At 32.6% G+C, this 60,948-nt stretch overlaps 3 protein-coding genes across 3 annotated transcripts; 1 reads left to right on the forward strand and 2 right to left on the reverse strand.

Annotated features, from left to right (window-relative positions):
* Positions 1-20,243: 20,243 nt before the first annotated feature.
* On the reverse strand, positions 20,244-23,470 carry LOC139512255 (V-type proton ATPase subunit G 1-like). Its single transcript, XM_071299753.1, has 3 exons — positions 23,320-23,470; positions 22,280-22,380; positions 20,244-21,288 (listed from the first exon to the last, which is right to left on the reverse strand). Exons 1-3 carry the CDS (start codon positions 23,399-23,401, stop codon positions 21,121-21,123), a joined length of 351 nt encoding a protein of 116 aa, XP_071155854.1. The 5' UTR covers positions 23,402-23,470; the 3' UTR covers positions 20,244-21,120.
* Positions 23,471-31,083: 7,613 nt separating this feature from the next.
* LOC139512260 (uncharacterized) lies at positions 31,084-34,840 on the reverse strand. Its single transcript, XM_071299757.1, has 2 exons — positions 34,611-34,840; positions 31,084-31,546 (listed from the first exon to the last, which is right to left on the reverse strand). Exons 1-2 carry the CDS (start codon positions 34,734-34,736, stop codon positions 31,292-31,294), a joined length of 381 nt encoding a protein of 126 aa, XP_071155858.1. The 5' UTR covers positions 34,737-34,840; the 3' UTR covers positions 31,084-31,291.
* A 3,828-nt stretch (positions 34,841-38,668) lies between these two features.
* LOC139512262 (RNA-binding protein RO60-like) lies at positions 38,669-60,134 on the forward strand. The gene is made up of 8 exons (XM_071299760.1): positions 38,669-38,795; positions 46,618-47,137; positions 49,635-49,846; positions 51,497-51,648; positions 52,266-52,407; positions 53,431-53,709; positions 54,222-54,394; positions 55,238-60,134. Exons 2-8 carry the CDS (start codon positions 46,618-46,620, stop codon positions 55,368-55,370), a joined length of 1,611 nt encoding a protein of 536 aa, XP_071155861.1. The 5' UTR covers positions 38,669-38,795; the 3' UTR covers positions 55,371-60,134.
* Positions 60,135-60,948: the final 814 nt, after the last annotated feature.

Consider the following 60,948-nt stretch of genomic DNA (forward strand, 5'->3'; position numbering starts at 1 on the left):
CAACTGCTTTAACAAATGAATTGTGTGTTCCCTTTGCAAAAACAATGTTTTAAATGTAGATAATGATTATGTTTCCCTTTTCTAGTGTCTCAACTATGTTCTGTATAATACCAATACATTGGTACTCACCTGTGATGTAAATAATGTTTTTCATTTCTTTGTTTCCCCATATTTTCCCATGTTTTAAGAACTGCTTCAACAAATGAATTTAGTGTTTCTTTTGCCACATCAACGTTTGACATGTAAATAATGATTATGTTTTTTCTATCCTAGTGTCTCAACTATGATCTGTACGAAACCAATACATTGGTACTCACCTTTGATGTATATAATGTTTTTCATTTCTCTTTTTTCCATATTTTACCATGTTTTAACAACTGCTTTAACAAGTGTATTTAGTGTTCCCTTTGCCAAATCAATGTTTTAAATGTAGATAATGAGTATGTGTCCCTATTCTAGTGTCTCAACTATGCTCTATACAAAACCAATACATTGGTACTCACCTTTGATGTAAATAATGTTTTTCATTTTTTATCCCATGTTTCACCATGTTTTAACAACTCCTTTAACAAATTAATTTACTGTTCAATTTGCCAAATCAATGTTTTAAATTTAGATAATGATTATGTTTCCCTATTTTAGTTTCTCACTATGCTTTGTACGAAACCAATATATTCGTACTCGCCTTTGGTGTAAATAATGTTTTCATTTCTTTTTTTTTCCATATTTTACCATGTTTTAACAACTGCTATAACAAATGAATTTTGTGTTCCCTTTGCAAAAACAATGTTTTAAATGTAGATAATGATTATGTTTCCCTATTCTAGGGTCTCAACTATGTTCTGTATAATACCAATACATTGGTACTCACCTGTGATGTAAATAATGTTTTTCATTTCTTTTTCCCCCCATATTTTACCGTGTTTTAAGAACTGCTTTAACAAATGAATTTAGTGTTTCTTTTGCCACATCAACGTTTGACATGTAAATAATGATTATTTTTTTTTCTATCCTAGTGTCTCAACTATGATCTGTACGAAACCAATACATTGGTACTCACCTTTGATGTAAATAATGTTTTCATTTCTCTTTTTTCCATATTTTACCATGTTTTAACAACTGCTTTAACAAATGAATTTAGTGTTTCCTTTGCCAAATCAATGTTTTGAATGTAGATAATGAGTATGTGTCCCTATTCTAGTGTCTCAACTATGCTCTATACAAAACCAATTCATTGGTACTCACCTTTGATGTAAATAATGTTTTTCATTTTTTATCCCATATTTCACCATGTTTAAACAACTGCTTTAACAAATTAATTTACTGTTCAATTTGCCAAATCAATGTTTTAAATGCAGATAATGATTATGTTTCCCTATTTTAGTTTTTCAACTATGCTTTGTACGAAACCAATATATTCGTACTCGCCTTTGATGTACATGATGTTTTTCATTTCTTTTTTCGCATATTTTCCCATGTGTTAACGACTGCTCTAACAAGGGAAAATATTGTTCCTTTTACAAAATCAAAATTTGAAATGTAAATGATAATTTAGTTTTTTCTATGCTAGTGTTTTAACCATGTTCTGTACAAAACTAATACATTTGCACTCACCTTTGATGTAAATAATCTTTTTCATCTCTTTTGTCCATATTTACCTTGTTTAAGGATGTTCGCTACTCTGTTAAAAAATAACAAATTTTTAAAAGATTGTTATGAATTGATATTATCAAAGTAAAGAAACTAAAAAAGTAGAAAAAAATGGAGGGTCTGTGTGCTCGTTTCTGAGATATAAGCCATTGAAAATTTGGCGGGAAATAATTCTCTCTAGATTTTTCTTACATTTAACATTGGCAACTATTTGTTTAAAAAACAATGAAAAAATAACAAGAATTTTATAAAATTTTGAAATATGGCTTTTTAACCTATATGTAATAAAATTATGAAAAGAAAAGTAGGGGTTTGTGGGCAAATTTTTTTAATTACAATACATGGATAAAACCAGAGGATTCCGAAAATCTGGCAAAAAATCAAAAAAAGAGAGGAGCAAACATCCTTAAGGCTGTTAAAACAGGCGAAGGCAGTGTTTTATTTACCTAATCAATGTCATAAATGTAAATAATGATTATGTTTCCTTTCCTAATGTTTTACTCATGTTTTGTACAAAACCGATATATTTGTACCCACCTTTGATGTAAATAATGTTTTTCATTTTTCTACATATTTTGCAATGTTTTAACAACTCATTTGCCGAATGAATTTAGTTTTCCCTTTACCAAATCAACGTTTGAAATGTAAATAATGATGTCGTTTCCTTTTCCTAGTGCCTTTGTCATTTTTTGTACAAAACCGATATATAAGTACTCACCTTTGATGTAAATAACCTTTCTCATTTCTTCTGTCTATATATTTTAGTATGTTTTAAGTGAAAATAGTGTTTTTTGTACCCAATCAACGTTTGAAATGTAAATAATGCAAGAATATAAGATGAAACCTTCTACAACTTATTGGATATGTAACATCGCATGTCCAAAAGTTGCACGTGTCTTTTGGATTTAGAAATGTTACCCTTTATCATGGAAATAGCAAAAATTTCAAAATATTCAAAATGCTCCAAAATTGATGAAACTTTGCCAGAATGTTAATAGATGCGCTCTTTGACTTAGTAATTTTAAAAATGACTGCCGCTCACCTGGCAATAGGGAAAGGGTGCCATCCGCTATTGCTTGCAATGGCAAATCTAGTTATTATTATTATTATTATTATTCTTCCACCTAGTTTTGTCCGGCAGTTTTCTCAGAGCCAAAGGAACCAATCTGAATGATGGTGCACTATGACAAGGAACCCTGACTTTCCAGTTGCAGTGCAACTTTGGAACTAAAAAATGGCTGCCATCACCATGGAAACCGAAAAATAATGGAAAATTCCAGTTTTTGGTTTTGATGAATTATTTGGAAATGCTTTAACTTAGAATCATTATATTTTGATACAATGTAGGTGCCGGGCATATACTGGTTTTGGATGATTTTGGCAATCATTGGAACTGCTATGTTGCCATGGATACTACACCAAAAATTTCAAAAATATGGAAATGCTCCAAATTTTATAAAACTTCACAGTAATGATGAGCAACATTGGTAGATGTGGAATTTGGTGTTGCAATTTCGAAAATGTCTGCCGTTACCATGGAAACAATGCAAAACAGGTCAAGATGGTCTAAAAACCTTCAAGTGGCATTTACTTTCTTAAAATGGTAGGTCAAATTGATTGAAACTTTGATGGTATGGTCCCTCCCATGTACCAATGTGGTATATGCCATTCAATTTTGGGAATGGTCTCTGTTGCCACAGGAACCATCCCAAATGTCAAAAATTTCAAAAATTTCAAAATGCTCCAAAATTGATGAAACTTAATAGGATTGTACACTGACAAGTCTGAATGAGACTTTTGAAGTTGGAATTTCCAAAATGGCCACCGTTGCCATGGAAACTGCAGAAATGTCAAATATTTTCAAAATGCTCCAAACTTTATGAAACTTAATATTATTGTTAACTTGCATGTACAGATGAGACTTTTGACTTTGGAATTTTCAAAATGGCTGCCGTTGCCATGGAAACAGCAAAAATGTGAAATTTTCTAAAATGCTGTCAATGTACTGAAAATTTACAGAATGATGTACTGCAATGCATATATGTGCATTCACTGTTAAACAATTTTGAAAAGGCTGCCGCTTAGTGGCCATTGGGGGAAGGGTGACATCCGCTATTGCTTGCAATGGCAATTCTAGTTATTATTATTTTTCTTCCACCTAATTTTGTCCGGCCGCTTTCTCAGAGCCAAAGGAACCAATCTGAATGATGGTGCACTATAACAAGGAACCCTGACTTTCCTGTTGCTTTTCAATATTGGCATTAAAAAAATGGCTGCCATCACCATGGAAACTGAAAAATGGTGAAAAAATTTAATTTTGGAGTTAGGTGAATTGTTTGAGAATGCTTAACCTTAAAATCTTTAGATTTTATTACAATGTAGGTGCCCACTATATACTGCTTTGGGATGATTTTGGCAATCATTGGAACTGCTATGTTGCCATGGATACTACACCAAAAATTTCAAAAAAATGAAAATGCTCCAAATTTTTTGAAATTCTAGCATAACGATGAGCAACTTTGGTAGATGTGGAATTTGGCGTTGGAATTTCCAAAATGTCTGCCGTTTCCATGGAAACAATGCAAAAAGGTCAAAATGCTCCAAAAACTTCAGGGTTTGGTGAATAACTTTGGTATGCTTCAACTTAAAATCATCAAATTTTTATACAATATAGTTGTCCACTATATACAGGTTTTGAATGATTATGACAATCATTGGAACTACTCTGTTACCATGGATACAAGATCAAATATTTCAAAAATTTCAAAATGCTCCAAAATTGATGAAACTTAATATTATTGTTGACTGCCAAGTCTAGATGAGACTTTTGACTTTGGAATTTCCAAAATGGCCACCGTTGCCATGGAAACTGCAAAAAACGCAAAAATTTTCAAAATGCTTTGAACTTAATAAAACTTGATATTATTGTTAACTGACAAGTAATGATGAGGCTTTTGACTTGAAATTTTCAAAATGGCTGCCGTTGCCATGGAAACGGCAGAAAAGTGAAATTTTTAAAAGGCTGTGAGTGTACTGAAAATTTACAGAAAGATGTATTGCCATGCATATATGTGCATTCACTGTTAAACGATTCTGAAATGGCTGCAACTTAGTGGCAATGGGGGGAAGGGTGACATCCGCTATTGCTTGCAATGGCAATTCTAGTTATGGCACCCTCAACGGAGTTGGGGTGTCGTATTGTTATTCTACGTTTCTTTTTTTTCTTATTATGGCACCCTCAACGGAGTTGGGGTGACATATTGTTATTCTACGTTTCTTTTTTTTCTTATTATGGCACCCTCAACGGAGTTGGGGTGACGTATTGTTATTGTACGTTTCTTTTTTTTTTTATTATGGCACCCTCAACGGAGTTGGGGTGACATATTGTTATTCTACGTTTCTTTTTTTTCTTATTTTTCTTCCACACATTTTGTCCGCGCGAGTTCTTGGAATCCAATGGACCAATGTTGATGGAACTCTACTATAATGAGGACCCCCATGTGAAGTTGTGCACCTTGCTATGGAATGGTAAAAAATGGCCGCCGTTTCCATGGAAACAGCACAAATGCCAAAAAAATCAAAGTGTTCCAAACTGGAAGAAACTCCACAGGAATGTTAACTGGCATGTGCTGATTTCCAGTTTGACTTTGGAATTTTCAATATGGCTGCCGTTACCATGGAAACAGCTAAAATATCAAAAATTTTAACTCTTTCGTTATAAGATCCAACTGGATGAAACTTTATGAAAATGTTCTCCAGTATGCCAAGATGTCAAGACAATATTTGGATAGTTCAAAATGGCCGCCGTTGTCATGGAAACTGGAGCCAAGTTTTGCATTGACCCTATGGAAAAATGCATAAAATCAGCATTTTATCAGAGAGTAGTGCACCAAAGTAAATGAAACTGTATTGATATATAACATGACATGTGGCAATGAGATGTCTGCTTTTAGAATTTTGGAATTATCTACTGTAACCATGGTTGCAGCACAAATGTTCAAAATTTCCAAAAAAAATTAAGTGCTGCAAACTGGATGAAACTTTACAGGAATAGTGACTGACATGTGCGGAGTTGCATTTTGAAGATGGAATTTCCAAAATGGCCGCCGTAACCATGGAAACAGCAAAATTGTCAAAAATTTCAAAATGCTCCAAACTTAATGAAATTTTGCAAAAATGATAACTTGCAGGTGTAGATGCACTCTTCGACTTTGGAATTTCCAAAATGGCTGCCGCTCACCTGGCAATGGGGGGACGAGGGTGCCATCCGTTATTGCTAGCAATTACAAATCTAGTTTTTATTATTTTTCTTCCACCTAATTTTGTCCAGGAGATTTCTGGAAATCCAATGGACCAAAGTTAATGGAACTCTATTATATAAAGGACCCTTAGGTGAAGAGTTGCAGGCACCATGGAATGGTTCAAGATGGCTGTCGTTACCATGGAAACGAAACAAATGTGAAAAAATCCTGTTTTTTGTTTTGGTGAACTGCTTTGATATGCTTAAACTCAGAAACATTATATTTTGATACAATGTAGGTGCCGGCCATATACAGATGTTGGATGATTTTGGCACTCATTGGAACTACTATGTTGCCATGGAAACTACACCAAAAATTTCAAAAATATCAAAATGCTCAAAACTTCAGGAAACTTCACAGTAACGATGAGCAATATTGGAAGATGTGGAATTTGGCGTTGGAATTTCCAAAATATCAGTTGTTACCATGGAAACATGCAAAAAGGTCAAAACTTTGATTTTTCACAGAACATTCCAGAACATCAATGTTAAATTTATTCTAGAGACATTAAATGGTATATGATTATGGAGGGCAAAAATTGCAGCGGTGGTTTGACTTTGGAAAATTCAAAATGGCCGCCGTAACCATGGGAACAGCAAAATTATGAAAAACTTCAAAATGCTTTAAAGTTAATGAAACTTATAACAAATGTTGCCTAGCTTATGTAGACCTAACTTTTGAGTTTCAAATTTTCAAAATGGCCGCCGTTGCCATGGAAACAGCAAACATTTTCCAAATGGCTGCCGCTGGCCTGGCAATAGGGAAAGGGTGCCATCCGCTATTGCTTGCAATGGCAAATCTAGTTATTATTATTATTTTTTTTCTTGCAACAAATTTTGTCCAGGTGATTTCGGGAAATCCAATGGACCAATGTTGATGGAACTCTACTATAGTAAGGACCCCCAGGTGCACAGTTGCAGGAAGCATGGAATGGTTCAAGATGGCTACCGTTTCCATGGAAACAGAACAAATGTGAAAAAAATCCAGTTTTTTGTTTTGGTGAACTGTTTGGATATGCTTTATCTCAGAATCATTATATTTTAATACAATGTAGGTGCCCACTATATACAGGTGTTGGATGATTTTGGTGATCATTGGAACTACTATGTTGCCATGGAAACTACACCAAAAATTTCAAAATTCTCAAAATGCTCCAAACTTCAGGAAACTTCACAGTAACGATGAGCAACATTGGAAGATGTGGAATTTGGCGTTGGAATTTCCAAAATATCTGTTGTTACCTTGGAAACAATGCTAAAAGGTCAAAACTTTGAATTTTCAAAGAACATTCCAGAACATCAATGTTAAACTTATTCTAGAGACATTAAATGGTATATGATTATGGAGGGAACAAATTGCAGCTGGGGTTTGACTTTGGCATTTTCAAAATGGCCGCCGTTACCATGGAAACAGCAAAATTATCCAAAATTTCAAAATGCTTCAAACTTAATGAAACTTTGCAAAAATGTCACTAGACATCTGTAGATGCACTATTTGACTTTGGAATTTTCAAAATAGCTGCCGCTCACCTGGCAATAGGGGAAGGGTGCCATCCGTTATTGCTAGCAATTACAAATCTAGTTATGGCACCCTCAACGGAGTTGGGGTGACGTATTGTTATTCTACGTTTCTTTTTTTTCTTATTATTATTTTTCTTGCAACAAATTTTGTCCAGGTGATTTCTCGAAATCCAATGGACCAATGTTGATGGAACTCTTCTATAGTAAGGACCCCCATGTGCAGAGTTGCAGTAAGGATGGAATGGTTCAAGATGGCTACCGTTTCCATGGAAACAGAACAAATGTGAAAAAATCCTGTTTTTTGTTTTGGTGAACTGTTTTGATATGCTTTAACTCAGAAACATATTTTAATACAATGTAGGTGCCCACTATATACAGGTGTTGGATGATTTTGACACTCATTGGAACTACTATGTTGCCATGGAAACTATACCAAAAATTTCAAAAATATCAAAATGCTCCAAACTTAATGAAACTTCACAGTAACGATGAGCAACATTGGAAGATGTGGAATTTGGCGTTGGAATTTTCAAAATATCTGTTGTTACCTTGGAAACAATGCAAAAAGGTCAAAACTTTGAATTTTCACAGAACATTCCAGAACGTCAATGTTAAATTTATTCTAGAGACATTAAATGGTATATGATTATGGAGGGAAAAAATTGCAGCGGGGGTTTGACTTTGGAATATTAAAAATGGCCGCCGTTACCATGGAAACAGCAAAAATATGAAAAACTTCAAAATGCTTTAAATTTAATGAAACTTATAACAAATGTTGCCTAGCTTATGAAGACTTGACTTTTGAGTTTGGAATTTTCAAAATGGCCGCCGTTACCATGGAAACAGCAAAAATATCCAAAATTTCAAAATGCTTCAAACTTAATGAAACTTTGCAAAAATGTTACTAGACATCTGTAGATGCACTATTTGACTTTGGAATTTTCAAACTGGCTGCGGCTCACCTGGCAATGGGGGAAGGGTGCCATCCGTTATTGCTAGCAATTACAAATCTAGTTATTATTATTATGGCACCCTCAACGGAGTTGGGGTGACATATTGTTATTGTACGTTTCTTTTTTTTCTTATTTTTATTCTTCCACACATTTTGTCCACGCTATTTCTCGGAATTGGTCTGACCAATGTTGATGGAGCTATACCATAATATGAACCGCCATGTGAAGTTGTGCAAGAGACATTGGAATGGTAAAAAATGGCCGCCGTTACCATGGAAACTACAAAAATGTAAAAAAAAATCACAATTCTAAATCTTTCGTTATAAGAGCCAACCTAATGAAACTGTATGTAAATGTTGGCAGTGGTGCCCTGAGGTACCAACAGTACTTAGCTTCTGCAAAATCTCTACCATTGCCATGGAAACTGGAGAAAAGTTTAACATTGAACCTATGGGAAAAAACATCAAACCAGTCTTTTCTTAAGGAATATAAGATCAAATTCAAAGAAACTTTATGAATATATAACATGGCATAAGTCGATGTTGAAACTGTAGTTGGAATTTTCGAAATGGACACCGTTACCATGGAAACTGCAAAAATGTAAAAAAATCTCAAAATGCGCCAAACGTAATGAAACTCATTATAAATGATCAATGTCAAGTGAAGATAACACATTGGACTTCGGAATTTCCAAAATGGCCGCCGTTGCCATGGGAACTACAAAAATTTCAAAAATTTCAAAATGCTCCAAAATTAAGGAAACTTTACAACAATGTTAACAGACATCTATAGATGCGGTCTTCGACTTTGAAATTTTCAAAATGGCTGCCGCTCACCTGGCAATAGGGGAAGGGTGCCATCCGCTATTGCTTGCAATGGCAAATCTAGTTTTTATTATTTTTCTTCCACACATTTTGTCCAGGTGATTTCTCGAAATCTAATGGACCAATGTTGATGGAACTCTACTATAGTGAGGACACCCATGTTGGGTTGTGCATGAAGCATGGAATGGTTCAAGATGGCTGCCGTTACCATGGAATCGAAACAAATGTGAAAAAATCCAGTTTTTTGTTTTGGTGAACTATTTGGATACTATTTAACTCAGAATCATTATATTTTAATACAATGTAGGTGCCCACTATATACAGGTGTTGGATGATTTTGGCACTCATTGGAACTACTATGTTGCCATGGAAACTACTCCAAAAAATTCAAAAATCTCAAAATGTTCCAAACTTAATGAAACTTCATAGTAACGATGAGCAACATTGGAAGATGTAGAATTTGGCGTTGGAATTTCCAAAATCGCTGTTGTTACCATGGAAACAATGCAAAAAGGTCAAAACTTTGAATTTTCACAGAACATTCTAGAACATCAATGTTTAATTTATTCTAGAGACATTAAATGGTATATGATTATGGAGGGAAAAAATTGCAGCGGGGGTTTGACTTTGGAATATTCAAAATGGCCGCCGTTACCATGGAAACAGCAAAAATACGAAAACTTCAAAATGCTTCAAATTTAAGGAAACTTATAACAAGTGTTGCTCAGCTAATGTAGACTTGACTTTTGAGTTTGGAATTTCCAAAATGGCCGCCGTTACCATGGCTACCGCTCACCTGGCAATAGGGGAAGGGTGCCATCCGCTATTGCTTGCAATCGCAAATCTAGTTATGGCACCCTCAACGGAGTTGGGGTGACGTATTGTTATTCTACGTTTCTTTTTTTTCTTATTTTTATTATTCTTCCACACATTTTGTCCATCGTGTTTCTAAGAATTGAGTGATCCAATAATGTTGGAACTATAACATAATGAGGACCCCCATGTGAAGTTGTGCATCTGACTCTGGAATTTTTTTAAATGGCCGCCGTTTCCATGGAAACTGCAAAAAAGTGAAAAAATTTCAAAATTCTTAATCTTTCATTACAAGACCTAGCTGGATGAAACTTTACGGAAATGTTCCTTGGTATGCCTAGCTGTCAAGACAATATTTAGAAATTACAAAATGGCCGCCATTGTCATGGAAACAGGGCAAATGTTTAACATTGAGCCTATGGACAAATACATAAAAGCTGCATTTTCTTTAAGAATAATGCATAGAGATCAATGAAACTGTATTGATATATAACATGACATATGGCAATGAGATGCCTGCTTTTAGAATTTTGGAATTATCTACTGTAACCATGGAAACAGTAGAAATATAAAAAATTTCAAAAAATTCAAAATGCTGCAAACTAGATGAAACTTTACAGAAATGATAACTGGCATGGGCAGAATTGCATTTTGGAGTTAGAAATTTTAAAAATGGCCGCCGTAACCATTGAAATGACTAAAATGTCAAAAATTTCAAAATGCTCCAAACTTAATAAAACTTTACAAAAATCATAATTTCCATGTGTAGATACGCTCTTTGACTTTGGAAATTTCAAAATGGCTGCCTTTTTCCTGGCAATGGGGGGACGAGGGTGCCATCCGTTATTGCTAGCAATTACAAATCTAGTTATTATTATTTTTCTTCCACCTAATTTTGTCCGGCAGTTTTCTCAGAGCCAAAGGAACCAATCTGAATGATGGTGCACTATAACAAGGAACCCTGACTTTCCAGTTGCAGAGCAACTTTGGAACTAAAAAATGGCTGCCATCACCATGGAAACGGGAAAATGGTGAAAAAAAATTATTTTAGAGTTCGGCCAATTATTTGAGAATGGTTATGCTTAATATCTTTAGATTTTGATACAATGTAGGTGCCCACTATACACTGGTTTTGGGATGATTTTGGCAATCATTGGAACTGCTATGTTGCCATGGATACTACACCAAAAATTTCCAAAATATGGAAATGCTCCAAATTTTATAAAACTTCACAGTAACGATGAGCAACATTGGTTTATGTGAAATTTGGCGTTGGAATTTCGAAAATGTCTGCCGTTACCATGGAAACAATGCAAAACAGGTCAAAATGCTCCAAAAACTTCAGGGTTTGGTGAATAATTTTGGTATGCCTTAATTATGAATCATCTAATTTTCATACAATATAGTTTTCAACTATATGCAGGTTTTGAATGATTTTGACAATCATTGGAACTACAATGTTACCATGGATACAGCAGCAAAAATTTCAAAAAATTCAAAATGCTTTAAACTTAATGAAACTTCACAATAATGTTGACTGTCATGTGTTGAAGCAGAATTTGAAGTTGGAATTTCCAAAATGGCTGCCGTTGCCATGGAAACATAAAAAATTTCAAAATTTTCAAAATGCTTCAAATGTTCTGAAAATTTGTAGAAAGATGAATTACCATGCCTGTATATGCATTCACTGTTAAAACTTTTTAAAATGGCTGCCGCTTAGTGGCAATGGGGGGAAGGGTGACATCCGCTATTGCTTGCAATGGCAATTCTAGTTATTATTATTCTTCCACCTTTTTTTGTCCGACAGGTTTTTTGGAGTGAAATGGAACCAATCTTAATGATAATTTACTATAAGGAGGAACACAAAATTTCGGGTTGCAGTAGGGTCTAAGACCATAAAAAATGGCTGCCGTTTCCATGGAAACGGAACAATTGTGAAAAATTCCAGTTTTTGGTTTTGTGAATAATTTAGAGATGCTTAAACTCAGAATCATCATATTTTATCACAATGTAGGTGCCAGCCATATATTGGTTTTGGATGATATTGGCAATCATTGGAACCACTATGTTGCCATGGAAACTACCCAAAAAATTTCAAAAATTTCAAAATGCTCCAAATTTTTTGAAACTTCATAGTAACGATGAGCAACTTTGGTACATGCGTAATTTGGTGTTGGAATTTCCAAAATGTCTGCCGTTACCATGGAAACAGTGCATAAGTGTCAAAATGCTCTAAAAACCTCAGGCTTTGGTGAATAATTTTGGTATGCTTGAACTTGAAATCATCAAATTTTTACACAATATAGTTGTCCACTATATACAGCTTTTGAATGATTTTGACAATCATTGGAACTCTTCCGTTACCATGGATACAGGACCAAATATTTCAAAAATTTCAAAATGCTCCTAAATTGATCAAACTTAATATGATTGTTGACTGGCAAGTCTGGATGAGACTTTTGACTTTGGAATTTCCAAAATGGCCACCGTTGCCATGGAAACTGCAAAAAAGTCAAAAATTCTCTAAATGCTTTGAACTTAATGAAACTTGATATTATTGTTAACTGGCAAGTAAAGATGAGACTTTTGACTTTGAAATTTTCAAAATGGCTGCCGTTGCCATGGAAACAGCAGAATTGTGAAATTTTTTAGAATGCTCTCAATGTACTGAAAATTTACAGAAAGATGTATTGCCATGCATATATGTGCATTCACTGTTAAACAATTTTGAAATGGCTGCCGCTTAGTGGCAATTGGGGGAAGGGTGACATCCGCTATTGCTTGCAATGGCAATTCTAGTGTTTCTTTGTTATTATGTCACCCGATCGACAATGTCGGGTGACATATTGCTTTTCCTCTGTTTCTTTTTCTGTATTATTATTATTATTATTATTTTTCTTCCACCTAATTTTGTCCGCCCGCTTTCTCAGAGCTAAAGGAACCAATCTGAGTGATAGTGCACTATAACAAGGAACCCTGAATTTCCTTTAGACTTTTTGACTTTGGAACTAAAAAATGGCTGCCATCACCATGGAAACAGAAAAATGGTGAAAAAATATTATTTTAGAGTTTGGCCAATTATTTGAGAATGGTTATGCTTAAAATCTTTAGATTTTGATACAATGTAGGTGCCCACTATACACTGGTTTTGGGATGATTTTGGCAATCATTGGAAGTGCAATGTTGCCATGGATACTACACCAAAAATTTCCAAAATATGGAAATGCTCCAAATTTAATGAAACTTCACAGTAACGATGAGCAACTTTGGTAGATGTGGAATTTGGCGTTGGAATTTCCAAAATGTCTGCCGTTTCTATGGAAACAATGCAAAAATGGTCAGAATGGTCCAAAAACACCTAAAAGTGGCATTTACTTTCTTAAAAGGGTAGGTCAAATCCATTGAAACTCTGATGGTATGTTCCCTCCCATGTACCAATGTGGTATCTGCCATTAGAAATTTGGAATGGTCTATGTAACCATAGAAACCAGCCAAAATGTCAAAAATTTCAAAAATTTCAAAATGCTCCAAAATTGATGAAACTTACTATATTTGTTGACTGTCAAGTCTACATGAGACTTTTGAACTTGGAATTTCCAAAATGGCCACCGTTGCCATGGAAACTGCGGAAATGTTAAATATTTTCAAAATGCTCCAAACTTAATGAAACTTAATATTATTGTTAACTGGCATGTATAGATGAGACTTTTGACTTTGGAATTTTCAAAATGGCTGCCGTTGCCATGGAAACAGAAGAAATGTGAAACTTTTGACAATGCTCAAAATGTACTGAAAATTTACAGAAAGATAAATTGCAATGCGTTAATCAGCATTTACTGTTAAATTGTATTCAAATGGCTGCCACTTAGTGGCAATGGGGGGAAGGGTGACATCCGCTATTGCTTGCAATGGCAAATCTAGTTATGGCACCCTCAACGGAGTTGGGGTGACGTATTGTTATTCTACGTTTCTTTTTTTTCTTATTATTTTTCTTGCAACAAATTTTGTCCGCGCGAGTTCTTGGAATCCAATCGACCAATGTTGATAGAACTCTACTATAATGAAGACCCCCATGTGAAGTTGTGCACCTTGCTATGGAATGGTAAAAAATGGCCGCCGTTTCCATGGAAACTGCACAATTGTGAAAAAATCTAGATTTTGGTTTTGGTGAATTATTACGTTATGCTTAAACTTAGAATCATTATATTTTAATACAATGTAGGTGCCCACTATATACTGGTTTTGGTATGATTTTGGCAATCATTGGAACTACTATGTTGTCATGGAAACTACACCAAAAATTTCAAAAATATCAAAATGCTCAAAACTGAATGAAACTTCACAGTAACGATGAGCAACATTGGAAGATGTGGAATTTGGCGTTGGAATTTCTAAAATATCTGTTGTTACCATGGAAACAATGCAAAAAGGTCACAAATTTGAATTTTCACAGAACATTCCAGAACATCAATGTTAAATTTATTCTAGAGACATGAAACTTTATGAAAATGTTCTCCAGTATGCCAAGATGTCAAGACAATATATGGATAGTTCAAAATGGCCGCCGTTGTCATGGAAACTGGGGCCAAGTTTTGCATTGACCCTATGGAAAAATGCATAAAATCAGCATTTTCTCAGAGAGTAGTGCACCAAAGTCAATGAAACTGTATTGATATATAACATGACATGTGGCAATGAGATGTACGCTTTTAGAATTTTGGAATTATCTACTGTAACCATGGTTGCAGCACAAATGTTCAAAATTTCCAAAAAAAATAAAGTGCTGCAAACTGGATGAAACTTTACAGGAATAGTGACTGACATGTGGGGAGTTGCATTTTGAAGTTGGAATTTCCAAAATGGCCGCCGTAACCATGGAAACAGCAAAATTGTCCAAAATTTTTAAATGCTCCAAACTTAATGAAATTTTACAAAAATGATGACATGCATTTGTAGATGCACTCTTTGACTTTGGAATTTTAAAAATGGCTTCCGCTCGCCTGGCAATGGGGGGACGAGGGTGCCATCCGTTATTGCTAGCAATTACAAATCTAGTTGTTTTTATTTTTATTATTATTTTTCTTCCACACATTTTTGTCCAGTCTGGAACTCTAATGTGAATGGACCCAACAAGATGGTACTATACCATTATGTTAACCACCAGATGAAGATTTGCTTTTTGGGGTTGGCACTTTCAAGATGGCTGCCGTTACCATGGAAACGGAACAAATGTGAAAAAATCCAGTTTTTTGTTTTGGTGAACTATTTGGATACTATTTAACTCAGAATCATTATATTTTAATACAATGTAGGTGCCCACTATATACAGGTGTTGGATGATTTTTGGCACTCATTGGAACTACTATGTTGCCATGGAAACTACTCCGAAAAATTCAAAAATCTCAAAATGTTCCAAACTTAATGAAACTTCACAGCAACGATGAGCAACATTGGAAGATGTGGAATTTGGCGTTGAAATTTCCAAAATCGCTGTTGTTACCATGGAAACAGTGCAAAAATGTCAAAACTTTGAATTTTCACAGAACATTCTAGAACATCAATGTTTAATTTATTCTAGAGACATTAAATGGTATATGATTGTGGAGGGAAAAAATTGCAGCGGGGGTTTGACTTTGGAATATTCAAAATGGCCGCCGTTACCATGGAAACAGCAAATATACGAAAAACTTCAAAATGCTTCAAATTTATTGAAATTTAAAACAAATGTTGCTCAGCTAATGTAGACTTGATTTTTGAGTTTGGAATTTCAAAATGGCCGCCGTAACCATGGCTACCGCTCACCTGGCAATAGGGGAAGGGTGCCATCCGCTATTGCTTGCAATGGCAAATCTAGTTATCATTGATATTATGTTGATAGTCCTAAACATAAAGCTTTATTACAACTGTCACATAAACTAAACATTTACCAAGAACACTAAACATTGATCAATGAACAATGAAAATAAGGTCAAGGTCAGATGAACCATGCCAGGCAGACATGTACAGCTAACAATTCATCTAATTCCATACAACAAATAAAGTTGACCTATTGCTTATGGTTTAAGAAATAGAGACCAAAACACATAAACTTAACGCTTAGCACTGAACAGTGAAAATGAGGTCAAGGTCAAATAAAAACTGCAACTGACAATATAAATCATAGAATATTTCCATATAACAAATATAGATGATCTATAGCATATAGTATCAGACAGAGACCAAAACTCAAAAAACTTATCTTTGACCACTGAACCATGAAAATGAGGTCAATGTCAGATGACAACTGCCAGCTAGACATGAACACCTTACAATCATTCCATACACCAAAAATAGTAGACCTATCGCATACAGTATAAGAAAAACAGACCAAAACACAAAAACTAAACTATAACTACTGAACCATGAAAATGAGGTCAAGGTCAGATGACACCTGCCAGTTCGACATGTACACCTTACAGTCCTTCCATACACCAAATATACTAGACCGTTTGCTTATAGTATCTGAGATATGGACTTGACCACCAAAACTTAACCTTGTTGTTCACTGATCCATGAAATGAGGTCGAGGTCAAGTGAAAACTGTCTGACGGGAATGGGGACCTTGCAAGGTACGCACATACCAAATATAGTTATCCTATTACTTATAATAAGAGAGAATTTAAAATAACAAAAATCCTAACTTTTATTTCAAGTAGTCACTGAACCATAAAATTGAGGTCAAGGATATTGGACATGTGACTGACGGAAACTTCGTAACATGAGGAATCCATATACAAAGCATCCAGGTCTTCCACCTTCTAAAATATAAAGCTTTTAAGAAGTTAGCTAACACTATCCCTTTGTCGAGCTTTCTGCGACAAAAGTCGCAGGCTCGACAAACTAGAGGCTCTTAAGAGCCTGTGTCGCTAACCTGTTACTGTATTTACTGATGTCGGCCATCTTGGTTGGTAGGTGGGGTCATTAGACACTTTTTCAAAACAGATACACTAGTAATGATTGTAGTTTTAGAAAAGAGATTTTTGTACAAGTTACAATAAAAATGACGAAAAGTTGTTCAATATTGACTATAAAGGACAATAACTCCTTAAGGGGTTCTCTGACAATGTTGGTCATGTTGACTTATTTGTAGATTTTACTTTGCTGAACATTATTGCTGTTTACAGTTTATCTCTATCTATAATAGTATTCAAGATAATAACCGTAAACTGCAAATTTATTAAAATTACCAAATTTAGGGCGGCAAACCAACAGCAGGTTGTAGAATTCATCTGAAAATTTTTGAGGGGATAGATCTTATTCTGATTGCCCTAAATGTCTGAAGTAGTTTTAAAGATATAAAGCAAAAACTGCATTTTACCGCTATGTTCTAATTTTAGCCATGTCGGCCATTTTGTTTGGAAGTTCGGGTCATCGGACACATTTTTTAAACTATATACCACAATTATGATTGTGGCCAAGTTAGTTTAAATTTGGCCCAGTAGTTTCAGAGAAGGAGATTTTTGTACAAGTTACAAAAAATGATAAAAAAGTTGTTAAAATTTACTATAAAGGGCAATAACTCCTTAAGGGGTTGACTGGCACAGCTTTATACGACCGCAGAGGTTGAACCCTGAACGGTTGGGGCAAGTATGGACACAACATTCAAGCTGGATTCAGCTCTAAATTTGGATTGTGATTAAATAGCTGACACAGCATAGGTTTCTGACACAGAATGAATGTGGTCTAATGAACTTAAAATTTTTTTTTTTGCCTTTGAGCAATTCACTATGCTGTTGAATATTAATCCTCTCAAAAAAATGTTTGAAGAAAAATTCTTTTTATTTATGAAATCTGTAATGAGAAAAATATACCCCCCCCCCCTTTTTTTTCACATTCCCCTTTCCCTTTTTCCAAAACTAATCTCAATTTAAATTTATAATGGAGTTTGCAACAATAACTACTCATTTAAATACATCATAAAATATTAAAATGTAAAATAAAGTGCTTGTTATCACTGAATGATAAAGATTGTTTTAATTTATCAGTTGGTAGTAAAAGTTAATATACATTGTATAAAACAATGATTTAAGTTGATTCAACTACTATTCTGGACAAAGAAAGATAACTCCAATTAAAAATTTCTTGCTATTGCACAATATTGTGCAATTAGATATTTCTTGCTATTGCGCAATACTGTGCAATTGAAAATTTCTTGCTATTGCACAATACTTAATATAATAATTTTGGATCCTGATTTGAACCAACTTGAAAACTGGGCCAATAATAAAAAATCTAAGTACATTTTAAGATTCAGCATACCAAAGAACCCCAAGGATTCAATTTTTGTAAACAGTTTAATTTTGGACCCTTTGGACCTTAATGTAGACCAATTTGAAAATGGGACCAAAATTTAAGAATCTACATACACAGTTAGATTTGGCATATCAAAGAACCCCAATTATTCAATTTTTGATGAAATCAAAGTTTAATTTTGGACCTGCTTTGGACCAACTTGAAAACTGGGCCAATAATCAAAAATCTAAGTACATTTTTAGATTCAGCATATCAAAGAACCCCAAGGATTCATTTTTTGTTAAAATCAAACTAAGTTTAATTTTGGACCCTTTAGACCTTAATGTAGACCAATTTGAAAATGGGACCAAAAATTAAGAATCTACATACACAGTTAGATTCGGCATATCAAAGAATCCCAATTATTCAATTTTTGATGAAATCAAACAAAGTTCAATTTTGGACCCTTTGAGCCCCTTATTCCTAAACTGTTAGGACCAAAACTCCCAAAATCAAACCCAACCTTCCTTTTATGGTCATAAACCTTGTGTTTAAATTTCATAGATTTCTATTTACTTATACTAAAGTTATGGTGCGAAAACCAAGAATAAGCTTATTTGGGCCCCCCCCCCCCCCCCAATTCCTAAACTGTTGGGACCTCAACTCCCAAAAGCAATCCCAACCTTCCTTTTGTGGTCATAAATCTGGTGTTTAAATTTCATTGATTTCTACTTACTTATACTAGATCATACTAAAGTTATTGTGGGAAAACCAAGAATAATGCTTATTTGGGCCCCTAATTCCTAAACTGTTGGAACCATAACTCCCAAAATCAATCCAAACCTTCCTTTTGTGGTCATCAACCTTGTGTCAAAATTTCATAGATTTCTATTTACTTAAACTAAAGTTATAGTGCCAAAACCAAGAAAATGCTTATTTGGGCCCTTTTTGGCCCCTTATTCCTAAAACGTTGGGACCAAAACTCCCAAAATCAATCGCAACCTTCCTTTTGTGGTCATAAACCTTGTGTTAAAATTTTATAGATTTCTATTCACTTTTACTAAAGTTAGAGTGCGAAAACTAAAAGTATTTGGACGATGACGACGACGCCGCAGACGACGACGCCGCAGACGACGACGCCGCAGACGACGACGCCAACGTGATACCAATATACGACCAAAAATTTTTCAATTTTTGCGGTCGTATAAAAACATGTTAATTCAAATAACATTACATTGTACATTTGTTGAGGAAGCATTGTTCAGCATCTGTTGGGCTACCGCCCCCACCACCTGACCCCCTGCTTATATATTTTTTTTAGGATTGCCTTTTCTTTTAATTATCCATTTTAAGATGGGGACACCCTGACATAGGATTGTGCGTTTTGCTGTGTTTGTTTAAACCACCTTAGTTAAAGGTATATGGGGAGGGTTGGGAACTTGGGATCTAAAAATATATGTTTAACCCATTGCATTGTTAACACCTGACCAAAGTAAGGAGCCTCTGGCCTTGTATGATTTTTTTAATTGTAGTTCATTTACATGTTTTGGAGTTGAGTATGATGTCTATTTTCTATCTCCTGATGTTTGATTTTCTTGCTGTGTTGAAGACCCATTGGTGGCCTTCGTCTGTTTGTCTTTTTACTCTTTGGTAGGTTTGTCATCTTTTTTGACTCATTCCCCATTTCCATTCTCAATTTAATATTAAATATTCTCCTGACTAAATTTACCTATGATTATAATCAAAGAAAGGTGTTTGGATAATTATAGTCAAGAAACATTAAAACATCTTTAAGCATGTATTCTATATATTTTGACAAAAACTTGAGACTTGAATTCAACCTCAAAATGAAAATGGCATTTTCACCCAAAGCAACGTCCAATTATAATGATGACTAGCATGATATACATATTAGTATTTATATATTTATTAAATACTGTGATCACAGAACTCACTACCATTTATAATGGAAAAAGACAATTTATTTTGGAGTAGAACTAGAGATTTGGTCATTTAAAGACAAATGTAAGAGGGGTTTTGCTGATTTTATGTGCTTTCTATACATATGTTCACCTTTTTTGAAAGAATTCAATCAGTAAAATTTGAGATAATCATGATAATAGAAGAGATAGTTATTTTTTTTCGATTTTCTATCATAGTTCAACAAGCTAAGTATAAATACAAAATTTTAACAAAATCTGTGTCATAGCCCATTTACTGTTCCTCGACCTTAAGACATATTTGTAGACAGGATCTTGAATCTGTCTAAAGACTAGTAAATTGTCCACTGTTGTCATAGAAAAAAATAAAATATCAGTTATTGACAAGTAACACATATTTTTGTATTTAGCATGAAAAACATTTCACTTATCAGTATTTGACAATAAAATTAAAGGTTACATGTATTTCAAAACATTTTATACTTGTGTAAATACAGAATTCTGAATAGGTATAAAATGATATCTTCTATGTTTAACGTAGGAAAAACCTGAATATAAATCTGCATATTATTTATGGTTATCAATTCTCATAGTCTATACATGTAACAAAACAAGAAAATTTAATGATTTATTGAACACGTCATGACTTATGTGACAATAAATTTCTGACTTTAGTTTATAAATATTTGAAAAAAACATGCTACATGTATAACTGAAAAATGGAATGTTTGAACATTTATCTTCATGTCATGATTCTACATGTTTCTTTTTTTTTCAACAATCTAACCATACTACATTTCTCTTGTATACAACATATATATTAATGTATCAATAAATCTTATAATTCATTATTCTATGTAATTTTTGTGTAGTTCTGGTTCAATGTCTATAACAAAGTCAAGTAATTTTTTGATTGCAATGTCTTTATTCTTTCTAACATTTTCTTCCACTTCTTTTAGCTTCCTCTTTGTGTCTACGTCTATCTGTGATTCCATATCACTTCGGGAACCTAAAATCTACAAAAATGAAGAAAGAAAAAAATAGAAATATATTTCAATGTTTTCGTTTTACTTATTTCATATTTGTACATCTTAACACTTCATTTTGTGTTATAGACTAACATCAATTAAAATTGATTTCATAGGAAGGAATAATAATCAGAATATAGAGTGATGAATAATTGGAACTTTTAACATTTTAATATATATCTCAACATACTCATGGTGAAGTCATCCTTACCCTTCAAGAGCACCTGAGATCATCACAACATGTTTTTGATGTGGTTTGAGTTCAGTCTTTAGTTTTCTATGTTTTTTTTTGTGTGCTATTGTTTGTCTTTTTCTATTTATAGCCATAACATTGTCAGTTTATTTTCTACTGATGAGTTTGAATGTCCCTCTGGTATTTTGTGCCTCTTTTTCTTTTTTTTAAGCCATGGCATTGTCAGTTTATTTTCTAATGATGAGTTTAAATATCCCTTTTGTATCTTGTGCCTCTCTTACTCATATTCAAATAGTGCTTGGTGAAAATTGTGCTGTATGTCATTTTGTTTCAATATATGACAACCTGGTTCAACTGACCACAGAGGATACACAAACCTACACTACAGGTTTATCAATTTCAGCGATTTTATGTAGATATAGAAAGATGTGGTATGAGTTCCAATGCTCTCCATCCAAGTAACAATTTATAAAGTAAACCATAATAGGTCCAGGTATGGCCTTCAAAAGGGTGTCTTGGCTCACACCAAACACCAAGCTTTAAAGGCCCCAAAAATTACTAGTGTAAAATCATTCAAATGGGAAAACCAAAGGTCTAAGAGCTATTCCATTTAAAAATGTATCCAAAATTGAGAATGCTAAACTTTATAGAGATTTTGTTCATTTGGATTATTTCAAATGATGACAAAATATTTATAACATCTTAAAACAAGGAATTGTTTGAATCTGGACAAAAGAATTGAATTTGAGTCATATTTTTTTCTTATTAAAATATAAGATGACTTACAGATTTTTCATATTTCTTGTACTGGTCATCCCTCTGTTTTCTGTACCCATCGATCTCTGCCTGGGCCTCTTCTTTAGCTTGCTTCAATCTTTTTGCTTTGCCTAAAATTGAAGGAGAGGTAATTCAAAACATAATCAAAGTACCAGGCATCTGGCTAACATTTTTAGTCAGCTGGTATTACACTGCTAGCTAAAATATTTTACATTATTTTTTATTTAACAATGTGCATCTTCATCAATAGTCAAAATAATTATGTCTTGGAAGGCTTTTCAATTTTTTTTTCTGTGTCGACTACACCTGACTGTAGGATGGTGTCAAAGAAAAAATTTAAGATAATCTCAAAGTAAGGTGTCACAGATTTTTTTTTTAAAATAGCCATGTAGCAAGGCGTCACAAAAAATATTAAATTAAAATGTATAATAGCCTTCCAAGACATCATAATCATTTGGACTTTATTTTGTACGTCATCAATGCAAATAATACAAAGCTAGTAAATGCAATTTGGCGAAAAAAATAACTGTTTTGTCAATGTATTGTAAAGTATACTATAGAATATATTTAAAATAAAAACAGGAATGGTGAATCAAGTGGTCAGTTTGAGGAGAAGTTATTACAATAGAGTTTATATGCTTTACAAGGGATTCTGAGGAGAACCAATTCAGAAAATGGATTCATACACAGAATCCCCAAAATGGACTGGAAACTTGGGTACCCTGGAAACTTACATTATCTAGGCTTGAAACTGAATACATGTATGAAATCATAAAAAAAATGACAGGTTTCCAGGATTTTTTTTAGTTTTATACAATACATTATAGTGATTGTAAACTGACTTCAAACATTTAGATTTCATTCATTGCATTCGAAGTATGCTGTCCATTAAGTTAAACTTTATTCATTGATTTATTTTAATTCTATGTCCGTATATTTTCTCTACACTTTCAGTCATGAATGTCACACACTTCCATCGACAAAATACTGGAATGACACTTTGACAGGTGTTTTTACGGAATCAAACAACAACCCCTGATATATCTTACGTTTTCTGGCTTCAGATACTTTCTCTGCAGCCTTCTTTTCAGCTTGTAGAAGCTGCTGAATTCCTGTCGATTGACTTGCCATCGTCGTCTTAATTAATCTTATGACAGGAAGTAATGGGTAATACAAAATGCTGAATTTTTATCAGGAAAACACAAATCAAAACCAGTTTAGGGAAAACATGTTATCTTTCCGGAGGTTTAATCAAACTATTCGTCTCTTTCAAATCGTAGTTTATAAGATAACACACGTTTGAAAAAAAGGAACCATATCGGTGGATCATACAATTTACTCAGGCAGTCAGGAATATGCCAGTTGTTAACCATGCATTAGTTTGATGTGTTTGAGCTTTTGATTTTGCCATTTGATTAGGGACTTTCCTTTCTGAATTTTCTTCGGAATTCAGTTTTTGTGATTTGACTTTTTGCTATACTGTTCCAAGATTTACTCCGTTAGGATATTTTGTGAAAAACTTTATATTAAATTTCGCAATCGTTTTTTTTTTTATGTCAGTCATAGGAAAAGTACAAATTTTGCAGTTTCAAGCAGTGGCGGATTTGGTACGTATTCCAATACACTATGATATAGTCAAACATGTCACGTTTAGGATATTGGCATCCTCAAGATAGAAAATATTGGCTCCTCATTTCCCTCGCTAAAAGCTGCATAAGGTTGTTCTACTGAGACTAAGAAAGCCTATATATATATATATATATATATATATTTAAAGGGGGGAGCTTAATATTCCATTCAAATCACAAACATGGCATCATTTACCTCAAAGGCTAACAAAACTTGTAGACAGGAGTTGTCAGGTCAGGGCCGTAACTACATTGAGGCAAATGAGGCAAATGCCTCATGTTAGAAATTTCAAAAATAAAAATAAAATGAAACAAAAGATTGTCTCCATATCAAATTGTTTTCACGGATAGTGTCTAGCAAGAAGCAAGTTCTTTTCACTCTCTGGGGTCGCCACTGCATGTTTTTCGTGATCCATATTCTATTTTACTTTTACTTTTAGTTTTCAGAGTTGATGGTCTATTGTTTGTACTTCTGTGTCCCGGTTTTGTCTTTTGTTCATTTATTGTCCTACTTTATGACTATAGTCTGAGTGTTGATTTTCATTTGTAAACGCGAGGCTTTGCAATGATGCATGTCCACCGATGTCGAGACACTGTTCCAGAAAACATTTTAGGAATATACGATGCTACTGGACACAGAAAAAAATTGTCGTTTCTGCATGGAGAATTGAACTTGATATCAAAGATTACAAAACTGTTTTTGGTAGATAAATCTATTTATCATATGTTTAGTAGTAAATACAGTAGTTTTGCTTATGTGATAAATAGCCTGCTGTTTAATCCATATCCCGCAACTTTGATGCGCACCCTTTATCGCATACCCTTTATCACACCCCTACCCTTTATCGCATATCCTTTATCACACCCCTACCCTTTATCGCATATCCTTTATCACACCCCTACTTTTTTTTTTTTTTTTACATAAAGTCAGTTTTGGTTTTGTTTTTTTTTTGCTTTTAGAAAATTTTTCCTCAAAATAGGTAAATTTTTTGAATGACGTCATTGTTTGGTATGTGACGTCACGAACGTCGAGTTTTCATATTGTATGTGACGTCACAATAAAAAACAAAATATTTTTTAAAAAACAACAGCACGCAAATTGTAAGGTAACCTAGGTGCTTCGGATAAGTAATTGAGCAGTTCTGTTTAAGGCCTTTGAAACAAGACAAAAGTAGAACCCAGTGCTATGGATCAGAAAACAGTTCATATAATATAATACTCTTCTGTTGAAATATATTGGGCTGATATTGATGTCTCGGGATGATACGACATATGATACGGATTTTGCCATGTATTATTCTCTATATAGCTGACATGGTTTTAATTAAAGTAAGGTCGCCAATTTCCTGGTATTAAATAATTTGAAAAAAAAAATAATGTATTGCCATAATTATGACCTTTTACATTGAAGGATTAAACTTGCATTAAGTCGTGTTCAGACCCTTTAACAGAACATATAGGAATATGGGGTAAACGTGCACGGGACAGGCTAATCGCATACAAAGCCAATGCATCGAAAAAATACAAATGATCAATGGTCAAAGTTTTTATTCATGTTCTTCATCTTGATAGTAGCTGGAGGGTCTTCAACAACAACAACAAAAGAATAAATCATTAATACCGTAAAACAAGGTAAGATCAGGTCGGATCCCCATTGTTGAATTAATCAGTACTAGTACTTAAAGCATAATACTACACTGTCAATATATTTAAATCTAATTATAGAAAAATCAACAAAGTCTTAGCACAATACAAGATAAGAACAGACAGACAGACGGCAAATTCAGTTTAATAATTACGAGATTTACGATTTTTGCTTTACCTACATATCGGTTTTTTAATGTTGTCCCTATAAAACCTGAAAGTCTTAAATTACAATGAATCTATGTTTTTGCTTTAAGACCAGAATATTGCCGAAAATTAGCTAAAAATCAATTGCGTTTCAATGTAAGAAAGAGTCGGGATATGCGCAGAATGCACGATTTTGCGTTAATTTTCTAAGAGCTTCTGGGGGCCTTGAGCGGCACCCAAACCCCTCGTCAAATTTTTTTCGCCTCGATTACTTCTCGGCGAAAATATAGTTTGCCTCACTATTAAAAGAGGCTAGTTACGGCCCTGCCTGAGGTCATTTAATATGTTCGATTTTTTGTAATTAATATTGATTCACTCATAGGGTCTTTGCGTCAGAAATAATCACACCAATTGTTGGCATAATAAGGGTTAGGTTTTTCTCATATATTTTATGATGATCATGATGATACTTAACAAGGTCCCCTAACGGGAGGGATATGATGAAGACATACCGGTATAATCTTTCAATCAGTTAAATTGAGGTCTGCAGCTGCTAGTATAGTACTTTGTAAATTTATTTAGTAATTTTTCTTAGTTTTTTCTGTTACCTCTTCTAACATCGGACTCGGACTTTGAATATTGTTCTGTGTTAGTATATTCTACATGAGTATTGTTCTGTGTTAGTATATTCTACATGAGTATTGTTCTGTGTTAGTATATTCTACATGAGTATTGTTCTGTGTTAGTATATTCTACATGAGTATTGTTCTGTGTTAGTATATTCTACATGAATATTGTTCTGTGTTAGTATATTCTACATGAGTATTGTTCTGTGTTAGTATATTCTACATGAGTATTGTTCTGTGTTAGTATATTCTACATTGGTTAGAAGTAAATGGGACTCCAAGGGTTGAAATATATATTAAAAAAAATAATGTTTAACCCGGCTCGCCGCATGTTTGCGCCTGTACAAATTCAGGCCTATGGTATTGCTAGTCTTGTAGTTTTTTTTTATATTACTTTTGTTCATCTTTGATCTATATAGCTATATGGTTCGGAATTTAGTGTGATGTCCTATTCTTTTGAACGAGTACACATTTTTGTTAGGTGTCAACTTAAGCCCGCCCCCGATGCGGGATTTTCTCGTTGTGTTGAAACAGCATAGGTGAACATGGGCTGTTTTCTGTTCTATGGGCAGGATGTTGTCTCTTTGACATACTCCCCGTTTCCATTCAACAGTTGAAGTTACATTTTGGGCCCCGATTTGGACCTTGTTGAAAATTTGGCCCAATTAAAATAACAAAAAAATTCTGATGATAGTTTTGATTTGACATCAAAGACCTCCAATAACTTGTTTTTTTCAAAATAAATCAAAGTATAATTTTGGACCTTTTAGAACAATTTTTTGGTATGGAACCTTGTGGTAAAATTTCAGCGATCCATGATTTCTTGGTCTCTTTTGCTCCTAATTATTAAACGGTAATGATCACATTCAATCCCGACCTTACTTATGAAGTATGATTTATTTTGGTACAATTTCTAAGCGATCTTCGACAAAAGTTGTGTACAAGTTATCATTTTGTACAAATTATAATTTGTACAAAAATATTGTACAAATTATAATTTGTATTTTGACTTTGTACAAATTGTAACAAATTGTAATTTGTACAAAAAGTGCTTGTACAAATTACAATTTGTACACAAATGGACAAAAAACCACTTATAACTTGTACAATAATTTATCATATGGATTTTGGTGACAAAAGCATTGATACACATTATTGAATTGCTATTAAATGACCACACAGTACACCTAAGTTACAAAATTCAAAAGTAGTTCTTTATCATTCGTTTGAGCAGGTGATCTAGTGATTTATGGAATCAGGTATTGCAAATCATCTTTTGACTCTCAAATCGATGACGACCTGTTTTACAGGCATTTTAACTGCTTCCTAAGCTCAGGAACCGTTGCTGTGAATAAACATGTGTATTTCACTGCTTCAATTAGACTCCCAGAAAGGAAGCGAGATTAAACACCCCATTTGGTCAGGAATATGTCAGTTGTTTTTCTGCCGGTTTTTTTTATCACTGTTTTTTTTTCAACAAGAATCTTTGTTTTATAAATATCTATGACTGTGCATAAAACTTAACGGAAATCAGTTGAGACAATCTAAACTTTAAAAACAACATAAAACTTATGTAGAATAGACAGACAGACTTTTATTTTATAAGAAAACTAGTTGGTGTAGTATTATAAAATCATCAGACCCAATAGCATTAATATTGAACCATCAATCTTTTCACAAACAAAAGTGAAGCGGAATAAGTCATGTAAATCCAATCTTTTGAAGTACCAATTACAAATATAAATTATCATAAATTATCACTCGTTTAAAGAAAGATTTGATTGTTTTCATGGACTTCTTGAAATAACGAATAAGTGGCAACAAATCTTTTGAGATCCTTTTCATGATCATCAAAATGCTGTACACAATCTTTTCATGATACAAAATATCAAATTTTACAAATATAATCGTTTTTGCAAAGTTTCTGAATAAAAAAAGTTCCTCAAAATAACGATAAGAACTTATCAAGCAGTACTATTTGTTTTAAAAACAAGAGGCTCTCAAGAGCCTGAATCGCTCACCTGAATTTTTTTGGTTTAATCTCTCATCAATGATTATTTGAGCTTTTCAATTTATTTAAATGTTCTTTGAATCGTCCTATTTTCTTCAAAAGCAAAAAAAAATCATTTTCTCCTATGTTCTATTTTAGCCATAGGAGCTATGTTTCTTGACATACAAGGAAATGAAATATAAAATTTATACTAGATACTCTGAAACTCTGAAACTCTGAAACTCATTTAGCCTAAGTTTGGCTGAAATTGATACAGCAGTTTCATAAGAGAAGATTTTTTAAAGTAAGTCAACATGATGAACAAATTGTGAAAAAAGTCTTTAAAGGGCAATAACTCCTAAAGAGGTCAATTGACAATTTTGGTCAAATTGACTTATTTGTAGATCTTACTTTGCTGATCATATTTGCTGTTTACAGTTTATCTTTATCTATAATAATATTCAAGATAATGACCAAAAACTGCAAAATTTCCTTAAAATTACCAATTAAGTGGCAGCAACCCAACAATTGGATGTTTGATTCATCTGAAAATTTCAGGGCTGATAGATATTGACCTAATGAACATTTTTACTCCATGTCAGATTTGCTCTTAATGCTTTCGTTTTTGAGATATAAGCCAAAAACTGCATTTGACCCCTATGTTCTATTTTAAGTAACGGCGGCCATGTTTTTTGACGGATCAAAAATCAAAGCACACACTTTGTGCAGGATAATCTAAGGAACAACCATGCTAAGTTTTAACCAAATCCATTCAGTAGTTTCAGAGTAGAAGATTTTTTAAAGTTAGCAAATATGATGAACAAATTGTGAAAAATTGTCATTAAAGGACAATAACCCCTTAAGGGGTCAATTGACAATTTTGGTCATATTAACTTATTTGTAGATCTTACTTTGCTGATCTTTTTTGCTGTTTACAGTTTATCTTTATCTATAATAATATTCAAGATAATGACCAAAAACTGCAAAATTTCCTTAAAATTACCAATTAAGTGGCAGCAACCCAACAATTGGATGTTTGATTCATCTGAAATTTTCAGGGCTGATAGATATTGATCTAATGAACATTTTTACTCCATGTCAGATTTGCTCTTAATGCTTTCGTTTTTGAGATATAAGCCAAAAACTGCATTTGACCCCTATGTTCTATTTTAAGTAACGGCGGCCATGTTTTTTGACGGATCAAAAATCAAAGCACACACTTTGTGCAGGATAATCTAAGAAACAACCATGCTAAGTTTTAACCAAATCCATTCAGTAGTTTCAGAGGAGAAGATTTTTTAAAGTTAGCAAATATGATGAACAAATTGTGAAAAATTGTCATTAAAGGACAATAACCCCTTAAGGGGTCAATTGACAATTTTGGTCATATTAACTTATTTGTAGATCTTACTTTGCTGATCTTTTTTGCTGTTTACAGTTTATCTTTATCTATAATAATATTCAAGATAATGACCAAAAACTGCAAAATTTCCTTAAAATTACCAATTAAGTGGCAGCAACCCAACAATGGTTTGTTTGATTCATCTGAAAATTTCAGGGCTGATAGATCTTGACCTAATGAACATTTTTACCCCATGTCAGATTTGCTCTAAATGCTTTCGTTTTTGAGATATAAGCCAAAAACTGCATTTGACCCCTATGTTCTATTTTAAGTAACGGCGGCCATGTTTTTTGACGGATCAAAAATCGAAGCGCACATTTTGTGCAGGATATACTAAGGAACAATCATGTTAAGTTTCATTCAAATCCATTCAGTAGTTTCAGAGGAGAAGATGTTTGAAAAATTGTTAACGACGACGACGACGTCGACGACGACGACGGACGCCAAGTGATGAGAAAAGCTCACATGGCCTTTTAGGCCAGGTGAGCTAAAAAGGTATTTTATGAATTAAAAATTTTGAAAAAAAAATCCTATTTGTCACTTTTTTTTTTTCTCTAAAAAAATTCGAAGATCAATCTGCCGTTTGTAGTTGTGTAAAAATAGTGTATTTTGTTAATAAGGTTTAGTGTGTGGTCAGTTAATTACAATTCTATCGTGTGAATCAATGCATTTTTCACCAAAATTCATATTTAAAACTGTTGTACAAGTTATAAGTGAATTTAGGTAAAATTTTGTACAAATTGTAATTTGTACAGGCACGTTTTGTACAAATTATAATTTGTACAAAGTCAAAATACAAATTATAATTTGTACAATATTTTTGTACAAATTATAATTTGTACAAAATGATAACTTGTACACAACATATATATACCAGAAAAATAAATCTTTGAGGTGGTGCAATTTTGCAGAGATCCATACACTTATATATATACTCAAGTTATTGTCTGAAAATAAAAAGTCTTCGTACCTTGATCATTTGATCGTATAAAAATTTAAGGACCTTGCCCACTCTTTTCTGATAGAAATGTACTTCATCGCAATTTTTAGAGATATTTATGTTTGTGTGAAGGGCTGCATGTTTACATTATTTGGAAATTACTAGCTAAATACCATGAAACTTTCCTTTTGTGTGATTGACTCCGACAACAAAGGAGCACACTTAAAAAAAAAAAATTTTTTACTGATAAAAAGCAATTACATTTTGACTGCTATTTTGACGATTTGCTTTTCTTTTTATAGACTTTTTCAATTGACTTGCGTAAGTGAAACTTTTTGGAAAATCCGTGTCTATCAGGAAAGCATTATTCATATATTTTTTCTTCAGTGTGATTTTTATTTCAAATGAATAATACCTGTAAGATATTAAGAATACATTATAATCAGTGAGTATAACATTATGTAGTTTTTGTCATTTTATTATTGATTGTTATGATTGTCTGAATGTTTAACATTCATTTTTCCTTCTCCCACACGATGTCGTTACTTCTTGTCCGAATCCGTCCAAGACTCTTGTGTGAAACTTCAGAATGGCACTCATTTGGCGATTCAGCCATTAAGTTTAAAACATAGTTTAAGATAAGGTCAAAGTATATTCCACTTCCCAGTCCGGTTATATGTTGTAAGACACTTATGAGCCGTCCTTCTGATCTTTGAGTCTGAATCTCTGTTAAATCCATCCAAAGCTTCAGCAACATCGAACTCTAAGTGAGCGGGCGAGCCATCACACAGAGTGTGTAAGACCTGTTGTCTGACGTTTACAGCCTCATCGTCGACCATTTCTAGGACACGTTTCCAGAAGTCGTCATGATCCTTTTTTACTCGACATGGACACATTTCCTGTGATAGAAATGATACATATAATGTTTTACAAAATATACAAGTATCTAGCTCTATAAGATAGTCCGAGTCTTAATAAGTTACGTGAATATCTATATATGTTACAGGAATTTTCTAAATTTAGGCATTTTGTAAAATGACTGAATTTTCAGGCAATTTAGAAAGTGCCTAACCTTGACAGGCATTATACAAAATGACTAAAAACACCTAGTCATTTTGTAAAATGGCTGAAATTTTGAAACAAAATTCCACAAATTGCCTGTTGTGTTTCAGACAATTTGTAGAAGGAGGATATCATTGAGATGTATATGGCAAAAGTTGACAAAAACCCAATATCTTGCAAAGAAAATAACTAATTCATTCTCCAAAAACCAGATCAGAATATGCCTTATGATATGTTCTTTTTAGTGAAACTACGTTAAGTACGTACTCACTCTGTATTTCAAATACCAACATTGAATTTATGATTATTTTCTCAGAATGACAAAAAGACAAATTGTTTTATCAATAGAACAAAATATACAATCACATTTTTAGAAAATCTAGATTCAAAACAGTAAAGTGAAACATATGGAGTAGAGTTTTTTATTGACTGATTGCTGTTTTTTTGCTTTCAGTCGCAAATATGTCATGCATTTTTAAAACGAACATTTGGTTATAATTCGTATGGATCATTTCTACAGTGGATTGACCTGGATAAAGGACAGAAATTTAGACTGCAGTTTGCAATTGAAATGAAGGTATTTTGGACAGGAACAGAAAATCCCCGTGTAGAACAGCCATAGAGTTCTCAAAGGGTTGTCCGATCGTCTGAAAATGTCAGGGCTGATAGATCTTAACCTGATGAAATTTTTAACCCCCATGTCAGATTTGATATTCTAATATGACGTGCTTCTTTCGCTTTGTAAACAACACTGAGTGAAAATTCTCGTTATATCTATACTCAGCGCAGACTCGGAGATATACATAATAATGGATGTTACAATATACCTCCCACGTAAATCCACATGTATTTGAACCTACTTTGCAAACGCTTTGCCAATTTTATTGTATTAGAAATTGTTATAAAACAAAAGACAAAAGAACTTTTATTCTTATTCGGATGCATAATAAAAAGAATTAATATAATGCAACTAGTTTTGTTTATTTCATAAATATAGTAACACAGCTATATTGTGCAATGTCAATTTCATCATGGAACACTTTCTCTACAATCAGGGGTTCATTAAGGGATGAAAATAAGCTTGATATTTATGTTACGATTTTAAAAGCTATTAATATACTAATTTAAGTTGCAGTATAAAAACAATATTTAGTCAATGTCACAAAAATATAATCTTTTTTGTAACCATCGAAGTTCGTATAATATTGTATTTAAATGGAATTCTGAGGTAGGTTTTGTTTTGTTTTCTATTCTATTGCATTTGATTTCAGCGAGTCAACATGGCAGCTCCTTCGTTACGAAATGTCAATTTTGGATTTGACGGTAGCTTACGAGAAAATATGTAAATTAAAAATCGGAAATATTGGGTTTGAGAATTAAACATATTTTTTCCAGCGGTTATTAACGAAATAATCAATGCAAGCTAAATATTTATGAGAATATTTGAGCTTTATCTAACAAGGAGTGAAAAAGAACAGTTTCACACACGGCATACCCACTCTCGCTTCAGTATTTGAATGAACTTATTTGTCCTATTAGAATCGAAATAATTCATGGAAGCCATAGATTTGTTGTAAATTTACACATGGCCTGGGCCGTGATATTCGTTAATTTTATCCCTCGCTAACGCTCAGGATAAAATTCGAATATCACGGCCCAGGCCATGTGTAAATTTCCAACAAATCTATGGCTTCCATGAATTATTTCTTAATTAATGCATTAGATTGAGCCAAACACTGTATTTTACCCCTATGTTCCATTTATAGCCATGTTGGCCATTTTGTGTGGCAATCGGGGATTAATGGGACAGATTTTTAAACAAGATACTCTAATGATGATTACATTATACAGGCAAAAGATCATTCTTGACTGGAGACAGTCTCATACGGAATTCCCCCTAAAAAATATTTTTGAAACATATGCATTAATTGACTAATAATACCCATGTATGTTGTTGATCAAATAGCGGTTTTTGTTCTGCTATTTTGATGTCATTAGAGGTTTAATTCTATATTTTATTTACTCCAAATTGCATGTGTTCTGTTTTAAAGCACACTATTAATTTGAATCATAGATTTGTATAGTCTAACTTTACAAAGCCTTGTCTGAATGTATAAGTTTCTATACATACTATTTTACAAAATATCGCATATCAAATTAAAATTTCAAATAATGATTGAAAATCCAAATATGTTAATCAAAGTTGTCTAAGACTGTGTATGCTTTGCTAATAATTACATTACTTGTATGGTTTATAATAATTTGTTCTTTTGATTGGCATTCCAGATATTATTTCACAATAAAATGTAACTTTCATGACAGCATGTGCTCTTTGAAAACGTTACAAGTAATTTTATATGCATGTTGTAAAAACGTTGCCATTATTGATCGCACATTTTTAGAAGTACTGCATATACTTAATATGCTTCGGCCACGCCACACTTCAAAATATGTTGGTTTACCGAAACCCTTCACACAACAGTAGAAACAGTGGGTAGGTAGGTAGGCATTTCTTTTTTTTCATCAAAAAGAAATTGAAGTGTCAGGATGTGTTTAAGTTTTCATGTCTATCTGATTAAAAAAAAAAAAAAACTTTTCTCACCAGGTCAATACAGATTTTGAGTATAGGCAGCTATTTTCTGGGTAGGAAAGGTTAGGGCAAAAAAACGTAAATTTTTGTTTATGGCCTCAATGCTTTTAAAAAAAAGTAAAATTACACAATCTTATTAAAATATTATAGATCTCTGATTTCTTTATACTGCGCTATACTATACATATGAGTATAACGTAAAATAACGAAATCAGAGATCTATTATATTTTCATTAGAAAAATTACAAAAACTGAGCATTCAATTTTAAATAAATAAAAAAGCTAACCAAGTTGTATATTAATGAACTTACTTTAAGAGCTCTCTGTCTGACCTGAGGATGAGAATGTTTAGTCAGTTCTATAATGGTTTCTATAGTAGTGGTATCCCTACACAGCCTCATTGCTTCGGTTACTGGCAATTTAGATATTTCCGTCATTTTGATTTTTTTCTCTGGGACTCCGCTCTGTTAAAACTGTAAGACGAGTATGTTTATATACTTCCTTTTTGTAATCTATTCTATATTTAGTCGATTAAATCATATGTGAATTTACGTTTAGTTGTGAAATGTGGTGTGTATTGACTTGTGTTGTGAAACTACAATTAGGTAAATTCGTGTAGTAGATGTACGTTATTGATTTTAGTTAAAATAGAATAAGATAATTAAAAGAGCAAAAAATAAACAAAATCGAAACTAAGTTAACCCAGTCTTTAAAAAAAAAATAGTTATAAGTGTAAATTCGTCACCCGCACATTTTCATTTTAAAGCTATTCTGACAAATAAGTTTTTTTTTATTCTTGACCATTGCTACCTTGCACATACGGAAATGGCGCATTGTATTTCACTATTTTTGCCGATAAAAAAATGAAATGTTTGTAATAGCTATTTTGTACATTTATATATTTGTTCTTATTCATTCAAACTATTTAAATTAAATAAATAATGACAATTTCTCTACCAATAGTATGATTTAATTATAATAATGAGATTGGTTGAAACATGCGTAACCCAAATTGGCGCATTTTTTTGTATATTGATTCATTGTTTATCTGACGTCCAGCGACAAATATGTCATTGAATGCTTATTCAAAACTTTCTTAACAGGTTTAATGTTTCTGAAACCCTCTCTCCCCCTTTTATCTATTATTTGAGGCAGTTTGGTGACTAGTTTGAATTTTCTCTATTCAGTGCATGGGACCTGGTGTCTTAGAACGAACGATTATAATAGAAAAAGGATCAATTTATATTGCACATTTTCAAATCAGAAAGAATTGATAGTGTGTTTCTAGGGACATAGGAACATGCAAGGATAAAAAATGCTGGCATGCTTCTTTATCAATTTCGATGGGTACATACAAGGAATAATGAAACATCCTTAAGTTCATCCTTGCATTTTTATGCCCCACCTACCATAGTAGAGGGGCATTATGTTTTCTGGTCTGTGCCTCCGTTCGTCCGTCCGTCCGTTCGCTTCAGGTTAAAGTTTTTGGTCAAGGTAGTTTTTTAAGAAGTTGAAGTCTAATCAACTTGAAACTTAGTACACTTGTTCCCTATGATATGATCTTTCTAATTTTAATTCCAAATTAATGTTTTGACCCCAATTTCACGGTCCACTGAACATAGAAAATGATAGTGCGAGTGGGGCATCCGTGTACTTGGGACACATTCTTGTTCTTTATATATTTGTTTCAATATTTATTTTGTTTGCACAGTTTTTATTAAAAAAAACAAAGACCCATGCGCGAGATCTAGAAGAGAAAACCCATGCACAATCAGTACAATACTGTTGATAAAGTTGCAGTAGGAACTGATTTTTCTCTTTATCTTGTCTAGATTGTGGTGCACATTCGCCTATACATTGTATTTTTATATATGTTGTTGTTTGCAATTTGATGATAGTATCAAGAAAAACGTAAATAGCTGAGTGACAACTATAGAATTACTTTTATTTCCATGATGAACCAAAGTGAACATATACATACATACAACTTTAATATTAAACCAGCATAGATTAATGCTAGTGGTTTTAGTATAATTATTTAACTATGAAAGTTTTCGCTAAAATGGGCTATCGAAAATACAGCTGAACGGATTAATTCTGCGCTAAAATGGGCTCTAATGTCTGCGCTAAAATGTCCCCTATTGGTTTTTCGCTAAAATTATCTGCGCCCATCTGTTTTCTTGTCCATAGTTGAGATTAAATTTCTTTTTGTTTATGAAATTGGAAAATTTGATTAAATTAATTTTATTGTGGTTAATTTTGAATTTGCTTTCAACTGTTGATTCTTTTAACATTTAATACAGGCGATGAAACAAACGACTCAACTAATAAAAATTTTATTCGGAAATTATCAAAAGCGGATAAAAGAATAAGCCCTTGACACCATTTGCGAGTATGATGGTCTTGTGATACAATGATAGTCCGTCGGAAGGAGGCGATAAATGACTGACCCGTGTTAAGAGAGAGCAATATCTCTTGCGCATAAAAGTCACCCTTTTAGATTTCGAAAAGAGCAGGCTAAAGCTACAAGGAAGCACTCGCACCCTCAAAGTGGAAACGGATTAATATAAGTTGTAATAACTTGTTTCCCAATCCAATATAAATAAATATGTTTAAACTGAAAGAAAAAACAGCAGAAAAGACAGTGGTTTAAACTTTTTTTTAAATATCCTGTTTCAATCAAAAGAAAGAGAAAAAATCTTTGCTCCAAGGGATACTAATTTAAATGAATACTAGTATTATTTTTCCGTTTTAATTTAACTGTACTTAAAAAAAATATGTGCCGCTTTTGCATTTCGGTTCTATACGTAGCAAGTCAAGCAAACCGCTCATATAAATTATGCTGTATGATTGAGCTGCACGAAAAAAAAAAGTACGACGTTATTTATACAATCGGCATGAAAAATAACGTCAAAATAACGTTACCAAAACTAACACCAACACCGTACGCGACGCATAATATAAATAGCAATATTGTCAGTATATAACCAGAGACATGTGTATATATATATGTCTCTGGTATAACGTATGTTTTCTTCTTCACAAACTAGTGCCAGAGACCAGAGAAATATAATGCTATGTCTCTGTAATGACTTATAGCCATTTCTTCGTCAAAATTCGCAAAAGACGGTACCAGTTTTGAGGCCCCCATTTCGGAATCTTAGTAATTTACAAAAGAAGGTATTAATTTTAAGGTTATCGACTCCCACTACACGACTAAGGGACGACATCAAAAGATCAATGTAAGATAAAAAACTTAATTCAAATAGTTCGGGGTTGGGGGGTAACCGGTTGAACTGCTGCAAGATTTGGTTATCCGACAATGATTTTTACATATATCCATATGGGTCAATCAATTTTTCCCAAATTAAGTTAATAGGGGGGTAGGGGGTGAGTGAAAAAACTATTTGAATTAAGTTTTTTATCCTTCATTGAACTTTTGATGTCGTCCCTAAGTTGTCAATCTAGATCGACCCTTCACATATAATGATTGCACAAGTATTTCAGTTTAATTTGCACATCGGCTATTGATCACAATTATTTAACTGTTTCAGAAATTTCCCAACGTGAGGCACTCGGTCAGTTCTTGTATATGTCTAGCTGATACCTTAAAAACACGTTATATACGTACTCATAACTATAAAAGTCCCATTATTAGATTTAAAAGTCTTCAGTGCTTGTCCAATCACAAAACTATAGTTTTCTTCATGTGTATTAAAACAACCAATTACTGTCTAACAACAGAGACATATATACAATTCATACCTGCCAACTGTAACTATTTGCGGTGGATTTCCCCCATGGAGGCTCCAAAATGGAAATTTTGAAAGAGCAATTTTGTCCACAATTTTATACAAAACAATAAATTTTATGATAGCTTATTTAGGAGTGTAAAAGTATGAAGAAGCCAAAAAAACAACATTAAAATGTATTTGGAGCCCCCCCCCCCCCCCCCTTGAAGGTTTTGTAGGACTATAAGAGCCATCGTATATACGTAAAACCCCCATTGACATTTTGAAAAGTTGGCAGGTATGTCAATTGTATATATGTCTCTGATATCATTAACCCATATTTGTCAAGTTCTTTTAGCAAATAAGTACTGCAGTATTCTTCTTAATCGTTCTATCAAAATCACGATATTTCTGTTTTATTACATATACAGCTCTCATCTTTACTAAACCTAGTATTTTTCTAACAGAATATACGAATAAAATAATAATGAAAATGATGTGGTGTTTGGTGGTTCAACATGCAAAATGGCATCAAAAAGCCAAATGAAAAATTTCGGAGAAAAGACGTAACTACTACCGTGTTATTCTTGATGATTTATTATCGAGTTATCAACGCAAAATCTTAACTGCAAAATATTATACCCATTTTAACATCTACACATAAATTGATGACGTTTTTAACGTCAATAAAGGGTTTGTCTGGCCTGGCTGAGAGCATCCTCGCATTCTTTGAATAGTTCCTCTATTTAAGCAGCTGGAACCAAGGTAAAAGCTTTCAAACGATTTATTTGATGTAAGCGCGATTAAAAGATTTGATATATTTGTTAAATATGGAAGAATACTCATTGCATGCTGCAAAATTACAATGATGCACTAACTGACAAAGCCAAAGGTGTCTGTGTTCAAGTTTCATTATGTACAAATTAATTATATTATAATGCGTTTAAGCTGCACAGCTGGAGCCTTTATGATGCCTGTGTTAATTAAACAAAATCAATTCTGAGCCAATGCACATATTAATAAACAATAGTCATGATAGTTGGGTCTTTATTAAAACCGTTTGTTCTGGCTGCTATCTCATGTATCTAGTCCAAATAATTATGACGTCCTTGAAGGCTATTTTAATTTTTTGTTTTGACGCCTTCCTGTTGATGTAAGGCGTCAAAGAAAAAAAATTGAATAGCCTTTCAAGATGTCATAATAATTTGGACTAGCTGCTATCGAATGGCTATAATTTGCACTAATTTACCAGTTATAACTTTCAATATTTATTTTTATTCCTATTTGATTTTCAATCTTTCATTATACATGTTATAATCTTCTATCCATGTATAATGGGTTTTTTGGTGCTTTTAAAGAATGCATTACAATAACATCACCTTTGCAGAATCTAACTGTCTAAAGCACTATGCAGGGTTTGAAATTAGTAGGGGTCCACTCGCCAATGGCCCCTAAAATTTGGTGTGGGCTACTTTAATTGCTGCTTTTCTTAATTGGACTAAATACATGTATGTGAGCTACAAAATTTAAGCTGTGGGCTACAATTGCCAAAGTCTTAAGTTCAATCCCTGCTATGTGTAATCTCATTGTTGGTACACCAAAATGACGTCATTGGCTAAAGGAGAGGGTTCACGAAGGTTTACAATTGGCCCTAAATTTTTTTTGTTTTTTTTTAAATTTGGCCAAAAAATTACAAAGTTCACATAGAAATACTTGTCATAACACTATTTAAGACAAAAATATATTTTTCTGGCACATTCGTTTACAATTTATGATCTACAGTGATCTATGACGCCTTAAATAAACATAATTTGTATTTTAAGGTCAATTTTCAAAATTCAAATTCAAATATTTTATTGGACAAAGCACATATGATACAATGCGTATTCCAAGATACAAACACATTAAACATGACAATTTATGCAAATACAACATAAAGAAACATTTCAAGTACTAATTAAAAACCAATTGTTCAGAGAACAATTGAAAGTCTTTCCACACCAAAAAAATTTTGATAAGAAGATAATTTCTTCATACTGATGCGATAAATAATGATTTAATTATATTTTTGAGTGATATAAGGGAGATAATATGCTACTTACGGTCTCATATGATAGCTTCTTTCACACTAATTCCAAAAATATATAGTTTCTATATACTTTTGTATGTAGAAGGGGGGATAATTGGCCACTTCCGGTTTGTTGCAAGTCATGTATAGCCTTCAGTAATCATTGTATGTATCTATATGACAAAATATATGGATTCTGAGTACTTTTAGATGAAAAAATTGCAAAAAAAGCTACTTCCGGTTTTCTCAAGGTCACTTCCGGTAGTCATTTTTCAAGGTCATTTGTCACCTAATCTTTTGTACAAGGTCAAATGCCTTTATAATGAACTTAGTTGAAGTCATAATCAAATAACCTCATATCAAGACATTTGAGGGGCAACAACTCCTATAAGATGCCATTAAATTGTATAAGACTAAATGTAGCATATCTTCATTACAATAAAGCTGACATTTTGCACTTGTTATTTAGTATGTATCTTTCAAAGTGTCGGAGAAAATGCAAAAACAAGCAAAAGTCACAATTAAGAACTTGACCTTGACCTTTGACCTTGACCTCATTTTCTAAGTTAGGACCTAGGGGACTCAAATAAAAACATTCCAGGGTTATACGGTTAACTGTTTATGAGGTAAATGAACATACCGACAAATTTATTTTGTAAAGGTAGATAACTCCTATAAAATTTCATCGAATCGCTTCGATCCAAATAAGCCAAAAATTCCTGAGGGTGTAACGAACAATTTGTAAAAAGAATTTTGTCGCTATCTTTTTTTGTTACGAAGGAGATGCACACAGAGGGTAAACAGTGAAAAGGGAGATAACTCTTACATAGAAAATTGATCGGCTTAGCAGGGTGAAATTTAAAAGCGCATAAACTATACAATACCATATGGGAAATATTTAAGCGACATATTGCGAAACAAACATTTTGCGCAAGAACAAAATTTGGCGGAAGAAAAAAAAAAAAAAATAATAATAATAATAATAAATATAAATCAATTGCTTTAAAAAAGCAATTGTAGGGGGTCTTTCCCCCTTTAAAATTAATTGAATTGGGGGTGGGGGGGGGGTGTTTGTTTGTTTGTTTGTTTGTTTGTTTGTTTCTGTATGGGGTCTATATTATTGTTACCGGAGAAGTTTCATGTTTAGTTTGGAAAGTTTTTCTTTTATTTTAGGTACAGCGCGCGCGCCACATCACGTGACACGGGTTTATAATAACGAAAAGATAGTCTTTTTATTCCTTTTTAGGTGGGGACTTTGAACAGACAACATGTATAGAGACGGAATGCACACAATGTAATTTCTTTTGTCATTGTAGGAAATTGACATTTTGATGACAGTTCACAAACAGTGCATGATTTGGATTTATTTGATCCGGTGTAACTTTAAAACACATTTATTGATTATTTTCTGATAATGTACATTTTTCAGCACCTGTTTGTAACACAGATTAGTATTTCAATCTCGGAGCGGACATTTTATTGTAGGCTTTTACTGAAATTTACGGACCTAGCAAGCAATTTTTACGGCATTGCAATTTTTTTTCTCTAGGAAAAGCTTTGAGAGATATCTGCACCAAATTTTTTTACAAACTTTTAGTACATGTATGCCCTGCTGACTGCAAATTTTGAGGTCGATTGTATTTGTAGTTTCAGAGTACATGTGGATTTTTTTTTCAGAAGTGACGCAAGAACAATATTAAATTTCAATTTTTCATGAAACATGATTGATTGATCATGAAACATGATTGATTGATCATGATCATGATTGATTGATCATGATCATGATTGATTGATCATGATTGATCATGATTGATTGATTTATTGATTAGTTGGTTGGTTGGTAAAACACGTTGGATAGGGCCAATTCAAACAGCGAAAAAGAAACAAAAAAGATCTTGGACCCTATATTAAACACACGAGACGGAAACATGATTGATTGATTGGTTGGTTGGTTGGTTGGTTGGTTGGTTGGTTGGTTGGTTGGTTGGTTAAACACGTTGGATAGGGCCAATTGAAACAGCGAAAAAGAAACAAAGAAGATCTTGGACCCTATATTAAACACACGAGACGAGACGGAAACTTGATTGATTGATCATGATTGATTGATTGATTGATTGATTGATTGGTTGGTTGGTTGGTTGGTTGGTTGGTTGGTTGGTTGGTTGGTTAAACACGTTGAATAGGGCCAATTGAAACAGCGAAAAAGAAACAAAGAAGATCTTGGACCCTATATTAAACACACGAGACGAGACGGAAACATGATTGATTGATCATGATTGATTGATCATGATTGATTGATTGATTGATTGATTGATTGATTGATTGGTTGGTTGGTTGGTTGGTTAAACACGTTGGAAAGGGTCAATTGAAACAGCGAAAAAGAAACAAAGGAGATCTTGAACCCTATATTAAACACATGAGACGGAAACATGATTGATTGATTGATTAATCATGATCATGATTGGTTGATTGATCATGATCATGATTTGTTGATTGATCATTATTGATTGATCATGATTGGTTGGTTGGTTGGTTGGTTGGCAAACACACATAAAAATCTTCAAGTCGTGCCCCAAATCACATATGTACATGACCTTGACCTTTGACCTTGTGACCTTTGTCAAGGTCATTGCTTCACAATGTCATTGCAAAAGACCCTATGGGTCAAGGACCTTTTGTTTAAGTGTTTTGCCTAATAATGGCTTTTTATAAACCATCAATGGGGGTTATGTCCCTTACATAATGGTAAAACCAATACAGTCATAATGTAACAAAGTTGCCCCTTGAAGTACTGAACATTTTTCACTGCTTAAATTTTCTGTATCTATAACCATTCAAGAATTATAGGGAAATCAAAGACATATGAAAATCTAAAATATGACCTTGACCTTTGACCTTGACCTAATTTTCTAAGTTAGGACCCAGGGGACTCAAATAAAAACATTCCAGGGTTATACGGTTAACGGTTTATGAGTTAAAAAAACATACCGACAAATTTATTCCGTAAAGGTACATAACTCCTATAAAATTTCATCGAATCGCTTCGATCCAAATTAGCCAAAAATTCCTGAGGATGTAACGAACAATTTGTAAAAAGAATTTTGTCGCTTTCTTATTTTGTTACGAAGGAGATGCACACACATGACAAACAGTGAATAGGGAGATAACTCTTACAAAGAAAATGGTTCGGCTTAGCAGGGTGAAATTTAAAAGCGCATAACCTATACGATACAATATGAAAAAAATCTAAGCGACATATTGCGAAACAAACATTTATCGCAAGAACAAAATTTGGCGGAAGAAAAAAAAAAAAAAAATAATAATAATAATAATAATAATCAGAACAAATACAATAGGCTTTCCACAGAAAAGTGGAAAGACCTAATAATAATAATAATCAGAACAAATACAATAAGTCTTTTCACAAAAAAGTGAAAAGACTTAATTATATATATAATATCACAGTATTACTCAGTATTATACTTATGGTAGACCAACTGACATTAGATTTTTATTACGAAGTTCAAAAGCTTGACTTAAATAATTACATATTTGTCTGGTGTCAACCAGATTTACTGGGTTAAGTAAATAAATCGTTGATTTAATATCATCATCATTATTAAGGTTATTGAAAATATCAAACTTCTCTCGAAGGTCTTTATATAGAGGACAATATAAAAGAAAATGAACTTCATCTTCCACTTTATCTTTACAAAGTTTGCAGTATCTTTCACTTGCTAAAATTTTTGGTTTGCTATATCTCCCAGTTTCAATTGCAAGTGAAATTGCACTTATTCTAATTTTTGTAAGCAGTGATCTATCATATTTCTTAATATCAAATCTTAAGTAAGCTTTTAAGTCAAAAGATGAGCACATTTTACTATAAAATCTTAGTTTACCTGTGTTATTAGATTTGATATACTAATTTTAGTACCTTCAATTTTTTTCCATAATCTTAACTGTTTTTTGGCATAATTCACCTTGGCCGCCATCCACAATCCAAATTTTTTTTATATTGATGAATTCTACATCAAAATTGGAATCTTTTGGTTACAACACATTTTGGAATCATAAGTGGCGGCCAAGGTGTTTCATAAGCTTTTAGGTCTGAAAATGACACAAAATCATAACATTTTGTGAAAAAGTCCTTATTGGGCTTACTTTGGTGAATATTATGTACTTTTATGAAAAGAACTGATGTATTTAACATTCAGACTTTTGAAATTGACCCACTTACGAACCAAATTGTGACCTTTTTGGTGTTTTATGATAAAGTTGGTATTTCAGGCCATTTTGTGCCATAAGTGAACCTTGTCCTTTGCATTGTTAAGAACGTTTTCAATTAATTACAATGTTTTGGTGAACGCTTAAGAAAATATTACCCAGAATGCATTAGATTCATCATCATTCTGAAACGGTGAATTCCCATTGAAAAAGTATGCTTCTTCTTCTCGTCTCCATATGAGCATCCTTTATAAGGATCACCACCATGAGTTATGGCGTATAAAGGAGGACATTTGGAGCCTGTATTGGTATAGATTAATGTGAGCATTAAGAAAAGAAAAAGAAAAAATAGGGTCACAGAACTTGTTTTCTTGCTACATATTAAAATTTAGTTAAATTCACAACACTTTCTATTATAAAATTACTTTATAAATCTCAGTTATCTCCTCTACTATCAGAGTTATCTCCCCTTATTTGGTAAAGTTGAAAAAAATGAATCAAACTCAAATGTATGGTGTTTTTAAGAAAATACAGCAGTAAATAAATATGATAAAACACATAATTTTCGTTATCTATAATACTAAAATTACGAGGTTCAATTTGTCAGCCGTCATCGGGTAAAAACGACAAATCAAAGAATTCAACTCTATACATGTATATAACTAATATAGGACAATGGTGTAGATTAAAAATTACACCACTCCAGACCCTTTTGTTTTCCACATAATTAATATTGCCAATAATTAACAAGTTCCGGGTCGAATCCGATACCGATACCAATAGTATATTCACCTGTTAGCTATTACCTTATCTGTACGTTCCGCATTTGACAGACGCACCACCAAACGGTGTATTTAGGATTTTTGCTATATACACGGGTCATAATCAAAGGGCTGACACTACTAAATTCAACCATTGTCAAATTGTTCCCTATTGTAGTTTTATTCAGCAATCAGCAAGACTTTCTAAGATAACTAATATAGGACAATGCTGTTGATTAAAAAATACTCCATTCCTGGATAGCCAGGACCTTTTGTTTTCCAAATAATTAATATTACCAATAATTGATAAGTTCCAGGTCGACGGGTTCAAACAGAAAGATTTGAAAGCAGAGAAAACTTTGTATCTTATAATCGACATGACTTTATCAGATGACAATACTAATACTAAAATAAGGCTTAGGCATAGTTATATACTTTAATTCAGTCACGGACCCGCGATATCACCGGTGTGTACTTGTTTACATAAAAAGTCTAGCTTATAATCATGATAAATGAATAAGATACTACTCTCTTTAATACTAATAAAGATCTAGACCAATTGTTATCAGCTACAAATGTACTTCAAAATCCAATTAATTAGATTGATTGTGTTTAGCCCCCTACCATCAAAGTCAAAGGGGACTTTAGGTTTGCACTCTGTCTGTCTGTCTGTCCATTCGTCAGTCGAGCATATCAGTTTTTTACACTTTTTTTCTTCATGCTTGATGATATTGATTTGATATTGGGTGTATTGTATTATCATGACAAGTTACAGATCAGGTTTGAATCTTGTCCCAGTCTGATAATTTGGTACAAAGTTATGGTCTCTAGTCTTGAAAATTCACTCCAATATTCAGTTAGTGAGAAGTCAATTTTTACTGAACTAGTAGTACACATTTTTGTTTAAGTGACCAGCTGAAATTTATTGCTGTGTTTTAAACAGCTTGGTGATCTTGGGCTGTTTTCTGGGGGGGGGGGGGGGGGGGGGGCGGTACACATTTCCCATATCCGTTTTCAAGTATATTACAAACAGTTTCTTACAAATGTATTTATGATCTGCAATCTTTTTCTTGCTAATTGGAAACAAAAAGTAACAGGTAAGCATGGTAAGTGCTACATGTAGATGTAGATATATTAAGTTGGTAGTGGGAAATTATAATTATGGAACTACAAATGAAAATATCCGACATTAAATGAGACAACTTTCTTCCTTATAGTTCAAAATCATTCTATTTGGTGTTGTGTTTCATTTTGAAATAGGAAGATTGCTAATGATTGGAGGTACATGTACATGTTTCAGTCACAGTCATGTAATTAAAGGGTATATGTACTAGTTGTACTGCCAACAGTCACCAGCATTCATTGAAATTTCACTACCAAGTACATGTAAGATGGCTAACAGAATCACCTACATGAAGTCTGACTCTTTACTGTACATTTCTGTTGATACATGGTACATGTACCTATACATTGTATTTGTATCTGCAAATGTTTATATTGGTATTAGTCTGAATCATATAAATGTTTATTTTAGATGGCTGCAGCTGTAGACGACAAAGATCTGAAAAGATGTTGTAGGTTGTTAAATTACTACACAGAAGGCAGTGTGTACAAGGTATTGGGCCGGACTTACAATAAAGAAAACGCTGCATGTCTCGTTCATATGCTGGAAGAAAAACGTGGCAAGGAAATACTAGCAGAAGTAGAAAAATATAATGACAATTGTACTCCTGTACAGAAAGACATGCTTCTTTTCACCGTAGCACTTTGTATGAAGTCTAAGGACAGTGAATTAAAACAGCATGCTAATAAAATATTCTTATTACTTTGTAAAACTGCCAAGGAACTATTCACATTTATACAATTTCACAAGAAATTGTCAGGTGATACAAATTCACGAGGATATGGACGTTCGTTGCGACGTACCCTTAATGAATGGTATAACAGACAAGATCCCATGGACCTTGCTATTTTGGTTATGAAGGAATCAGCATCTGGTGGATGGTCACACGCCAATGTTCTTCGCTTAGCACATATCAAGGGAAAATCAGAAGGTATGATTGTTGTTTGTGTCATGTTGCCAAGCTCACTTTAAATGTCACAGGTTTTTAGTGCATAATTTATTGTTTCATTGGCAATCATACCGATTCTCCTTATTGTTACATTGTATGTCAAGAGCAAATACATGAATGTAGCCAAAAACTATACCTGTCTATGATGTCAGAGTATGAATAAACCACAAAACTGGTCACCAAAAACGTGCAATTAGCAGAAATATAAGAAGGTATGGGTAGTTTGTGTTTCCAGGATACAGCAAATTTCACAGTTCTTTGGTGCAAAGTCCTGATACTATGTAGTTGTCTAATTGGCAATCATTCCATAATCTCATTATTTTTATATCAAGAGCAAATGCACTTATGTAGCCGAAAGAACAGAAAGGAAAGATCATAAATAAATTTAATAATGGGTGTAACCCACCGTGTTGGGTTGCATGGGTTGTGTCTGGATAAATTTGAACTTTTTGAAAAACTAAGGATTTTCTTATCCCAGGCATAGATTACCTTAGCTGTATTTGGCACAACGTTTTGGAATTTTGGATCCTCAATGCTCTTCAACTTTGTACTAGTTTGGGTTTATAAATATTTTTGATTTGAGCGTCACTGATGAGTCTTATGTAGACGAAACGCGCGTCTGGCGTACTAAATTATAATCCTGGTACCTTTGAAAACTATTTACACCACTGGGTCGATGCCACTGCTGGTGGACGTTTCGTCCCCGAGGGTATCACCAGCCCAGTAGTCAACACTTCGGTGTTGACATGAATATCAATAATGTGGTCATTTTTATAAATTTTCCGTATAAAAAACTTTGAACTTTTTGAAAAACTAAGGATTTTCTTATCCCAGGCATAGATTACCTTAGCTGTATTTGGCACAACGTTTTGGAATTTTGGATCCTCAATGCTCTTCAACTTTGTACTAGTTTGGGTTTATAAATATTTTTGATTTGAGCGTCACTGATGAGTCTTATGTAGACGAAACGCGCGTCTGGCGTACTAAATTATAATCCTGGTACCTTTGAAAACTATTTAAGATGAAGCCCAATTTTTCATTACATACAAAATGATGTAAAGAAGGTGAATTATAAATAACCAAAATTCAGTCTTTTGTTTAATCATGGTAACAATTGAAGGTGTCTGTAAATGTTTGTTTTGTCCTACACTCTTCAAATTATATAAGAACTCCATATTGTTTTCATGTACATGTATCATTGTGTTTTAGTTTAATTAATTTCATTATCAAATTGGAGACCCATCAGGTTGTTGATTTAATATGTTAAGGGATTTCTTTGTATCCCTTTTGGTGTCTTTCCTCCCTTTTTTGACATCACACATATTACAATGTAAGTACATTATTTGATTAATCTGTAATGCTGCTTAAATCATCTTTAAAAAAAAAGCATTTATAAATGAAATTCTTTATTTTCCTGTTAAATAAATCATTCGGACTTTCTGTTTATAACGTACATTATTATATATATGCAGTGTAATTCAACAATGTTCAATTTAATCATGCAAATTCCTTTGCTTTATGAAAACAAAAATAAATCGTAAAAAAGCATGTTTTGTTTGAAAATAATGAATTGTAATGAACTGAAAGTTGATAATTAACCAAGTTTCTAAGTGAGGTACATGTAATTTAGGAGGTATTTCTGTAACAGATGTGATCACCATACAACAAACAATTTAACATCCCATTGAAAGCCTCTTGTGTAATCATGGAATTAATAAACTGTACCGAACACATGCATGTGCTTGTCATTTAATTATGAGGCTCCTTAGGGTAATGATAATACTATAAGTACTGTAGTACCTAAGCTAATCATCTAACTTGGTTAATGTTATTGATCAACATTGTATCATGTTAAACAACAAGCATAACAAAACATTATTAAAGAGCATGAGGATAATAGAAATCAGAAATATTTAAATGAGGAGCATAGTGTCGTTTGCCAGAAAACTGAAGAATACATGTTTTTACTTGTACATGTTGTAGGCCTCATCAATGCTAAAATGTTATGAAAGGAAAATGTGATTTTAACCAAAAAAATAGCTACCGTCTTTTTTTTTTTTTTTTATCATTCTGTTATTTATATAAAACATTTGACTGCAAATTTAAAAAGTTGCATTTATACCAATGTCCTGGATTTAATCTGCCTCTAGAATTTTGACCTCATCACATGTTTATTGAATTGGTCTCTTGAAAATATTTTGTTGTGCTAACTGGTATTGTCCCCTAAGAGTTAATTGTAAAAAAAAAATTTGCATGATTTAGGGATTTTAAGCAGAGCCCTGGTCCTTTCCTTTTTTCACAGCAATTGCTCACTCCTCCATTGTCCTCAAACATGTTAAAATGAGATTGTGAATAGTTCATCCCTTGTTTGAGTCAACGATTTTCAGTTTGTTGAAATGAAACTTTTGCTAGAGTTAGATAAAATTACATAACTCTGTTGTATTATTACTATAATTAACAGTGTCTCTTTCTTCTTCAGGAACAGCCATAATTTTGAAATACTTAGTTAAAGGAATGGAAGAGTTAAAGAAATTAGGCGAACAGCCAGAGAATGTTCAGAAAGTTGTAGACTACCTCAAAACCATTCATTCTGTGCGTAACTCGACTGACGAGCACCAAGTGGCCAGACTTATTGAGCAACATCATTTAGGAAAACAACAAGTGCTTCCTGCTCTTCTTAACTCAAAAGAGGTAAAAGTTAAATTTGAGCTCCCAGTTGAATAAGACAATCAAGATAATAAATAAAAGAAATATTTCCAATTTTACTGCACCTGATTGGCATTTCGACAATTGATGTCTCAACATTCCTTCAGGCCAAAATATTTTTAAATCCAAATCCTCAATATATATGTTCCAGACCATATGAGTATTTGGACCGTACGCGTACGGTCCGGACCGTATACGTATACTCGTACGGTCCGACCATACGCGTACGGTCGGACCGTATGAGTATACGCGTACGGTCCAGCTGAGCAGACATGTTTTGCATGGGATCATATGGGTTAAATTTAAACAAACATTTATCAAAATCTTTATTGTTAGTTATACAAATTGTTATTATTACAAATAGATGAATAGAGTGAATAAGCGAACAATTGACATTAAATATTTGTTTAATTGTATATCTGAATCCTATTTTGTTACTCTGGACCAAGGTGACACTTGCTACAAATGCACCACAACACAAGGAACGTCATATTTTCTTTTACATTAATATGATTTGTTCATGCATGTTCCTTCGTCTTTTTTTGTAAAATTTCTAAATATTCTATAACAATTGTCTCCCCACATTATGTTTACTTCCGAGAACTTCAATTTCAATGAGCATAATGGGCTGCATGCAGTTAACGAATTACTGACATGCTAAATGCAGGAGATTAACAGATTAAATAAGTGTGATTATTTTAAATAATTAAAATATTAAGTTTTTATTTCCATAACTATTGAACTTTTTCTATTAATTTGAGACATAAGTTCTGTTGATCTGTTATATACATTTGTATCTAATAAACGTGACCAACTTCTTAATGTTAATCAGACCGTACGCGTACGGTCCGACCGTATGCGTATTTTGAAAAAGTACGCATACTGTCCAGACCGTACGCGTACGGTCCAAATACTCATACGGTCTGGAACATATACATTGAAGAGCTGATCAAATCAAAAAAACATCTCAAGTATTTAAGAATTGAATGCTTCTTTGTAAATTTATTGGGGTGTAAAAGCGTTGACCGAAGTACATTTTTCCGCGCTTCATTCTAAAAATGTACGCACGGTCAACGCTTTTACAACCCTATAAAGTTACAAAAAGAAGCATTCAATACTTATAATTACATTTTTTAGCTATGATTATGAAAACCTGAATTTTATATATTTTATTATTTAATTCACCTGTGCACTTTATCGTTGGAGCATGTGTTATCATGAATGAAAAGTTGTATTGAGCAATGCAACTGCTTACGAAATAACATGTGATGTGCAGTTAGCCAATCAGAATAAAATATTATAATGAAACATACATCTAATGTAATTATAATCAAATGTAGACACAGAATTAGAGCTAAGCATTAGAGTTATATATATTGCTTAGGATTAAGAAAAATGGACAAAACAAAAAAAAATTGAGAATACATGTAATGCATCAATAGGGTCCTAAAATATATAATGATGTAAAGAAAAGATAGTAATCAATCATCAAAAATATGAAGAATATATATATATATAGAATAATGAGCAAAAAATGTAAAGAAAAGAGAGAAAAAAAAGTGTACAGAAATGAAGGACCCCAATCCAGATCCTCATGTATCATTTGTATAGAGTATTTAAAATATTTCATTGCAGATTTGGGGAGCTTTGGTATCTGAGATGTCAGTTGGAGAAGTTTTAGAGAACTTTAACAAACTTGCCAGTGTTGGGTTTCTAGAGATTGCTCATGACGGCAGTAAGAAGATAGTAGAAATGTTACGAAGCGAGGAAATCCTCCAGAAATCCAAGTAAGTTAGAAAATAAGGTTGAAGGATCACTGGATAGAAATGTTACGCAGCGAGGAAGTCTTCTAGGTAAGGAGAACAAAGGGGGAAGGTATTAAGTTTACCCTTCAATGTCTGAATGTATGTCCATACAACCATCAGTCAGTATTATTTCAGTTAACTACAAATATAACTTAAGTTTTCCTCAACCAAATGTTATGAAACTTGCATGCAATGCTTCTTTTCACAAACACAGTTCAATATTGAATTTGGGTGGCATCACTTTCTATATTCTTGAGTTATGTCCCTTTGTATATTGAAAAATTGCAGAATTTGTCGTATATTTACTTATTTATTTATTCCTTTCTTAATGCTTTGCAGAAAAAGATTTATGGAATTACTTTTTTGGTAGATATGAAGGTCTGGATGGGTAGTCCTTTATTTCTTACTTCTTAAATACTATTTTTTTTTAATCTTTATTTATTTTCTCCATTTGTATTCTCCATTCTATATATTTTGGGCCCTTTTAATATTTTGCACTTTTTACTTATTATTCTTTAAAATGTAAACCCCAACTGGAGTCTCAAATATATATACCTATATGAAAATGAGGGATTTTATAGCTAAATGCTTTATTGCAGCATACAACCTATAGATGTGGTAATGGCCTTATCAGCATATGAACATGGTAAAGCAGGGAAAGTGACTTGGATGAGGAACGAGGCAGTCATTGATGCACTCAACTTTGCCCTTGAATCCACAATGAAGGTCAATGAATCCAATGTATGTAGTATTTGAGGAAGCATGTAAAGGGGTGCCCGGTTTGGAGATTTTTGGAGTAAAGATTGCATTCATGCTATCAAAACTCTAATCCGACTTGCTTGAAAGCTTTTTATCACTTTTTTGAGAGAACAAAAACATAGTGTATTGAAGTGAACTTTCATGAATTTTTATCTGTATTCATTTCAAGCCATTTGTTGAGGAAAAAATTATGATATGTTTATAATCATTCTTGTTAAGACGACTATTTTAATTAAGATTACTTCTATTTGTTATAAAAATTTAAAGGTAATTTATTAAGATTTGAGTGATCTCCCTTTGTTTATTATATGAACTTAGGAAGGTTTATCCAATTGAAAATAGGCCTTTCAGTAATAGCCTAGTGCAAAGTTTTCCCTTTCATTAAATGCAACCTTCATCTTTAAATGCTCACAAACTACTGTAGATTTAGAAATTATTGTAATGTTTTTTTATGGTGAAAAATGTGACAGGGTTATAATTAGAGTATAGATAGAAATATAGATGTACATGTACATTTTTATATGTGCATCTGTAGAACTGAGCAGTTAATTACAAGTTTGGGTATGCACCAATGATACAACAACCCATAGACAAAAAAAAGACATCAAGAACTCAACAATGTACTCACGAAATGTAGACTTCTTAAAATTATAAGTTGCTACTTTGAAAAAATTAAAAGGGAAAGTTTTTGCAAATAAAATATGTAATTTTAAAACACCAGTCAAAATTTAAAAGTCGAAATAACACATTTATTTTTTAAAAGTTTAACAGTTTCACAAAACACAACATACATAATAGAAATCTAAAGACTAAACAACACAAACCTTACCACAAAACAGAAGGTGATCTCAGGTGTTCCCAAAGAGTAATTGAGGACCACACAAGATGGTTTCTTTGCTTAAGCACAATATCACAAACTAATCCAGATCTTGCAATTTTAATATCATTATAGTGCTTGAAACTTATTAAAACATTACTATATTAATTATATAAACTGATTTACAGAATACAAAGTCAACAAACAAGCGCTACCTTATTGGAGTCCGTGTTGGATCAAATACCAAAAAATCCACGGTCCGGGGTACACAGTCACTTCCTTCCTTGGTTGCTGCTTCTGCTATTGCCATGATTACTGCTAGGAAAGAAGACAAGGTCCAGCTAGTATATTTCGCAGACAAGGCAACAGAGTTGACCTTGACCTCAGAATCATCCCTAAAAGAAATTAGTGAAGAAATATCAAAACAGATTTTAGTTTCGGCAGCCCTTCCTCCAGTGGGATCTGGTGTAAGTATATTGACACATAATATTCTCCCTAGCAAACACAAATGAAACATTTTCACAGTTTTGGTATTTTGTTTTAATCTACAGGTATCACATTTATATTTAATGAAATGTTCAAAATATATCCACCCCCACCCTTTTTATATAGAAACTTATTTCATGTCAGAGATGCAAGAAACCAAATACTTGAAATTGAAAAGTAAATCGAAGTTCATAATCATATCATGAAATGTTATTGTCCTCAAAATTGAAACTTGGTAATCAGTCCATCCATACATCATTCAAATTTGTTTCTGGTAAATACTGAATACTTATACATGGCATATATCTTATACCTATGAAATATACAATGAGATATTTCCAAGTGAATAACCCAATGAAAATTAACCAACCACAAATTATGTACCAGTTAGGGACAAAAAGGGTGCCAAATATTGATGGCTTTTATTTTTCTAGGAAGCCTGTAATGCAAAAAAGTAAATAATTGTATACTTCATACTTAAATATTTTGACAGGATACTCCAAAGCAACCATGTGACCTAGCTGCACCAATCAGATGGGCAACTGAAAATAGCAAAAAAATTGATGTATTTATCAATATAACAGATTCACTTGATAGAACAGGCGACATAACTCCATCGAAGGCTCTCATGCAATACAGAAAGGAAATGAATATGCCAAAAGCAAAGTAATTGATAATAAAAAAAAAAAAAAATGTATTTGTGAAGTTTTGAGTGACTATATATATATTCTTACCATATAAATATGTATTTCTTTAATTTGACCTGACAATCATCCTTTTCAATTAGCCAGGTTTGAGGAAGTCAAAAATTGGTTTCATATTAAGGTAATGTTAGGATTTAAAAATCAGGAAACATTTTTTGTATTCAACTCCTTCAGATTTCAACACAGATTCCCGAAACTCACAGGAAAATTGCACATAATGATGTGCACCTAATATAAGGGAATTGTTTTAGTATTTTTTTTCACATTTTTTCAGACTTGAGAATTTAGTTGTTTTTCACCAAAGTTTATGATTGGAGGTACAAATATTTTGTTAATAATTCCTATAGTTTTTAACTCAGATCCCTGAAACTTTATAGAAAGATTGAACATATGCTGAAGTTGTGCACCTGCTTACATGGCATTATTGTGATTTCTTTCTCATTATCCTGACTTGGGAACTCTCATTTTTGAGGGGAAAAGAATTGAAAGAGGTTTCAAGTTTCCAACAAAGACCCCCTTAGACTACATAGAGAGATTGTTCACATACACAGTATAAATGTGTTTTACTGTTTACCTGCATTCTTTTCTTTGAACAGTAGAATAGGACTAAAACAGTACTGTATTTAAGATTTTCCAACATCAATTAGGATTTGATATTATTGGTAAATTGACATTTATAAAAGAAAACTCATATATTTTCAACAGTCACATCCCCATAAAACTAAAAATAAACTTTTCAAATGCAATACTTTTATGAAGTCTCATAGCTATGACCATCAACAACAACTTACTTTTATCATTTCAGGTTAGTATCATGTGGACTTTGTAATGCCAACATGAAAACAGCTGACCCTAATGACCCAAGAATGATTGACATAGCTGGATTTGATGCAACTGTCCCTATTATCATTAACAAATTTATATTGGATGAATGTTGACACCGTCCACTGTGTTTGTACAACAAGGTCCAGCAAACTTGCCACATAATTCTAGTCCAAGAAGGATTTGTGGACAACAAATAGCTTTTTTAGCACACTTATAGTGCCTCCTAAGGTTGTCAGTTGCTTGCCTTTTGTTTTTCGTTTCAAGGCAGGAGGAACACATATAATTCCGGCAAAAGTTCTGTGATGAATAATTTAACCCGTCTCTTAGACCAAGTGAACTGTGAACTTCACAAGAAATTTTTAACTTAAGTTGTTATATCATATTTTTCGAACATTTTTTGTTTATTTATGTTTTCAGAGTCCATTTTTTAAGAGGTGAAGTTCCTACGTTTTTGTGGAATTTTTGACTGAGGCAATTCCAAAGCTAATATTTTAATAGACAAATGCAATGAACATATGATTTGTAAATTGGAATTATTTTATGCCTTTTTGATATATGAATATTTTGTTTTTATTTATTTATATATATCATATTTAACAATGTTGTGAGTGCAAAGGTCAATATGTCAGATATTATTGTTTATGTTATTTTTTAATTTTCTTGTGACGGTGTTTTATATGAATTAGATATTTAAGAATGAAGCACTTGTATATATATTTTAAAGAATTGCATGCATATAAAAAAAAAAAATTTAAGTACAAAAAATAACAAAACAAAAAATAACAAACAACTTTGAAAAAAACTTTGTTTACTGAGGTAAATAAACTTATCATAGATACCAGGACTAAATTTTGTATATACATCAGACGCACGTTTTGTCTACAAAAGACTCATCAGTGACACTCGAATCCAAAAAAGTTAAAAAGGACAAATAAAGTACGAAGTTATGACTTACAGCCCTGGTTTTTTTTAAGAGAAAAGACAAAAAAAAAACCCACATTTATATGTATTGTATTTATCTACATACAAACATGTATTTGTCAAGCTTGGTGTTTTCCAGGAAATCCATCAGAACTGCAGAAAACTATATAATACATATAAGCCTTGGGCTGTTTTTTGCTCTTAGGTCGGGTTGTTGTCTCTTTAAACCAATCCCCTTTTCCATGCTCAATTTTAAGATTTCATGTGTATTTTATATGCATTTGATGGAGTGAAATGAAAGTTGTGTTCTGACAGGAAAGCAACCTGAAAAGATAAAAAAATAATAAGACAGCCATTTTTTTGTACAGGAGTGAAAATACAAAAAAAGAAATGTAATAATATTAATATTTGTTATTATATATGATCTGGTGTTTGGTTTGAAATGCTTTTGTTGATGTTGAGGCTTTTAAGCTTGTTGTGGGTTATGGTAATAACCAGAGATATTATTAGGGGTGTAATATCTCTTTAATTCTTAAAAAAAAAAGAAGCAGTTTTACATTCTAAATGGCATAACTTTATACCTCAGAAATTACACAAAATATTTTGGCATTAAGATCAATAGGAAAATTTATACATTACAGATATAAACAATTATTGACACTTTATATGATGGTTCAACTATATATATACATCCTTTCCTGGATCTTCAGATTGAATAGCCCTGAACATAGATTGAAAAAAATGTTATAGGAAGCATAAAAAAGCATAACAAAAGTACCGAACTCCAAGCTTAAAGTAAATGTAAAAAGAGGGAAGTCCCAAAAAATTGAAGCAATCAAACATTAAGGCTCCATATAATAATTAAAGGGTCAGCATGCATTGTTAAAAATTCTATGTTAATTTAAGTGTATATATATTTGTATAGGGCTAAACTAATATTGTCTTTTAAATGTTGGTTAGAAATACTCATGTAAACGAATTATGTAAAATATCTTCCAAATTTATTGTATTGAGAAGGATGTCCATTGTATATCTTGATTTGATTATGCATATTTTTGTTATTGTGTTTGTTAATAAATGAAAGTGTATTACACCATGCATAATTGAAAGTACAAAATGTAGTAAATAGTGAATTCATTACTATAAGTAATTTTATTAGAACCCAGAGAAAAGGAGTCGGTAAGCACCGATTTTGGCCTCAAATTTCAAGTTCATCTTACGAAAGATTTTGACCACTTTTTAAACACTTAAGTGTCTATTTCATTTGAATCAATTAATTTATGTGAAAGATTTTAACTGATTTAGTCATTAAAACAACCCGATTCAAGCTCAACTATGAAAAATCTACCAAATATGCCGAAAAATGTCACTTTTCAGATGATTTTTGTCAAAAATGAAATTGGCCGCATCTTTGTTCATCCTCAACCTTTATATATGTTATGTATTATCATAAAATACAACTTACATTTCAATATTAAGGATGAACACAAATGCGGCCACTTTCGTTTCACACAAAAACTGTCTAAAATTTAACTAAAATGCTAGAATTGTGAAGATTTCAGTAATTTAGCATGACTTAATGGTGCTAGTACTCAATATATGTGCATTGTATTGTCAAAAAGAGCCCATATTTATGTAGCAGAAGCATTCTACTGTCCAATAAATTACTAAAAGTTTACATTTTAACAATTTTGTAAAACTGCTATATTTTGGGGCCAAAAAGGGGTCTTACTGAACCTACTCCTTTTAATCTAATTATATTTGACATAATGGGACAGTAATCAAAATTCATTCAAAGGAAAACATTTTGGTTTATTTCATTTAAGGAGCAATTGTTTTTATTAAATTCTCTTTAACATAGAAATTAATCAATACATTCAGAAAAATGTGTTGATTAATGATACATAAAATTTATAAAAGATTATTTTGATTTTAAATCCTGTTGTTAACAAGTGACAGCAATTAAGTGTATCCTAAAAGTTATGTAATAAACTTTAAGTCATTGAAATGCAGACTTACATGATGATAGAAATTACTAAACTTAGCTATGCTTCAAAACAGAGTTACAAAGTCTGTAAGTTATTAAAGTGTATTTTTGACCAGGTTGTATGTGGTGCAAATGCAACATAACAGTAGTATAGCAAATGTCCATCAGTCTGTTATGCAAGAAATAAAGGTACATATTTTGTGTAGTCAGCTTGTGTTAAAGTTTTCCATGCAGCTTTCAGTCTTTCTAGAATGGTTCCATATAGATTAAAGTAATCTGAAATGCCAAAATCATTTTTTTAGTTTACTGAAATAATCGGATATAAGTAAACCTTTATCAATTAAAAATCGAAAAGCAGTGCTGTTCATTTTGTGTACACATTTGAAGAATTTCTGATTTTCAAGGTACTGAAACTTACTATAGTGTTGATTAACACAACAATAAAATAAAGCATAGAATTAAAATCCTCAGGAAAATGCTTTGCCTTAGATTTACTGTATCCAATGTTTACAGCAGTCAATAGTAAATTCAGACCATATCGAGGTTTCATTTTTCTTCTCACTAAATCTTGTAGTGAAGTGCAATATGTCGGCTCAAACAGATTCATTTCATACCATATCATTACATTGGTGCTTTTAATAACATTATATGTAAAAAGAAAACATTGTGGATTCATTTATTTATGATGATTCAATTTTTGTGGATGGATAAAAATTGCAGTTCTGAAAGTAGATACTTAAGTTTGTGGAATCATAATTGGTTTTCTCCAATGAACTGAAAGTAGTGGTGAGTATTTTAATTGGTTATTTCATCTTACCTCAGAAATCCTCTGAAAATTGGTAATTTGATTATTAATGAAACCACAATAATCAATTTTATATTAATATTTATTATTTATATTTTTGCCAGTAATTTATAAAGAATCTCACATTCTTTTTGTAAGTTGTGTTTTTTTACAGCAAGATTTTACACTAGTCAAATATTGTCATATTTTAAACAAAGTTCATCATTCATAATTATTTTTACTACAGATCGTACAGTATGTTTGTCAATTGTTCAGTTATATATTATATACATGTTTATAACGCACATGTTACCATTTGTTTTAAATTGGTATTTACTTACATGATATATTTGAAATTTGAAATTGAAAATCCATAAAAATGTCATAGTGCAATTAAATGTAATGCATTGCATGTTTTTTTTTTTGCAAGTTGAATGATAATTATTTAGCTGCATTGCATAAAATATTCAAAACTTATAAACAAATTTGCTGCAAAGTGATTATTAAAAGAGATTTTGATTTGTATTAATTTATATAAAATGTTTGCATGTAAAAGGCAAATATTTAAGATAGATTATTTCCCATGTCAGTTTATTTTTTTTCTTGTATATGATAATACAAGTACAAATGAAATATACTTATCGAAAAGCAGCAATAAACTAGCAAATATTTGATATAATGCCACTTAACTTATTTTTGGGCTAAAAACATACAAAACATATGACATACTTGAAAATTATATTCTGCTACAAAATAAAACAAATTCAGTGAATGCTACAAACAGTAGTAATATAGGAAGAAATGCAATACTGGTTTTCAAATTAATCTTAACATTGCTGGTCAAATTTCAATTGTCTAGGATGCTGTAAGCCAATAACAACATTTTGGAGTACACTTTGAAACTAATACCCAGAACTCAATAGATTCACAGGCTAATTGATTCAACAGCGAAATAACATTCTTTCAAAGCAAATTGTTACAGAATATTAAATTCATTTACAAAAGTTTTTTCTGAATATAAAATTTAGAATGTGTTCAGAAATAATGAATGTAAAAGTAAAGATGTTGTTGTGATGATTATATTGCTGAGATAGTTATATATTTTTGTGGAACTTGTAATGTAATTTTGATTTTGCTATGGGCATTGCATATTCTGTTAATAAAGTATACTGTAGTACACTTTTATTACTTTGCTTGTTATATTTTATGAGGATATATAGTATATATGCATTGTATGGGTAAGATTCAATGTGATCTTTTATCATGAAAATCATAAGGAAATGTCTCTCTAGTTCTACCTATAATTTTTAAATACCTGTATGAAAATTAACATAGTACTGGTTTTCATAAAAATATGGCACTGTGACCCCATATACATTCATTTATAAAAATCATCCAAGATAGCACAAGGTATCACAGTGCTTTAAGGCACTTGAGAGAACTCTGCATATTATTTTTCCCAACATGAGGTTAAACTTACTGCCCAAAATTCCTTTGCGACCATTTTGCAAAAGCTACATCTTTGATTTTGTGTAACTTTGTTCTCAGCATGAATATGAAGTTTTTGGCACTACAGGTTAACTAAACAAGAATCTATCAATAAAAGATACAGAAGATACCAAATGGACATTGGTAATTAGACCCTGTTGTTCAGTTGTGATATTATAAGTTATCTACGTTCATATCCGTAGATATGGATATTTTAACACCCTGAAGTACCCAAGTACACCATGAGGCGTAGCCGAAGGGATTACAGGGTACTGAAGGGTGTTAAAATATCCATATCTACGGATATGAACGTAGATAACGAATGTATCCCCGGTCTTAGTCCGAATCGGGCGAGTTTTATGGAAATTCGGGTACAAAGTGTAACGTGAAAACAACGTTTTTTTCATTATCTAAAAAAGTTTTATTGATATTTGGAAATTTTACATAGTTTCTACGGGGTGTAGGGTACTACCTTTGGTAGAACCCTACAGGTAGTCAAATATAAGACGTT

This window comes from Mytilus edulis, chromosome 2, assembly GCF_963676685.1.
Source record: "Mytilus edulis chromosome 2, xbMytEdul2.2, whole genome shotgun sequence".
In the NCBI taxonomy this organism is placed as follows: Eukaryota; Metazoa; Mollusca; class Bivalvia; order Mytilida; family Mytilidae; genus Mytilus; species Mytilus edulis.

What these genes read in the sequence shown, in the direction of transcription:
- LOC139512255 (XM_071299753.1), bottom strand. Translation starts at nt 23,401, where the DNA reads ATGGCAAGTCAATCGACAGGAATTCAGCAGCTTCTACAAGCTGAAAAG. An exon ending in AGTATCTGAAGCCAGAAAAC is followed by an intron (nt 22,381 to 23,319) that starts GTAAGATATATC and finishes CTTCAATTTTAG; the next exon opens with GCAAAGCAAAAAGATTGAAG. An exon ending in ACAAGAAATATGAAAAATCT is followed by an intron (nt 21,289 to 22,279) that starts GTAAGTCATCTT and finishes TCATTTTTGTAG; the next exon opens with ATTTTAGGTTCCCGAAGTGA.
- LOC139512260 (XM_071299757.1), bottom strand. Translation starts at nt 34,736, where the DNA reads ATGACGGAAATATCTAAATTGCCAGTAACCGAAGCAATGAGGCTGTGT. An exon ending in TCAGACAGAGAGCTCTTAAA is followed by an intron (nt 31,547 to 34,610) that starts GTAAGTTCATTA and finishes TTTCTATCACAG; the next exon opens with GAAATGTGTCCATGTCGAGT.
- LOC139512262 (XM_071299760.1), top strand. Translation starts at nt 46,618, where the DNA reads ATGGCTGCAGCTGTAGACGACAAAGATCTGAAAAGATGTTGTAGGTTG. An exon ending in TATCAAGGGAAAATCAGAAG is followed by an intron (nt 47,138 to 49,634) that starts GTATGATTGTTG and finishes TTTCTTCTTCAG; the next exon opens with GAACAGCCATAATTTTGAAA. An exon ending in ATGAATATGCCAAAAGCAAA is followed by an intron (nt 54,395 to 55,237) that starts GTAATTGATAAT and finishes TTATCATTTCAG; the next exon opens with GTTAGTATCATGTGGACTTT.